The sequence below is a fragment of the Schistocerca americana genome, chromosome 1 (genome assembly GCF_021461395.2).
Source record: "Schistocerca americana isolate TAMUIC-IGC-003095 chromosome 1, iqSchAmer2.1, whole genome shotgun sequence".
Taxonomy (NCBI): Eukaryota; Metazoa; Arthropoda; class Insecta; order Orthoptera; family Acrididae; genus Schistocerca; species Schistocerca americana.
In genome coordinates, this window is record NC_060119.1 from 956,482,537 (window position 1) to 956,554,625 (window position 72,089).

The following is a 72,089-nucleotide window of genomic DNA, read 5'->3' on the forward strand; positions in this document are numbered from 1 at the left end:
GAGTAGCCAATGTCTGTACTTTTTCGTTGACCTCTATCAACCCTGTCCGCTAATGACCCTAAATCGTTTGTATGGATTAAGGACGACAGACGGCCTGTAACAGTTCCTTGATAAACCCCAGTCACACCTTCAGTATCACTAGGTGACCCATGGGTGCGAATGGGCTTCATGACAGGAAATGGCGAATCCAGTGACACAATGATGTGGTACACCATCAGTAAAAGAACTTTATTAGATACTACTTGTGACAAATATAAAAATAAGGAATCCCCTGGCGATAGCACTCATTACTTCGTCCGAGTAAAGAACCAGTTATTCTTCCTTGATCCGTGCAGGCTATATCTCAATAAACGTTTCCTTCGAGGTACTCCAGAAAACTGAAACACAATTTATATTAGGGAATCCTGCTACAAAACGATATCTATAATATGAGTTTACAATATAGTGTATTATTTCTATTTCCTTTCTTCTGTATTGATGTGTTCTGTGCAGCTTCCTGCTCTTTAGGTACGGATATACAGGTGTTGGACAAAAACATGAAAACATCAAAAACATAACATATTACCACGTCTGTTATCAGTATTTCCGTGGAAACGTCCTCGACAGAAATACCAAGAAGCATAACCAGCTGGCTTTCAACGATCTTTGCAACTGTTTTTATTGGCGTTTCTGTTTTAAAGTCTTTCAAAAATTTACAGCAAGAATATTAGAAACGTATTATTTTAATTTTACATTTTATTCAGAAATTAGAGTGTCTTTTACGTAAGTTAGGATCCCATTCACTGCAGCTGACGTAATTCAGAAAATGAACGCAACTTGTTGCACTATTCAATCCGTGGCAGAAAAGCACTTAGCAGCGGTTAACGTTACGACCACACGCAGCTGTTCACCACTCCGCCAATTCCGGCCTAGTGGGTAAACAGTTAGCTACAGTATTTCTGAGCTCTCGTAGGTGTTATGTAAAGCTCCAGCCAATGTAAATATATGTATATATTATGTTAAGGCTAACTTCACTGATAAAGAAACACTTTCATATCCTTACAGTGCTTATAATCTGAAAATGGGCGTTTGAACTGGCCGAAACCGATCATTTTAATGAATGAGACATTGTGTGACCTTCACCGTATTGTCTAATTGATCATCAACCTTTAATGATCACTGTTACCCCCTAACCACGTCGCTTAATATTATGAATCGCACCTGTCACTTACAAGAAGCATAAAGACCTAATCGATCTATTAGAGAAAAATTTTAATTTTTTGTCGCCTCAATACCAGTGTCAGTTACTTTCACGATTGTGTAATATCTATTGCGCTATCTTTCTGTATTCTACTAATTCCTATCTTCTGCTGATGTTTCTTTTGCTGCTCTTTTGCTACTCTTTGTGACTCTCACGATGCTCAACTTTATCGATAATGTGTTACTTATCTAATAGCTGTCTGACTCTCCAGTTTTCCTCTTTATCGTTTCTTTCAGCCGTATGTTTGCTATTCGTGGATGGACTGGGTAGATATGTACACAGTATAGCAGTTCATAATTAGGGGTAGGGACCCTCCATGATATACAGTCACTGTAAAGAAACTTATAAAGAAACAGAGACCACTGCGCAATAGGTGTGAAATGAAGCATAACCAAAAGGAATTCCGATCGTATGTAAAGGCTGTTAGTGGCACCAGAGTTGATGTCCAGGCCTTAGCAAACGAGACAAAATCTGGAATTGAGAGTAGCGAAATACAAGCTGAAATGTTCAACTCTGTTTTCCAGTGTTCGTATAAAAGACACACCCAGAATAATTACACCAATTTAATCCTCGTACCACTGAAAAGATGAGTGAAATCTCTGTTATTGGTGTTGAGAAAAGGTGAAATTGTTGAAATTGAACAAAGTTCCAGGCCCGATGGAATCTCTATCAGATTCCTTAATGAATTTACGGCTAAATTAACCCCTCTTCTAACTATAAGCTATTGTAGATCCCTAGAAAAAAAATGATACTGAGTTATCTTGAACAGAATGATACCCTCCTTGCCAACCAGCTTGGATTTCGAAAACAACGATCATGTGAAACCCAACTTGCACATTCCTCACATGACATACTGAAAATTATGTATCAAGAGGGCCAGGTAGATGCAGTATTTCTTGATTTTAAAAAAGCGTTTGACTCAGTACCACATAAACGCTTATAATCAAAAGTTCCTTCATACGGAGTATCAAGTGAAATTTGTGACTAGTTTGAGGACTATTGGTAGGTATTACATAGCTTGTTATCATGTATGGAGAGTCATCGTCAGATGTAGAAGTAACTTGGAGGATGCCCCAAGGACACGTGCTATGCATGTTGTACATTAATGAACTTGTGACAATTTTAAAAGTAACCTTAGACTTTTGCAGATGGTGCAGTTACCTATAATGCGGTACTGTCTGAACGAAGCTGCATAAACCTTCAGTCAAATCTAGAAAAGATTTATTAGTGACGCAAGTATTGGCAACTTGCTTTAAATGTTCAGAAACGTAAAATCGTGCACTTCACAAAACGAAAATGATTACAATATCAATGAGTCACAGTTAGAAACGGCCAACTCATACAAATACCTGGGTGTAGCGCTTTGTAGAGATATGAAATGGAATGATCGTATAGTCTATGTTATGGGTAATGTATGTGGTAGACTTCGGTACTGGGAAGTGCAATCAGCCTACATATGAGGGGGGGGGGGGGGGGGGGGGACACGTACCGAATAGGATTAACTGGGGATGTTGAACACGTACATAGAAGTGCAGCACGAATGGTCACATGTTTGTTTGGCCGTGGGAGGAAGACACACAAATACTGAAGAAACTGAACTGCCAGACTCTTGAAGATAGAAATAACTTATTCCGAGAAAGTATACTAACATAGTTTCAAGAAACAGCTTTATATGATGACTCTAGGAATATACTACAACCCCTAAGTATCGCTTGCGTAGGGGTCAAGAGGACAAGATCGGAATAATTATAGCACGCACAGAGGCGTCCAGTCATTCTTGCCGCACTCCATACGTGAATGGCACAGGAAAAATCCTAATGTCTGGTACAATGAGACATACCTTCCGTTATGCAATTCACAGTGGTCTGCAGAGTATGGATGTAGATGTAGGGATACAAATTATAAAATTCCAGTGTCTATACGCTTACCAGGAAAGCTAACATGTATAATATCAAATGGTTGAAATGGCTCTGAGCACTATGGGACTTAACTGCTGTGGTCATCAGTCCCCTAGAACTTAGAACTACTTAAACCTAACTAACCTAAGGACATCACACACACCCATGCCCGAGGGAGGATTCGAACCTGCGACCGTAGCGGTCACGCGGTTCCAGACTGAAGCGCCTAGAACCGCACGGCCACCACGGCCGGCAGCTAACATGTATAATATCCATGTCTATATTATGCAACAGCATTGAAAATCACTAAAACTTATTACTCTTGTTTAGTTCAGATTAATTATCATACATTTATCTTGTTTGCTGGTATATGGATATGATTAATTTTTGCATGAACTTAGTGCCATTTACACTGCTCAACAGTCAACTTTGTTACGCGTTCTCAGGTGGAGCAATCTTAAATGAAATTACTATCATTAGACAGGTAGAGCAGTGATAAAATAAAACCTTATGTTACATTAATAATAAGTAACTAGTTTTATTGTAATCTGCTGAAATTGTACAAAGCACAATCTGACCACAAAATACTGCACGCCACACATGCAAGTCCATTCTATAAGGAAAATACATACCGAACTCAGATTTTGTGAGGCTGTTTAAGCATATCGACAGTCAAAGATCATTGTAAGCCGATGGAAACGTGAGCAGGTAAGTATGTTGATCTTGTCTTCTAAACTGCCACACCAATTGGTATGTAGAACAACAGAAAGAGACATACGGATGCTAAATCGATGTGTTAGTGATTATCCAAAACCTGAATTAAGACTACCAATAAACAGTAACGAGGATCATGAGAAGTATTTACTATCCAATAATACTTAGAAGACATTTTAATATCAGTAACATATTTCTCTACTATTTCATTTTAATATAACAGTAATTCTCGTTCTTGCTACTGTTATTTGGAGATTTATTTTATGACAACGATTTTGCTTCGAGTTTCTTTTTCATTTTCCTTTCTGCACTCCAACGGACAGAAACTGCTGTTTTAGATCCCGACCATAAGGGAGTGGCAGTATTTTTCTGCCAATACCAGCCGAGCAGATATTAGGACACGTCGGACTACCGACTGGAAAGTGAAAAACCACACCTTAGTTTGGAGTTTGGCTGCGAACTACTTACTGTGGATAATGAAATGTGCAGAAAAGAGATAAATATTCGAACAGCACAAATGTAACGTATTTACATTCGTTGAAGTTCATGCCAGTATAAAATTGCTTTGTTGACAAATAAAATCTTATTGATCTGCATGGGAAGGAGAGATATGCAACACAGGAACACACTTAACTCGAACGGAAGACACTAAGTGAAAAACTGAGTAGCTGTGTACCTATTACAACATGGCACTGAAGAAGCTGGACTTATAACATCATGGTAAATAAGTACACCTTAAACTGTAGTATTGTGCAATTTGTAGTAAGCCATGCTGTTGGGGAGCCTTTATGAGGTGGAGGTGTCCTGGTGGCAAGTTACCGCCTCACAATCCATTTGGAACACCGTTTTCGTCTCCTATCGGCTGAGGTGAGCAGACCCTTAAAAGGTAGCGAGAATTTTACCGGGTGCTAATTCCCCAAAAGGCTTTAGGCAGTTATTGGTGGAGATGGATGAGCGGCGGTCGTGCACTTGAGGTCATTGTAGAGAAGTTCACTAAATGCTTTTATTACTTCATTCATAGTGTTAGTTGGATCACAGACAAAGTGAACGATCCAATATTACATGGCTTTAACCGGTTGTTAAAAAATATTTGATTATTGGAGCGGGCTGGCAGCAGCCACAGTGAACGGACACATATATGGCGGCCAAAGACAACTGCGGTAGCGAGTGTAATCGTTTGTTCACTGAATTAGCTGTGGTCTCAAAATATTCATGAAAAACTGCTATTAAGCACTGAATGTGGGTGTTGGCTAATTACTCGTGTGACAGATTGTGAAGCCATTCGGTGTAGTATCGTGATGTGGCAAGACTTACAGCGTGGAATAAAATTAAGGAATTCCTAAAATAATATTAAGTGTTCTTTACTGTAAAGTGGATTCTCACATTCCTATGACCTTAACCTAGCGGCAACATTTCATAGTTTCCTTGCGTTATCTTCTGCACCGAATGTGGCATTGTCATCCTTGCAACACGCTAGTGAGAACCAGAAACAATTCGAGATCTACCAAACGTTGAACATTTCGGATTACAGCCCTCACGACGGTGAGCCTGTACCAACTGCTGAGCAGGCCACGTCACTCCTGATAAACATGAGGTACTGTGGATTATTGTAAAATGTTGTCAGCATTACAGAATAAACAGCTGCCAGGGTAAATATCACAGTGCCCGCCTCGTCAGACCACAACATTAGGCATTCTTTCTTCCTAGGTTAAATCCTGATTGCTTCGGTACGCCTCGTCTGACCTAAGGTTGTCCCTCCAACTTTTCCTCGGACGGCCAACATTTCTTTTACCAGCTGGTGATTTATTTCTTAAGATTTTCATAATCTTCTTCTCAACCATCTTGTCTATGTTTTCGTTCCATTCATGCTTCCACTTATGTCGTTAATGGAGTCCACCCTACATTGTTTTCTAATACCTTCACTTCAGTGTCCACTTAGTGTCTTGTAATTTTCGAAAGTCTCCTTGTTTTTAATGTTACCGATCTTGTTCACCTCTTTATGTTATAACTGGTGTCACTATTGTTTTGTATATTCTTGCCTTTGCATCTTTCCCTATATACGAGATTTTCTAAACAGTATCACTTAAAATCGCTGCCACTTTGTTAGCATTTATAACAGATGCCGCAGTCAGTGCCTACTAATATTTTGTTCCTAGCCCTCTCCGTGAGAAACGTCATATACATTCAAACAACATTACATTTAATAGCGATGTTCCAGTTTTTACCCTTTTATGCTGTGTATGTCTGTTTATCTGGAAGGAGAGAATGTATTAACCCTGAACAAAGGTCACCCTGAGGCTATGGTGAAGAAAAGTAAACATCGAGAGAAAATATATACGGGTGAGGTAAATTTTTATGTGCTCGAAGGAGTGAAAAACGACGTACAACCTCACTTTGGATATATGAAGAGCAGGCTACCACGTGGGAGGCAGCTTTGCTGTACTGCCAGCCATTGCTTGCAGACGGCAGAGGGCGTGGTCTCTACACTGCGCGCGCGCGCGCGCGTGTGTGTGTGTGTGTGTGCGTGCGTGAGTGGAGGCGTGTGTCACGACGTAGTCACGCAGCTGCTGGCGTTCTTTCGTATGACGTCAGAGGCGGAAGTCTGTGGTCTCTCCCGTTCCCAGCGGCATACGTATGTGTTTATTCTGCAGGACCACCTCCGGCAACAGCATGTGCTATTTTAACAGCCGATAATCCGACCCAATTCTATGACAATTCAGCACACCGATGTCGCTCGTAGGAAGAGCTCACATTCTTCTACGCGCTTTTACTAGGTCCACGAAACCAGTATGGTGAGAAGGGAGAGCCAGGATAAAAAATGGACAGGGATTTAATCAAGTGTTCCTTATACTGAAATTACAAAGCTTCACATAGACTGAAGAGAAAAATTATTATCTCTGTGACTGAAATCTCAGAGGTGGGTTAAACGTCCTTACAAATTCCATGTGTCACATCCTGCAGGAGTGTAAATTATGTGTGTATACTAGAATAACTCAGTATAGAATTTGCAGAATACCGATTAGAATTTCTTTTCACAAAGGAACTAACGCATTAATAATACACAGCAAAGATTGTGGAAGATATGTAAATACACAACATAGTACAGTTCCGAACTGCTGCGAGAAACTTCTGTACAGAATAGGAAGGCACCATAAAGGAACCTTTCACTCAACTGTGAAGACAGCGTTTGTATCTCTTTTTTTCAGTTCTGCTGCAGGCCTATTAAAACTAAAACCTGCGGAATAATACACACATTACTGTATAATTCACAAGGAACTGTTATCCGAGAGTGATTTGTTTGATTCTGTCCATCGGTTGTTTAGATATTCAAGGTTGGAAGGTTAGGACCATAAGCTCCGTCCTGCCAGGGATTATACATATTTTACGTCACATCCATTACGGTGAGTTACATCTAAAGCAAAACCCAAAATTTAGAGACTACTCTGAGGTAAAAAGTGCAAGGAAGAACAGAATTTATTATGGTACCGCTTTCCTAGATAGGCATGCAATCCAAAACATACAATCTTCAAGAGTAATTAACACTTCACTAGAGCCAGCAATGCTTGTGCCTAAGAAGCAGCAATCATAGAAGGAGTAGCAAAGATGATTTAACTGGGCATCATTTACTGAAGAGAATCGTTCAACGAGACGGAAGTGCAACCCGTCCCCAAATTGCTGCATATTTCAATGCCGGCTATCAGTGTCAGCGTGTGAACCATGCAACGAAACATCATCGATAAGGGCTTTCGGAGCCGAAGGACCACTAGTGTAAGCTCGATGTCAATTGATTTTTTACATGTTTAAGGTAGCAAGATTAGGGCCGTAAGCTTCCTCCAGCCAGATATTCTACATATTTTACATTACATTCATTACGGTAAGTTACTTTAAAGTACAACCGAAAATTTGGAAACTGCAATGACGTAAATAGTGCAAGAAAAAACAGAGTTTATTATGGTACCGCTTTCCCAGAGAGGCTTGCAAACCAAAACATATAATCTTCAATAGTAATTAACACTTCACTCGGAGCCACCAATGCTTGTGCCCGAGAAGCAGGATTCATGGAAGGAGTACCAAAAATCGTTTAATTGAACATCATTTACCTAGATATTTTACGCAGAAGAACCAAAGAAACAGGTACACCTGCCAAGTACCATGTACCGCCACGCGAGCACGCAGAGGTGTCGCAAGACGACGTGGTATGGACTAGATCAATGTCTGAAGTAGTGCTGGGAGGGAACTGATACCATGAATATTGCAGTGCTGTCCATAATCCGTAAGAGTACGAGGGAGTGGAGATCTCTTCTGAACAGCACGTTGCAAGCCATCCCAGATCTGCTCAATAACGTTCATGTATGGGGAGTTTGGTGGCCAGCGAAAGTGTTTAAACTCAGAAGAGTGTTTCTGGAGCCACTCTGTAACAATTCTGGACGCTTGTGGTGTCGCATTGTCCTGCTGGAATTGAGCAAGTCCGTCATAATGCACAATGGACATGGTGATCAGACAGGATGCTTATGTACGTGTCACCTGTCAGACTCGTAACTAGACGTATCAGGGATTGCATATCACTCGGATTGCACACGCCCCACACCATTACAGAGCCTCCACCAGCCTAAACAGTCCCCTGCTGACATGCAGGACCTTTGGATTTATGAGGTTGTGTCCATACCCGTACAAGTCGTAAGGGGTCCGTAGGCCCTTACTATAACTTTGCACTCGGCACAGGTCGACAGGGAGAACAATTGATTGTGACGTGTTGCGAGAGCGAGTGTCGAGATGCTCCAGAGTGGTTGGCGAGAATGGTGTGTGTGTGTGGAGGTCATTATTGGAATACAGGGTTTTTTTAACCGAGAAGGGTGTCACCATCGCAGTGGTTAGACCCCTAAGTAATGAATAAATACCGGTAAAGTGATGAAGTATCTTTATAAAAGTGATCAGTGACGTTACTAGTGCCGATAATTAGTTTCGCGTCTACCGCGCCGGCCTAACCTTGGATTGCAGTGTTGGATGCAGTGATGGATTAGCGAGTGACGATAATGGCAAATGAAGAAAGCCTGTGCTGAGATTAGCCGTAATTAGATATGTATGACGAAGGCAGTGGCTGACTCCTTTTTGTGTTTTGAGAAGAATATAAGTTCGTAATTAGTAAAACTGTGTTGGTGTTCCTTATTACCATACATTCAGTATTATAGTATTGAACAGGACGAACTGGAAAGTAACAAATTCCGTAGCAGTCAATTCCGATTACCAGCCGCATTAGGTTCACGGTCATGTTAATAATAAATATTGGGCTGCTATTCGATCAGATCAGGTAGGGATAAAAACGGAGGTGTTACAAAGTCCAACCAGAGGATACAATTTAAAACGAGACTCGTCCGATCAGGCAACATGTTTCCTGTCATCAACAGTCCAATGTCGTAGATGACTAGTTACGTAAACTGTCATCCGTCGTTAATAGTTTAGCTCCCATACTTGTCGTACAATTAATTCTTAGTCTGTATGAATTCGTTTTGGACATTAGGTTGTGGCGATACAACATAGACAGCGGATGCTGCAGTCCTTTGCTGTCCTGTGACAACATTACGTAGAGTACTCAGAAAGTTTCCGCTGAGCGTGTCCCATGAAAACACTTTTACCACCGGAAGACAGTCATCTCCTCAGAGGCAATCTGATTGTAGAAACTGGCGAGCAAGCAGACCGCAGCGGGCGCGCGCCGTGCCTCGGCGGCTTTGTCTCGGGCGCCGTGGCCGCGCCTCCTCCTGGCAGGCAAATGTAATTTTTCGCTATCAGACCGGCGGCGCGGAGAGAAGAGGTGGCCTTTAGCGCATTCCGGCCGCGGGTCGCTGCCTCTGCCACCGCCGAGGATCTGAAATTTGGGCGCTGGCCGGGAAATTGGATTCCCCGCTCGCGGCCGCGCCGACACCGACCCAGGGCCACTTGCCGGTCGACCTGAGATGAGAAAACGTCGCCGCTTTCGCGCGCCCTCCACACTACTTACCACATGACGTGATTGCGCTGTTACTAAACCTCACTTCATTTTCGACGGCACCGGTACTTATAAACAGGAAGGAGGCATAATTTACATCTACATCTAGTGTCCGCAAGCCATCCTGTGGTTTTTAGCGGCGGGTGAAATGTGAAACACTGATGCTTAAGCCCTCTCCTGCTCCAGTCGCGAACGATGCGTCGAAGGAGCAGCTGCCGATAAGCCTGCGTCCGAGCTCGAATATGAGATGTTCGTATAAGATGTGAATTGCTTACAAACAATAGAATAGTCCATTCCAACGACTAGTTCCTTATTTCAAAAGGCCTTAGAATGTACTACTATTCTGTGTAATGTCTACTCTTAGGTTTACTAGCGACTGTGTGTACAGGTCTTTATTCGTGTCCTGTCTCAGCTTCGCGTACTTTGTCACACGCACAAAATTAAAAATCAATGTTCAAGAATAAATCGTGTCACTCAACAAGGTTTTGAAATTATATGAAGCGCATGGCATCCAGCATAATCTTCGACAATATTGCACGAAAATTACATTAAAAAATACACTGTTACTCTTAGGCATTAGGCCGCGTTGTACTGTAAAGGACTATAACTATAAAGGCTTACAATCAAAAAATATAATATTACCGCCTTCAGCTGCTGGAAAAATACTTTATTTAAAGAGCCTGTGCCCGCATCTCGTGGTCGTGCGGTAGCGTTCTCGCTTCCCACGCCCGGGTTCCTGGGTTCGATTCCCGGCGGGGTCAGGGATTTTCTCTGCCTCGTGATGGCTGGGTGTTGTGTGATGTCCTTAGGTTAGTTAGGTTTAAGTAGTTCTAAGTTCTAGGGGACTGATGACCATAGATGTTAAGTTCCATAGTGCTCAGAGCCATTTGAACCATTTAAAGAGCCTGTTTTATTTGTCTGACCATTGTATACTAAATAAAATTTTATTTTATCAGGTATACAGGATCTTATGATCGCCAGACGACTGAAGCTGGTTGTTTAAATAAAGTATTTCACCAGCAGCTCAAGGCGGTAATATGATATTTTTCAATTTATTATTTAAGGGTACCACCTCTTGAAAATATATTGAAAACCCTAAAGGTTGATGGATTTAATCAGTTCTACAAATTGACGGGAAGTAGTGTCTACTAATCAATATCCGATTCCTTAAAGAATCGAACCCATGTATCAAATACCTTCACATATTCGATTACATTAGAAACTGGTGAATTTACTAAATAAGTGACTTTAAGCATGTAAAATAGAAGACGTTTCGGAAAGGTCTGAAGCTGTGCTTAAAGTTTGTTGCAAGTCGCTAAGTCCTCCCATTATGAAGCACTGGAAAAAGTTATCTCCCTAATTCATGCTCCATTCTAAGCCAAACCTGTCTTGTCACTCATATAAATGTTTATGTCATATTCCCTGAGCTATGTGACGTGCAATGGTGTAATTTTGGCTGCACATTCGATAGTATACTGAGTTGCGAATAGAGTCTGACGCTAGATATAACTGCATGAACACCGAAAATGTAGTAAACAATAAAATCATATCCGCTCATTATTATTCTGGGGAGTGCAAGCGACAAAGAGTTTCGTAACGGTTTTAAATTACGTATGAAGTACAGGGCGATTATAACTAAAGCTAAACTTTCAAACCACTGTGGAAATAACATGACTGGTCAGAATGACGCTAAATTGCAACGGAATGTTATCACAGAAGGAGGAACACGTATGGCAGGAGAACAATAAATAGTTACGAAATGTAACAATACATGGCGCTGTAAACGTGTTCAATATACTGTCCACCGTTTTCTGCTACAAGCTGAAATCGAAAAACAGCATGTTCCACAACTGATCGATGCGTTTTCAGGGTCACGTTCAGAATGCGCTGCGCAATGTGTACCTTCAATGCAGCTACGTTTTCAGTCGGAACACTGAACACAACATGTTTCAGATAGCCCCACAGCCAGAAGTCACACGGATTAAGATCGGGTGATTGTGACGGCTAGGCTGTAGGGAAATGGCGTCTGATAATTCTAGTAATTCCGAAATGGCGCTTCAGCAACTACTTATCTGGATTTGCAATGTGCGGAGGTGTGCCACCTTGCATAGAAATGATCCCATCCACACATCCACGCTGTTAGAGAGCTGGAATGACATGCTTGCGCAAAAGACACTGATAGCGCTTACCAGTGACAGTACAGGTAACATGACAGCAAGCAGATGTCTCTTCGAAAAAATAGACCCCTATGACAAATGATGCCGTAAACACAGTGACCTTTTTAGGGCAAAGTGATACTGGTTGATCTTCGTGCGGATTTTCCGTTGCCCATATTCGAGAGTTCTGTGTATTGACATATCTTGTCAGATGGAAGTCGGCTTCACCTGTTCACAAAGTCTCCCACGGCCAATCACTATCCACTTCCATGGAAGCAAGAAATTCTAAAGCAAACGTATCTCTTGTTGACGGGTCAACAGGAAGCAACTTGTGCACTTAGGTAATTTTGAATGGATAGCAAAGAAGGATGCTTCGTGGGACTTTACGCACCGTGCTCACGGGTATGTACCATTTTCGGGCAATTCTCCATGTGTTACATGTTTGTACACCATCACTCATCTCCTCCTGCATTGCTGTGGCCACTGCTTCCACTGACGTCGAATCACTACCAGATCACACACAACAAGAACACGTCTTTTCGAATTTCCGAATCATTTTCTGCAGACCCACGTAGTCATCGAACCAACGCCTTTTTTAGACACTTCAGTGCCCGAAGCTTCTGTAGAGCGACGTGTGCACAGTCATCACTCTTGTAATACACCTTTACAAGGAAAGTGCGGTCATGCATTGAGACTGTCATGGCGAACGCCGCAGACGTGAAAGGAGCTAAAACCGTTCTTTTTCTTTTCCTTTACTGTGATTTCATGCGTCAGCTGAGGCGGGCCGCCAGAGGCCTACATACGCCGCTCTTCGGCCAAAAGACAACACATAAATACACGGAAGGCATAGAAAACATAAAAAAACATGGTAAACACAAGATGAACACTGCACAAGATATCAGAAGTCGTTCGACGGAAGACACTGTCATGAAGGATGGCACCAGTTGCCAACAGATGAAGACGTTCAGGTGGGGACACGAACGTAGTAGAAAACACTGACAAAGACACTGTACACAAACGGAGAGACACTGATGCACGGAAGACACAGGCGATGATCATCGGCGACGCACTCACAATGACGAAGGGCGCAGACCCTTCCTCCAGGTCAAAGGGAGAGGTACCAGGGCAGGAAGGGTGGGTGGAGCGAGTTGGAAGGGTGGGTGGAGCGAGTTGGAAGGGAGAGTGGGGGGAGGAGAGAGGGGGGGTTGGAAGCCCAGAGAGAGGGGTGGAAGCAGGAGACGTGGGAGAGAGGAGGGAGGGAAAAGGAAGGTGAGGAGGGAGAGAGGGAGCCCTGGGGAAAAAAGGTAGGAGCAGGAGGGGAGAGTCAGAGCTGGTAGGAGGGGTAGATGGACGGGACAAGGACATCATCAGAGTGGGGCAGTTGGCGGAAGCCACCTTGGGAAAGGGTATGGAGGGTGTGTAGACGGAGAGCAGGTGGGATGCAGGAATACAAGTGTGGCAGCTGGTGTGCCTTGGCTTGGATTGTCTGGAGCTGGGGTTTCTAGGAAAGATGACAGTCAAAGGTGACAGCAGGGTACTTGAGGGTTGGAGTGAGGAGAATGGGACGGCCATAGATGGTGATATAAAAATCAAGGAGGCAGAAGGAAGTGGTGGTTTTGCCTACAATGACTGCCTGGGTTTTCGAAGGATTGACCATGAGCAGCCACTGGTTACACCAAGTGGCAAATTGGTCAACATGGGATTGGAGAAGGTGCTGGGAGCGTTGCAGGTTGGTGGTGACGGCAAGGAAGGCAGTGTCATTGGCATACTGGAGAAGGTGGATGGGGGTGAAGTCGGTGGCATGTCCGCCGTATATAGAAGGTAGAGAATAGGGGAGAGGATGGAACCTTGGTGCACACCAGCAGAGGGGTAGAATGTGTAGGAATTTGTTTTATGGATGATGACCTGGTAATGACGGTGGAAAAGAAAGGAGGCGATCAGATGGATATAGTTAATAGGAAGGGCGAAGGTTTGGAACATGAAGAGGAGACCAGAATGCCATACATGGTCATAGGCTCGTTCTAGGTCGAGGGATTGGAAGATGGTGGAGCGACGGGAGTTGAGTTGTTTGGAGAGTAGGTGAGTGAGATGAAGGAGAAGGTCATCAGCAGAGAAGGATGGCCGAAAGCCACATTGGGTAGCGGGAAGGAGGCGGTGCTGGTGGAGATTCTGGTGGATGTGTTAGGTGAGGATGGATTCCAGTTTCTTGCTGAAGACTGAGGTAAGGCTGACAGGACAGTAGGAGGAGACAGCAGATGGTGGTTTGTTGGGTTTGAGGAACATCAGGTTCCAGGAGGTTTTCCACAGGTTGGGGTAGAAGCCGATGGACAAGACCACATTATAAAGTCTGGCCAGGATGGAGAGGAAGGAGGTGAGAGCTTCACAGAGATGATGTCAGGTAACACAGTCGTGACTGGGAGCAGTGTTGCATTTTGTGTGGAGTGTAGAGATGATATCTTGACTAGTGATTGGGGCACTGAGTTTGGTGTGTGTAATGTTGCCCAAGTACTGGAAGCCAGGAGTGAGTGGATTGGCAGAGGTCACAGTTCGATCATGGCCATCATGGAAGAGGGAATAATCGAACTGGGGAGCGTCTGGGAGGGTAAAGACATCGGAGAGGTAAGAAGCAAAGTGGTTGGCCTTACTAAGGTTATCAGGAAAGAGGTGGTCATCATGAAGGAGAGGGTAGTAGGGGATGGGGGGTTAGATCCAGTAAGTCAGCGGAAGGCTGACCAGTACTTAGACAAGTTGATACATAGGGTAGCATTAAGATGGGTGCATGTCTGTCGCCAGCTCCAGTGTTTCTTGGCCACGAGCAAGTTTCAGATGTGTCGTTGGAGCTGCCGGTAGTGTCATAGTGTATCCCAGTCACACTTGTGAAGGAAGGCACAGTGGAGATGGCAGGATTCAAACAGGAGGAGGAGAGCCTTTGGGGGTAAAGTGTGGGTGGATGGCGATGGTCGGGATGTGGGCATCTATGGCCTCAGACAAGGTTTGCTGGAGAAAGGAGGCAGTACGGGTAATGTCACCTGGGTGGTGGTAGACGAGGGGTGGCTATCGATCTGGGTAGAGAGGGTATCCCAGTAGCATTCTAGTCGGCACGGGCATAGTCATGGAGATGTTTCAGGGGAGGGTCAATGCGACAGTCGGGACAGGGGTGACGACTGCCTCATGTGGTGAGGAGGACAGGGAGATGGTCACTGCCAATAGGGTCAAGGACATTCACCGTCATGTGGCCAAGTAGGTTAGGGGAGGCTAGGACGACTTCGGGAGTGGTACTGGATTTGGGGAGGGTGTGTTGGGGAATGGGAACGAGGTCACTGTTGAGGGTGGAGAGGACCTGATGCCACCACCATAGCTGGGTGGCGGAACGACTATGGATGTTGAGGGTGGCAGCAATCATGTAAGAGGAGAAGGTATGGTCGATGTGGGAAAGGAAGTCAAAAGGAATAGGGGTAGAGGGGCGGACATAGATGGTGGCTCAGGTAATGGTAAGGCCGAGGAAGAAGAGACTGAGCATCAAGTGTTCTCTGGGGTCACGAAGAAGGGGTTGGAGCCAAACAGGGATCTGGTGGTAGTGGCCCATAGCTACTCTACCACACGTTGTCAGGAGAGGATTATCGGAGCAGTGAAGGAGGTAAGACGACATGTGTGTGGGATGTTGGGGCAGGAGAAAGGTTTTGTTCAGGAGGAAGGCATCCACGTGGTGGGTTGTGAGGGTATACATACGGATGTTCTTGTTAGCGGGAAGAGAGCGGATGTGTTGAACAAGATACGTTGCTGTTGCGCGATGGTGGGGTTCAAACAAGAGAGTCAAGATGCGAGAAGGTAAAGTGGGCTAGGTTATGGGAGTAGGTGGTGGAGGTGGTGAGGTGACGGAATGGGCAGCTAGGGAAATCTGTTGGAGGGTATGGGGGCGCTGAAAGAGGTGGATATTCAGAAGGGCAATGGAGACGAATCTAATGATGTCCCCAGCTGTGGGGAGGTGGCGAAGGGTGTTGCCGGGAGGGGTAGGATCATCAATGGGATGGACGAGGACAGTGAGTTAGGGAGAGATGGGAGGGGGCCAGTCCTTCCTTACATTTTTGGGAGTAGGTGGGGTAAGGAAGGCTACAGCTGTTGTAGGTGGGGGGTGGGATTCGAGGTTAGGACACTGCTGGAGGAAATGTGCCTGTTCGCAGTGAGGGCAGATAGGGACCTTGCGACACACAGATGTATGGTGAGCATTGTACTGGAGGCACCTCTGGCAGTGAACGGACTGGGGATAGGGGGGAGGGGATACGAAGGGTCGACTCTGTAGTGACATTTAACCAACAGGGTGCCCTCTTTGAAGAGACAGTCAATGGAGGGGGCGGATTCTGAGAAGACCATGAGGAAGGTAGGGCCGGTGCAATTATGGATGCGTCAGCCCGCACGGATTTCAAGGTGGGGATGGGCATTAAGCTCCGCCAACACCTCCTCCTCCATGACCACCAGGCTAAGCCAAGTGATCACGGCAGTGAGGGTCAGCGGGTGGCGTGGGGGTTGCTGTTGGAGAGAGGAGGGGGAGGATGGAGCAGGGTGAGCCAGGCATTCGGGCCAAAGTGGATACAGGGGATTCTGGCCAGGATATCAGTATGGAGGGTGGGAATGGTAGAGGAGATAAGGACAGTCCCACTATGGGGGCTAAGGAGGGAGGGGCACTAGGGTAATACTTCCAGAGAGGCAGGGTAAGGTTACGGGCTTCCAGGAGGGATGGGTCAGGATTGGATAGGACATACCGGTAGGTAGAGGTAGGGAAGGAGGCTGGGGGAAGAGAAGGGAAGGAGGTGATGGGAGGCGTAACGTACATGGCGTCAGGGGATGGGTGAGGAGGGAGAGGCTGCGACTTTTAAGGGTTGACACAGGCAGGGACTGCGCTAGGGCGCTTAACTGCAGCAGAGGGGTGTGATGAGGTTTGGGAGATGGGAGTGACTGGGAGATGGTAGGAGGAGGCAGGTCCCAGTGATGGTGAGATGGCGGCGAGTGTAGTGGCCCATCAAGCGACCACCCTGGCGGGGGCCGGAGGAGCTGACGTAGTGGTGGGACAGCGGGAGAAGTGGAGGGAAGGGATCAGAAGAGGGCAAAGAGGTTTGCTGAGCTGGAGCAGGAGCGGGAGTAGGAGCAGGAGACGGGGCAAGAAAGGGTGTAGGGACCGTAAGGGTGAGTAGGTGGGGATGTATTGGGGAGGGGGCGATTGCGCACACCAAGTATTGGTGGTGGTGGCGGCCAATGTTGGCGGCCAATGGGCATGTGTAGACTATTGCAGTTGTGGTGGCGGTAGTTGTGGGGGTAGTCATGGTGAGGGATTACCAGTGGAAAAAGCAGCACAGGAGAACAGGAACAATAAGGGACAATGACAGAGATGAAACACACATGAAGCTGACGAGGGCTGCTGGGCTGCTGGAACTGGCAAGGGTTGCTGGTGTAGTGAGGCATGGCTGGAACGGCTGGAACTGCTGGAATGACTGGAATGGCTGGGCCGCTGCTGGAACTGGCGAGGGCCACTGGCATAACTGGACCCGGTTGGCATGGCTGGCACGGCTGGAAAATGGCTGGCGTGGCTGGAAACCGGCTGAGCTGCTGCCGTCCCCAGAGCTCGAAGCTGCACCTGGCACTGGCGTCACTGCTGGGCTGCTGGATGCGACGACGGCTGCTGCACCTGCGACAACGCCTAGCACTTCAACGATTGTGGGTAAACAATCCTTGAAGGGCTAAACTGTATCGAGTTCCACCGAAGATGGAAAAACTGTGTACCTGGCGTGTTTATACCAACTGTAAAGTGTCGTGCGCATGACCCGTGTTTTAATTTACATATTGTGACACATACAGCGCCATCTATTGACCAATTTTCACGCTGTTTTTCTTCTGCCACACGTTTGCCCCCTTCTACGACAATATTCCGTTGCAATTCGACGTTATTCTCACCAGTGGTTATATTTATACAGCGTTTTCAAAGTTTAGCTTTAATTATAATTGCCTTGTATGTTCGGATGTCTAAGTGCTTGCATTCACACTGCTTCAAGGATGAAGTCCGGAGATTTGCTCGCCATTAGTTGCGCTACCTCAAAACATACATGCTGTAATACTTTCGTTGTTGTACTAAACATTGAAGATAAGATTATACCTCTCAGTGAGTATATTACTACCACCATTTTAAATTTTTGAAAATGGTCAGTAACTTCGCGCAATAATGAAAATAATATTTTTGTTGCCGTGGGAAACAGTAGACAGGCAACTTGCAAGTAGTACAGATTTCCGAGATAGTGGTAGAATAATAAGCTGAGTTGACGAAAGTATTGGGATAGCGATATCCACAAACACAGATGACGAATGTACCACGTACGCAAATTATAAAGAGCCGTGCATTGGGCAATTTGCGCTTGTGCTCAGTCAAATCAACATGATTGTGGCCCCACGATAGAATTAACAATCTTGGAAAGCGGAATGATGGTGGGAACTAGACTCATGGGACATTCTGTTTCGGAAATAGTTAGGAAATTCAGTATACCGTGATCCACAGTGTCAAGTGCGCGAGAAAAAAGAAATTTCAGACAAACCTTTCACCACGGACAACGCAGTGGCTGACAGACTTCACTTAAGCGACCTACATACAGTAGCGGTGGTCGCGTAGAGCAGTCAGTGCTAATATACAAGCAACACTGCATGAAATAACCGCAGAAATCGAACGTACGACGAACGTATCAACTAGGATAATGCAGTGAAATTTGACAATAATAGGCTGTAGCAGCTAATGACCGATGCGACATCGCCTGCAGCACCTCTCCTGGGCTCGCGACCATATTGGTTGGACTCAGGACCACTAGAAAACAGTGGCTTGGACAGGTGATTCCTGATTTTAGTTAGTAAAATCTGATGGTAGGGTTCAAATGTGGCACAGACCGTACGAAGTCATGGATACAAGATGTGAACATGGGACTGTGAAAGCTGGTGGTGGCACCATAATGGTGCACAACACCAGTCTCCAAGTGGAGAAAATCTACGACGCATCCGGGAACCGAACCTGGACCTGTTGCATAGCAGTCAGACGCGCCGACCAACCTGCTAATGGGGCGGACTTCTCAATTGGTTTGAAGAACGTTCGAGCGAATGATTTAGCACCCAGATCGCTCGACATGGATCCTATCAAATATTTATGGCCCATAAGCGAGAGGTCACTTAGTGTACAAAATCCTGCACTTTCAACACTTTTCGCAATTATGAACAGATAGAATGGCAGATAGTTCATTATTTCTTCAGGAGACTTCCAACGAAATTTTGAGTCCTTTTCGCTTCGAGTTATTACACAAAACCGGACAAAAGGAGGCCCGACAAGGTATTAGAAGGTACCCCATGACTTTTGTCACCTCAGTGCATGTATCTTCTCGGAGGGTAAGCTCTAGTCTGGAGGGTGGGCGATTAGAGCGCGGCTTAGGACGCTTTGAAGGCACCCACTTGGGAATTGGCTGCTCTCCCTCAGACGAGTACTGCGTATTCGAGGATGAGTCGGAGCAGTACCAGGTGTTTGTGGTACATAGAACAGAGGTTTATCAGCATCTGTATATACTCAGCGCTGAATTTCAACCACCCCTTCGCAAGACATTTTTGAGTGCGGTCATGGTACCTGGAGTCATTACACAGCTGTATGCACATTCGTGTAAACGCCGCCAGTCAGCTAGTACACTAGGCTCTTATCCTTTTGGAATTCCAGCAATGATGATCAGAAATGTAGATATTCCATCTTCAGTGGGTGTGTGGTATGATTCTGCTCTCCGCACACGAGTTTAACGTACGTACTTGTGGCACTGTACGCCTTGCACATTGTTTTTCTGCAGGTGTCCCTCTTGTCTCGTCCGTCCAAGACTTCTTAATAGGTCCAGAGGAATTGCACCGCCATACCCTAGCGTCTCAGCCGCGAAGTGAAGCTCTTCTCCGATGCAGACCAGCTGTAGTGAGTTTTCGTGCTTCTCATTTAGGGCAAACTGTTCATGCGAATGCGAGACGCACAGCGAAGGCTTTCCAAGAGAAGCACGATATAACTGTCTTCAAGATATACGTATAGAGTAAGTGGGAGCATAACGGCTACCGCAGGCTCTACGGCCATTAATATATGCAACAACTATATACAGGTGTCTCTCCACAGGGGAGTGTTATGGGACCATTGCTTTTCACAATATATATAAATGACGTGGTAGATAGTGTCGGAAGTTCCATGCGGCTTTTCGTGGATGATGCTGTAGTATACAGAGAAGTTGCAGCATTAGAAAATTGCAGCGAAATGCAGGAATATCTGCAGCGGATAGACACTTGGTGCAGGGAGGGGCAACTGACCCTTAATATAGACAAATGTAATGTATTTCGAATGCATGGAAAGAAGGATCCTTTATTGTATGATTATATGATAGCGGAACACACACTGGTAGCAGTTACTTCTGAAAATATCTGGGAATATGCGTACGGGACGATTTGAAGTAGGCCGGTCGTGGTGGACGAGCGGTTCTAGGCGCTACAGTCTGGAACCGCACGACCGCTACGGTCGCAGGTTCGAATACTGCCTCGGGCATGGATGTGTGTGACGTCCTTAGGTTAGTTAGTTTTAAGTAATTCTAAGTTCTAGGGACTGATGACCTGAGCAGTTAAGTCCCATAGCGCTCAGAGCCATTTGAACCATTTGATTTGAAGTGGAATGATCATATAAAATTAATTATTGGTAAGGCGGGTGCCAGGTTGAGATTCATTGAGAGAGTCCTTAGAAAATGTAGTCCATCAACAAAGGAGGTGGCTTACAAAACGCTCGTTCGACCTATACTTGAGTATTGCTCATCAGTGTGGGATCCGTACCAGGTCGGGTTGACAGAGGAGATAGAAAAGATCCAAAGATGAGCGGCGCGTTTCGTCACAGGGTTATTTGGTAAGCGTGATAGCGTTACGGAGATGTTTAGCAAACTCAAGTGGCAGACTCTGCAAGAGAGGCGCTCTGCATCGCGGTGTAGCTTGCTGTCCAGGTTTCGAGAGGGTGCGTTTCTGGATGAGGTATCGAATATATTGCTTCCCACTACTTATATCTCCCGAGGAGATCACGAATGCAAAATTAGCGAGATTTGAGCGCGCAAGGAGGCTTTCCGGCAGTCGTTCTTCTTGCGAACCATAAGCGACTGGAACAGGAAAGGGAGGTAATGACAGTGGCACGTAAAGTGCCCTCCGCCACACACAATGGGTGGCTTGCGGAGTATGAATGTAGATGTAGATGTAGATGCAAACCAAGTAATTTGAAGAGGCCATGATACCGTGTTATCTCACAGTCGCCATTGGTCGTTGAGGACGCACATTGAATTGTGCCTTCAAAAAAATGGGCACTAACTCTTACTAAAATTACGGCATCCATACATTGAACTCTGAACATCTCTGTCTCCCTAACCGAAATTGTCAGGAATTTGATTTCAATTATTTTAAACAAAATTATTTACAGAAAGGATTGATACAACTACCTAGGGCGATGTCTATACCGATAGGATTCATGCAATCCACTACACCTTCGAAAACCACGCGCTATATTTTCACGTTCTCTCGTTCGCTAAGCGCGAACTCTTAGTCCTACAGAAAAAAATGAACAATACCTTTTTGTAGGAAATTTAATGTAATTAAATTTTATACTGGTGTAGGTCTCTGCTGGAAACCACGATTTTCACTTATTAAAAAAAGCGTTTGAAGGTCACTTTTGTTCATTTTTCTTGAATAATTCGAAAACTAGGGCCTCTAGCGAAAAGTTACCCAAGTACAAAATTTAACTACATTATAATTCCTACAATGTCCTGTTAACGTTTTCTTTTTTTATAGGGCTAATAGGTAGCGTGTAGCGAGCGAGAATGAAAATTTTGATCATAGTGCTACGGGTTGCATAAAACTCATGGGTAGCGGCAGCTCTATTACGTCCTATATATGAGCAAAAATTGCACAACAGTGCACAACACTTTTCATCAGTTAATGATTTTCACAGTCCTTAACAATAATGAAAAAAAACACGTGAATAAACCATACAGTTTTGTGAAAATATTTCTTTATGCAAGCATTTATGAAGCTAAATCTATGAAAAACTTGTTCTTCGTTTCCCTGTTAGTAATAAAAGATACGCATTCCACTATTTCTTGAAATTCAACCACTAAGGGGTTGGAATAGGGGGTGAAATGTTTTATGAAAACATTTAACAATCAAATCTTTTTAAAGCTAAGTCACTGGAAACTGACTTTTCGGTTGGAAATGAGAAAACGCGTGCTTCACTGTTATTTGGAATGTGAAGGGTATGAAATAGTGGATGAAAGACATTTTGTAAATGTCGCTATTAAGGCGATTTTGAAGCAAGGACTACGAAAATTGATATTTGGTTTCTCAGCCAGAAAAAAAAAAATAAAAAAAATAAATTACTTGTTCCAGCATTTTTGGAAATTCAACTCCTAAGGAGGTCAAACAGTAGGCGAAAATTTTTTTAGAAACAAATCTTCATTATGGAACTAGTAACGCATTTTTAAGGCTAAATCTTTGAAAAATTGTATTTCACTATTAATACAAAAAAAAGAAAAATATTTCACTGGTTGTCAAAATTAAGCCTCTATGGGGCTGAATAAAGGTCGAAAATTTTCAACAAAATATTTCGTTAAGTTCAAAAAGTTTTAAGCTATGAAAATTGGTATTCCACTTCTTGATTGGACATAAAGCAGTCTGTCTTAGGGGGATGAAAGTTTCTATGGAAATATCGCCACAAGAACGCAAAAGTCATGATTGACTTGGACTCAAGCTACCACAGTCGCGTTTTGGTCAGGAGTACATTAGGGAAAGACGATGCTTCACTGTTCTTAATTAGCTTGAAAAGTGTAGAAGGTATTACAATTTGTGAACAACATAAGAATTCGATTAAAGGAATAAAAATTTTTGCAAATCGTACAGTCTACGCGAGAGAATGAGCGTGTGCTGAGGTAGTCAGGCTCAAATGCATCCCTGATAAGGTAGACATTGGGAAGCAGTAGAGAGTCACAATAAAGTAGACCGGTGTTTGCACAGCGTTCAAAGATCTGGATGCCTGTACGCCCATGTAACATTGTGCCTCACCACACTGTAGCATCTGCTCCACCAAGACAGTATTCCTGGTTGTATTATGTGTTACCACTTCTCGCCATATGAGGATACGTCGAATCATTGATTAGAATGAATCCCCATTCGAGAAGAGTATGCGACCCCACATGCGCTGTTGGACGTGAGTCCTTTGTTGCCTGTTCACAACGCAGTGTGTTTAAAAAATGACGGCAAAATTTCAGGAATGGATTCCTCATATAACAAGAAGAATTGATGTCTGGTAAAAATGGGCTCTACAATGCATACCTTTAAAGCCATGAACACTTTTTGACCTTCTCTACTGTGGGACACGTCTCTTCTATTGAACAAGTGCTCATAGCTCCGAAGCTTTGCATTTCAGAGTTCATTTTATTTAGACTTTTATTCTTGTTTTGGTCCATAATATCGTCTCCAAAAGTATGTGAGCAAAGAACTTGCAGTAAAGAAATTTGTTTCACAGTGTCGAAGATGAAGAGGTGCTCCTAGTTTCAAGGTATGCAGTTGAGAGCCCATGTTTACTAGACTCTTTTCTTCTTGTTCTATGAGGAATCCATGCCAAATGTTTAGCAGTCGCATTTTTCTCCATGTCTAGCTGTAATTTGCTACTGTAGTTGACCAAGGTCACCACTTCCTCACACGCATACACGTAACTACGCTATGAGTTTTCCGATCATTCTTCCCTATTTAAAGTCATACAAATATTGCCACTGACTGATAATGTAGTGAATACCGCCACCACTGTGCACCGTAGCTGCTCTCTCATTGACGCACACTGTCTTTTACCATTCTCTCAACAGTCTCGTTTTTCGGGGATAGCCCCATTCGGCGTTATGGTTACGCTGACTTAACATTATGTGACGTCCAGCTTTCTGTGCACGACAGGGAGACTTCTCGCAAACATTTTATAGCAGGTTCATTCACTTTTCACAGAGTTCTTAATTTGTAATGCTAATTCGTGTATCTTGCTTTCTTCACTTCAGAGCAGTGTACGTTGCAGAGATACTGGCATTGCCAGGGATTTATTATTACATAAAATATCAAATAGCAGATTAGAATATTTGACTTTGTACTGAAAAGTGGAAAGGGGGGGGGCAGAGAACTGAGGGAGGGGGGGGGATAGAGAGAGAGAGAGAGAGAGAGGAAGGGAGAAAGAGGGAGAGAGAGAAAGAGAAACAGATCGTAGGATTCAGAGGCTTTGCTGCGGCAGAGACACGAAAAGTAAGTTGTTCTCGTTGCGAGGAGCGCAGCGGGATACATTACATGGACAAAGTATGTTAGCTACTAATTTTGAGGCTCCGACACCCATAGAAGTAAGAGTCTTAGCAACTGGCAGTTGTCAGTACCAGAAACATTAGCATTAAGAAGCAAGCATCATACTCTGGACGTATGGAACATTAGTTCCGCTGAATTGCTACTTCGCGTCTGAAGAAGTAAAACTATAAGATCTACGCAGCGCTGACTTCTAGCTGTGCAAAAGGCTTGCTAATGTTTTGAATAATACAGCTAAAAATATAATTTTTCACGAAATGTAAGTTTAGACTGTGTGACCATTCTCGTAAGTCGTTATTACCTGGTACATGATCCTAATCCATTCTTCTGAATTCTACTTGCAGTCTCTTGAAAGTTGGGTTGTTTGGGAAAGGAGACCAGACAGCGAGGTCATCAGTCTCATCGGATTAGGGAACGACGGGGAAGGAAGTTGGCCGTGCCCTTTCGAAGGAACCATCCCGGCATTTGCCTGGAGCGATTTAGGGAAATCACGGACAACTCACATCAGGATGGCCGGACGCGGGATTCAACCGTCGCCCTCCAGAATGCGAGTCCAGTGTGCTAGCCTGAAAGTTGGTTTAAATGATTAATGAGCATTATTAAAGATTCCAGAATGTGTAGCAGTATTTTCCTCAGTTTGTTAGTCGGGATGCTTTCTAAGTAATCAGGACATTAATCACCGTTTGAATAACCTCAAATCTCTAATGACCCACAACTTCCTTCATAATAAACTGAAAACAGTTTACGTTTTGTAGTTAATGTTGACAACAACAGCTGAAATGAATGTACTATGGCTACTTTCAATAACATACTTTCTGTTTGATTGTCTGATCGCTCTTGTGCTTCTATCGTCTTGGCTGTCGTGTTCCAGTGCAACAATAAGGTTATGTTGCTTTTTTGAAGCTACTGATATTAAAATGAATGAATATTACGAATAACATTTTGAAATTTAAAAAGGTTTACAAATTAGAATCCAGGGAACCCACAAAGCATCATAATTACCGTGTTGAGTACAGTGGACAATAGTTTACTAATTAGTATATTAATATTATGTAACTAAAATTTAAGAATTTCAGATCTAATGTACCGAAACTTTTCTACCCCGTACGTACGAAATTTACTTCCATGCGGATAGTGACTGACATCTTCAGTGCGAATGTTACCAACTGTCATTAAAATTTAATGTACCACTTTGGCGTCACGTAATCAGCCGTTGGGTGGAAGGACCAGGCCACAACAAGCAAACAGAAATAATAGTTCAAACACCATTCACGATGAAATACTGAACTTCAATAGACATTTATTTTAAAGAAATTAATTTACACGTCAACGATAATGAAATTAATTAAATCTTGATTGTAAACTATTTACGAAAAGAAATCTTGAGCAACGGTTCTTAGTTATCCACCTTCAAAGACAGGAATTAATTTACACATCAATGGTAATAAAATTACTGAAAAATTTGATTGTACGGTGTACAAAAAGATGTTTTGAACAAGAATCCTTAGGTAAGCGCCTTTGGCGACAGTAACAAACGACGGACACGGTCGCTTTAACTGAAGAACACAACAGCCCTCACAGACTCGGACTGAAAGGTAGTTACAGTCACTACAACGGACTAAAATGTAGGATTGCATTTCATATATAAACAGAGCCCCAATAATAGCTGCCTTTTTTTTTTCAACAAAAGCTAAAAACTTAAAGTATTAAACCATGTCACATAACGTAAATGTTAAAGAAAAATTTATGATACTAAATTTGGCTGAGTATAAGCGGCCATCACTAAATGAACGCTTGAAATATTCTACGTGTTTAAGGATAGCAATTTATTACAAAGAGTTAAAAAACGGTATGTGTAAGAGCAAATACCTGCACACAAACACACACACACACACACACACATTCCATGGTCAGCTACGCAGTAAAATATTTTATTTATATTTAATCGGTTAACCACAATAAAATCAAAAGAAAAACGGTGGTATAACAGCCCAAGAGCTGCAACTGCCGTTTGTGAATGAAACTACTTGATAACGCGGGTATTCAACTCCCTGCTTATTCAACCCCCAGCAGAAGGCAATATGATGATTACAGATTGTGATTCAGAATGCAGAGCAGTTTTACAACTTAGAAAACACATTAGGTTTTGTAAGCAACGAAAGCTACAGTCAATCTGCCTCATATGAGAAGCTACATAATACTTAAGACTACGGTCATCAAAACGAAAGTGCTTTGTTTTCCACAATGGTACAAGAGACTTTGTTTTACTTGTTCCTATTAAGTACATTGAAACCTGAATAGGAACGCGTTCAAAGGTTAATTAATTGTGGAATACCAGAAAACGCGCGAATATTACTGTGCCTTGCATTGCATTCATCCCAACTGGCAGTTTCCGCCAGGACACACAAGCGGAATCAAACACCGTTTAAATTGTAGTGTTTTCTGTAATAGAATGTATCGAGATTCTACTGCCATGAATTTCAATCACACGTCGGCCAGCATATAAAAACTGCAGCGCCACATTACACAAAATACGAAATTGCTAAGACAACGAAACTGCTCACGAATGATTCGCAGTCTTCCCGGTAACGGCAACTGCATGCAAGTGCATGAAACCCAGAGGAAGTACTTCCACCGACCAAGGCCTCACGGTATGTCCTAATAATCATGCGGGTATCTCGGTCTAAGATCCAACACGGGTAAACACGCGAAATTCACGCCAGCAGCCACGGCACAACTCGCTCCGGCTCATCGCGTTTGCTCTTCATATTGCTGCTGCTTCCTTCCAAGCGTCTGACCGAGCCGTCCCTGCCCTACTGCAGCTCGATGACTCGGACACCCGCTTACCGCATTGCCTCCGTACTCGCCACGCAGCCTGTGCCTTGTGGCTCACAGCCAAACATTACAATTCCCGTTGAAACAGGAGATCGATACGAGCCCGTACGGCTCTGTAATGTGAACACAATTCTGTTTACAAGTGACTGGTCCAAATAAGTATTCTCCATTTGAGGGCTGGCACACATTTTCCTTCATATTATTGTTAGTATTTCACTGAAATACGAGGCTTAATCATAATCCTACTTCCAGTTAACTAATCTTAAATAGGCTATTCTTTGGATATCTTTAGTTAAGCCGTCTCTAAAACAGTGTGATAAATTAGCACTTTGGTAGTTACCAGTAAACTTTCCAAGATCGTTACGGTTACACGTAATTGCGATAAGCTGAACTAAGATGTTTACATAATTAGTACGCGCCAAATTGACCAACTGTACTTGGCCAACGATCACTAGTCAAATGACTTCGCAATTGCCGAATAAGGACTGCTATCAGCTGTAGAATGGAATGACGACAGCGAAAATTTATGCCGGACCGAGACTTGAACCCGGATTTCCCGCTTACCGTAAGCGGCCGCCTTACCATTTTTTTTTTCGTTCGATACTGTTAGTTTCGTTTGATCTGGGCGGAAGTCACATGATATCCGTTCAAGTAGATAGTTGATTCCTCTAGTCAGTTTTTCTTTTTATTACAGAGGGCAATCAGCCCTCTGACCGAACACGCTGAGCTACCGTGCCGACTACCATTTGGCTATCCGTGCACGGCTCAGGGTCAAACAAAAACTTCTATATGTCGTCAACCATGCGTGCCTGCATGTCCAAAGGAACCTTACATGGTAATCAGAATAACACAGACACTGCAATATCGCAATCAACGTGTATCTGACGGCAATGAGAACGATTTTACGCGTCATGATGGTATGAGATGTACAATGGATTTCCTATGCTTCTGGTGTAACTCTTTATAGGTCTCGTACACCTTTCCCTCACGAGACGGAAGGTCTGAATGTGGTTCGTTATTAGTCTGAATTGGAAACTGATGGTCATATCTACACCGCTGTCATCCTCAGATATGGTATCTCGAAGTCGATTCTTATTGGCTGGTATTTTACTGCAAGCTGTTTAGCGTGGTCGTCCTCATTTTTACAGCCATGTCAGGAGCAAGTGGGCTACATAAAATTTGGAAGCCTCTGAAAGAATGGCCCAGATGAATTTGAACTCAGAATATGTGTTCGTGTACCACCAACAGGGGGTTAACATCGGCTTGCACTAGACGCTCTTATGGGACGAGGAATAGTGCTGTTGTGTTATCGCCTCATGAACGGGCGGCTGGGGAAGCTTACGGAAAAAAAAGTGGCAGTATCTCTCTTTGACGTCAAATAGCTGATTGTACGTATGTAAGTGTATTCGAACTGGAGCAGAAGCGTCAATTTGTGGTAAGGGAATTTTTCATCCGTGACATTTCTGCTTGAATCGCAATGCTGCTGTGACCCGGACGTGTGTGTGGAACCAGTGTTCACAAGAGAGGAGCCAACGCAATGAGACAACAGAACGGAATGATTTCCGTTTAGTCCTCACACAATTTCGTCCACAGTGATATCCTCACGAACAGATCCAGTCTTACGATAGAAAATCAAATCGGTAAATGTGTTACCTTAGATAAAAAAATTAGTGTCTTTTTTGGGATATGTTCTATTTTGCCTCCAAACCAGGACATTCCAACAAGACAATCAGAGAAATGTAATAAATGTTAAGTAAAAATAGTTTAAGGACTTGGACTTTTCACTGTCTTGCAGAGAACGCCAGGAATGATGCACTGTAATCAGCAATACGGGAGAATTTCGAAGCAGTACAATGGTGCCAGTGTTTGCATAGAACACGTATATTGGGAAGTACGGTGTACCAAAACCCATATACGCCAAGCTATACCGCAGTTCATATACAGTTCGTTATTAGTGGAATAGGCCTATTTCCTTTGTCTAGAACTGTCGATTTATTACAGCAGCAGGACAACTAACAGTTTCACTGGTAAAATTAATATTTTGCGCTCGTTTTCTAGGATCAAGACGTCTTGTCTCTTGATATATTTGCACAATATTGGTGGCTCTGATCTTGTTTAACCTCGCTTGAAGTTCTCCATGTGTTAATTGCTCTATAATTCATATCCATTATTGGACATCTAAAGTTTTGGATTAAATTTGCTACCTCTCTCAGTAAACGTTTCCTACGTTGGACTTCATTCAGATCCTCCAAAGCCTATGCACAACATATTAAACACCGCTAAACTCAATGAAGAATTTTATGTTTGAGATAAGTACAATATTCCAGTTGTTACGTAACACAACCACGGGCAAGAGCAATAAAACGTTCTAAATTTAGTACTGGTTTATTTCGTAACTTCTCATCAAAATTTCAGAACTACTTTATTATTGAATCTATATCTTCAAAAGAAAAACAATCATTATCATATTTTAACAAAGATCTACTATATTGACCTCTATTACCGAGACGTTAGGACGGGTGGAATGGAAATTGTGACCTCGATTTCGTGAAGTCCTCTGAGTAATAGTATACGTACAAAGAAGACATTTATCTTATTCCAAAACCAAAGGAAGTGTTAGTCGATAGCGTTATGTGTCACACCCAGTATAACAGCACTACAATCCCTTTGTGTTGTGCTGGTAAGGCAAGCATAGTGCGGGATATGTCTGGAACGCGACGAAGAAAGAAATCAGAGAAACCAGACGCATTCGCCGGAGTCGTATCCTAGTGTTACGGGGGACTGGATGGTCATTCTGATCTACTGCGCGCCGCTGTGATGGCGCTTTGTGTGACGGCAGTGGAGAGAGAAAGCCAGGCACGCAGACAGTGGGGGCTGCCGTCGACCATTATCAACATAGAACCGACATACTGCCCTTACAGCGTGAACAGGACGTCCTGCCTCCACTGGTAGTATTCACCGCACAGTAAGTGTACTATCATGGTGATCAGCAGCACCGTACCACCAATAAAAGTACTACCCTGTGATCACTAGTACTTCTGTGAGATAGACGCATGACGCAGAACAAACTGCACGTCAACCAAATGTCTGAAACTATATACCGGCGACCGGCGGTGTCATAATAACTGCGTATTCATGTAAAGCAGCAGCGGCTCATAGATGGATTAAGAGTTTCCAATTTTGAAGTGATGTCGACAATCAACTGGATGCAAGGTTGACAGTATGCAGGTTAATGGTGTTTTGCCATAAAAGCCAATTGCCTTGTGTTATGTCAGATCTACTTGTAAAACGCTTGCATGGAAACCTATAGACTCCGGTATCGAACCAGGTACGACCACAGAATATTTCACTGTGCCTTTAACTTGGCCTTAACCTCTCAGTAACATGGAGATTCGTCAGGAACAACATGCGATGCGGATTTCACATTAAACTTGAAGTTTCCCTCACGCTGGAATGTTTTAGAGTGTAGATTAGAGGCACACAAGTCACATAAGTGGCATCCTACTGAAGCATTTACACCACGTTCTTTAGCCACACGGAATTATTATTATTGTGGTGCGATGAATTGAAAACATACTTATTTTTGTAAACTAATTATTTGTTCAATTGCTTTTAGTGATCCCAAGTTGCCGGTGTGGGTTATTCATTTTTATTCCAACTCTGCGAAGTATAAGTGTTCAGACTGTTCCATGAAGTTCCTGAGTAACTTGCTCTCCTTTACATCTCACCTCCATATTGCATCGTGTTGTCCTCCTCCAGGCAGGGAGTTGGTGTGGATAGCAATGAACTTTACAGTATTAGTACATGTTCATATATTCATTATTGTAATTCCGTCACAGTTGAATTTTATTATGCTGGCGACTAGTTCCAAACTACCATGTTCATTTTCAAGCCAGCCCTAAAATGAACTTGGTAGTTCGAAACTGGTAGTGAGAATAATAAAACGCAGCTATGACAATTACAATAAAGAATTTATGTTGTTCAAGTTGCTGGTCCCTTCCTGACTTGATGATGGAAATACATAGTGCATGTGTAGTTGACTCACCTCCAGAGTAATGGTGTTTATGTCGTTTTCTTTATTCTTACCAGAAATATGAAATGTGCTTTGTGTTCAAACGAACAAACTAGGATTCTCAATTTTGGGAGACTTACTACATACGGAAGTTAAACCAAAGTTGCTGAACAATAAGTCTGTCCATCATTAGCAACAGTTAAGAAATACGTAGCTGGTATTTACATTGACATACACACTCCTCAAGCCCCAGTACGTTCCGTGGCGGAGGGTACCATGTACCACTACTAGCCATTTCCTTCCGTAAATGTAACTACATCCTATGTCTGGAGTGCGGGGTTTCGGCTGGTCGATTTAAGGCCTGCATATATCGAATAACCATTGTAATTTCTAACAGGAGGGTTACTCGATATATGCAAGCCTGAAGATGGCATAATGTAATGCCGAAACTGGCTTCCTAGCAAATAAAACCCAAATAACGGCTGTTGGTACTTAATTATTGGATTTCCTTCCGTGTTCCACTCTCAGAAATAGCAAGGGAAAGACGGCTTTCTGTATGTCTCCGTACGAGCTCTGATTTCTCGTATATTCGTGGTAATTACGCGAAATGTACGTTGGTGGCAGAGGACTGTTACCTTCTATTTATCAAACCGTTTCTGTCCTACAGTGGTAACACCGGTCACGTCGCTTCAAATCCAACCAGCTGGTTTTCCTTCCATTGGCTAGTTTTCAAAGGGAGACTGGAGCTAAACAACAACTGAGTTTGATCTTTAACTCGGTAGCGCACCCAAAGATGATATAAGGTGATTTTAATAGTCTTCACCCGGCTTGGGGCTCAGACCAAGAAGATAGCACAGGCACCGGTAGCGGTGTTTGTCAGTGACAGTAACTTAACCGTTTTAAATGGCGGTTTTCTGACGAGAATAACTGCACCAAACAAACAAATGAGCACTGTAGATATACGTCTGGTGTCACCAAGTTTATCAATACACTTGACGTGGGAAGTTGTCGCAAAACCCCTTGGATGTCACCGTTCACCCACTTTTCTGAAGTCGAGATGCAGGGGCGATACGTGGCGCGCTTCGGAAGAAAAGTGCATAAACTTCAATAGGCCGCAGGCTGAAAGTAAAGCAACTACTCAAATATAAGAAGAAATCTACATGGTTAGACTTCGATGAAAAAACAAACAGCCTTGGTTCCAGGATTGTGATTGTTATTTTTTTTACCAATGACACGTTTCGCCTGATTCAGACATCTTCAGAATGGCCGATATTAGATGGTGAAGACACAAGGGGTACCGAACATAGAAAACGTCGTCGTCAAATATTCGAAAACATTGAGCGGTGTTCCTGATGAGGCATGTAACGTAGTCCAATGAAAACAAATCAGGATCAGACCTACATTTCATTCATGCTCGGTATCCCATGTGCCTAACACCATTTAACATCAACCACTCTGATGATTTCTAGATCAGGCGAAACGTATGGTTCGTAAAACATATAATGATTACCAATCTGCAACCAGTTATTCATCGTATATTATTGGCTGCTGTACCATCCTCGCTATAAGTTAGAAAAAGTTTTGGATGAACTTCTGTAATAACCTTCACAAAGACATATAAATCTCAGCCATCTGACAATGAATGAAGCGCATATGTAAAGCCTGAAACAACAATAGTAGCACACACCTGTTAGTGGATAGCTTTGTGAAACATTCAGCATCAGACTCAGTTGAAAAACCCGTTGATGAAGAAGATGAACAGGGAGACCACTTCCTGAACGAATTCTTATCAACAGAGACCTGCTGTTTGCAAAAAGTAGTGCCCTATGGACTGACAATATACATTACTGCATGCTGTCTTCCTTATCGTAGAGAGGGAGGAATTATCTTTGTGATGTAGAACACAAGAACTGATACACTCGAATGGACGACATAATGAAAGGCTAGGAAAACACGGTAAACCACCTATTGAAGCAACCTCGTAGAGGCTAACAGCGCTCCTGAGCTGTGTAAATGGGAATTTATTTAATTCTAGTTTGTGTATTTTATAACTGAAGCAACTTGAAGGGGTATCTCTTGACTACCATTTCCATGAATTTTATACGGGGCTAGTTCAGAAATCCGGTGTTGCCCAGGTCCATGTCTTCTTCCATTAGTCCATCTCTTCCTCTCTCTCTCTCTCTCTCTCCATCTCCTCTTTCCCCCTCTCTCTGTCCATCTCCTCTTGCTCCATCTGTCTGTCCAACTCCTCCTTCCCTCTCTATCTACCTCTCCCACACTCCTCTTTATATCGCCTCTCTCTTTATCCACCTCTCCTCCTTCTCCTCCTTCCTCTTTCTATCCATCCCCTCTGCACCTGACTAGCACTTCCTCCCTATCACTTGCACCGCTCTCTCTCTGTCAAGTTCCACCACCCATTTTCTCTGTCCACCTCCACCATTCTCACTCCCTATCCATCTCCTCCTGCCCTTCTCCCTAACCACGTCCTCTTCTTTCCTCTGTCAATCTTCTACTGTCCCCCTCCCTCTGTCCATCTTCTCCTTCGCCTTCGCCCTCTGTCCACGTCGTCTTCTTTCCTCTAATTCTACCTCCTCCTCCCCCTCTCTTTTACAATCGCCTCTCTCTGGCTGTCTCCTCCTTTCCCTCCCTCTGGTATGCTTCTATTCTTTCCTTTCTGGTCCTCTCCTCTGTGCATCGCCTCCTCTTCCCTTCTCTGTCCATTTCCTCCTCCCCTTCTGTCTGTTTATCTCCTTCGAACCTTTTTCCTTACCTGTTGATATCTCCTCCCCTTTCCTTCCTCTGTCCATCTCCTCCTATTCCTTGTCTCTCTGTCTATTTCCCTTCCTCTATCTGTATCCACCTCCTCCCTCAATCTGCGCCTAATTCCTCCTTACCCTTCGTTTTCCATCTCTTCGTCATTAGTTCCCTCTCCATGTTGTCACACTCACCCCAATCTTAGACGGGTGATTTTTACCCCATAGAATATTTTCTCAAATTGTAACTGATATGTGTACCAGATTTCATTGGATTCGTTCCAGAAATTGAGGGTGAGCATTTAACCCATAGCTTTGGTCACATACGCACGTGTGAGTTGCATTTAATACATATTTCGCACTTTTTTTTACATATATTTAACCCATACACCAAGCAAATTTCGCTCACCATTTTCTTTTTCACGCAGCTTAATGTTTCCGACGGCGTATCTCCTCAACTACGTGCTGGGCAATGATGTAGTTCTGCACTACGTCCAGTAGTATATGTGCCTGCTGTCTGTAAATAAACTATGTTGCGAATAGAGTTAGTAGTAAAGAAGTAATATATTAAAATGTCGTGCAAGTTAAGGCAGTTTCTCAGGCATCTCAGAGTTCGTCACGTCGTGTCTCCTGAACTATGTGTCGCAAAATGATATATTCTGCGGCTTATCTGGATGTTGTCTGCGATAGTGTTGCGAACAGAGTTGGTAGCAATGAAGTAATAAATTAAAAGTCATTCCTGATGTGGCAGCTTTCCGCGCATCTCAGTATTTGAAGTCATATCACCAGAAATATACGTCGTGCAGTGATATATTTCTGTTCGTAAATTCTGCGGCACAGTTTGATAGTGCCTGAGAAATGTGAGGCGGACAGAGTTAGAAATAATAAATTGAAACGTGTGCAAAATGCGGCAGCTTTTTCTCGCAAGTATTTGGTGTCATATCTCCTGGACTATTTCTGGTACAATGATATATTTTTGTAGGTACATGGAACTATAACTCACTTACCATCAGTTCTTGAATTTCGGTTACAGCCTAGTCCTCGTGTCACAAGCATTTGACTTCGTCATTCAATTACTTTTTCAGGAGCAAGTCTTCCATTTCTCATGTGATACTGCTTGTGCAGCTTAATACCCAACGCCGATTCGAGTTTTTACTCTGTTTGAATAAGTGCAGCATGTGTTATTTTAAAGAGTAGATGCTGATACATAGCTTTGCTTAACGTTTTACTTGTAGGAGGAGCCACAACTTAAGATCATTGCAAGGAATTAAAATTGCACAATAGCTAAACAATGACTTGAATTAATAAAAATGTGCATTAAACTGGGTTACTTGTACAGTTACTCAATAAATTCTAAGGATTAACTGAAAGTATCTCCAAAAGCACCTGGCCCCTTCAGGTAAATAAGTAACGTGCAAGGGATAACCCTCTGTCAGCAATACACAGTGCACATGCAAAAATAACAGGTTATTTTGGACGGATGAAAAGCTGAAGGTAGGGGCTAATAGCTTAAGGACACTACTAAATCAATTATAACACACACGGATGGAATTCAGTTTAGAGCGCACCGGTAAAGAAAGGAACTGTAGGGCGAAGAACTGAAGGCTCATGCATTTTTCAAACACCTGATCTGAGTTACATGAAGCGAGACCATGGGGAAACAAAAAACCGTGAAAATGGTTATGCTGGAGAAAGATTTATTCACATAACAAAATTACTGCAAGGTAATAAAGAAATTAAACCGGGTCAGAGAACTGAAGACTCTTTAAACCATACACGCACACGTGGAATCGAACAGACAAAAGAACACGTACGAAAAGCATAGAAATTATGGAATGAAATTAAGGTAATGAAAATGGAAGAAACACAGACACACGCACATCAACACTGAGAAAACAAGAGTTCTAGCCGAAACAAAGAACCGTTTGCCCACCACGCTTTCATATTCTTACGTTCTGGCCGAACAAAGCAACTACTTATAAAAATCGAACAGCAGCAAATATCCTAGCACTTGCTAAGTTGAATAAACTATACCACGTGATTACCAAGATCTAAGACTGTAAAAGCAATACATTAACATATTAGAACGGCTGAAACGCCCTCTGCAGTTTGAATCTTCTTTCCTACGTTTTTAATGCTGTTTAAGACAGTAGAGCGATAACCCGCACGTCGACGACATTTATAGCGCAGCGTGACTAAATAGCTCCGCTTGAGGTAGTTGTCTGTGCAGCAGCGTAGTGCACATTGAATGATTTCCCTGGTTTGAAGCTCCATAGCTTGTGAGGGCAGCGCTCCTTTATCTGACACAACTTCCACCTTCAACGCTTTCGCGACCGAGGCGACCCCAAGTCTACACAGAGTAGGCTAAACTGCCACAGCAGTAGACGCTACGTACGCTCTCAGCCAAATACGTCGAAAAACTAATAGGCAAGTACATTCACTCACTCTTTCATTAAAAAGCGATAGTACTGGGAAAGAAACATAGGAATATAAAAGCAAAACATCATAAGCAAGGACGTGAAAGATAGAGGAAAATGAATCTACATTTACGGTATATGTGTAAACCAGTTACGAAACTGACATAAATGGTCCAGTAACATTAATATGACCATCTTCTATGGTGGTTGTCAACGTGAAATAGCCACACACAAACGGCAGGTGGCAACGTTACCAGTGGAGAGTGTATTGAGCACAAAATAGTGCAGTCGTTATCGTAACCCGTGGCAACGGAGCGATTTGTCTCACAAAAAACGCAATATCATCGACTTTCGGGCCAAGGGTGAAAACATTTCCGAGACGGTGAAGTTTGGAAACAGTTCGCTTGCTACTGGGCTTAAATTATACCACACGTTGCAAAATGGCGCAATCCAAAATCGACACCTAACCAACTTTGGTGTACCAAGAGCCACAGAGGACAAGAGCGAATGAATGTTGCGGAGATGTGTACAGAAAGATAGAGGTGCAACTGTTGAGCAACTGACAGCCCATATGAATCAAGGGGCTACCACAGTGTCCTTAACGATATCGTTCGGCGAACGATGCTGCGTGTAGAACTCTGCGGGAAGCACTGGTCCATGTACCCATCCTCACTGCTATTCGGTGGCGTCGAAGGCTGTAATCTGCAAGCCAAGACCACAAATTGTCATCCGCTGAATGGCGACAGGTGGAATTTTCAGATGAATCGCATTTTTCGTGCCCCATCGGACGGATGGCCATTGGAATGTACGATTATGATGATGTTTCGTTTCTAGGGCGCTAAACTGCGCGGTCATCAGCGCCAGTACAAAGTCCCAATTTTTACCCAGCAATCCCATCGAGCCACTGTCACGAATGATGATGATGATGAGAAAAATCCAAATACCCAGTCCCCGGGCAGAGAAAATCCCCAATCTGACCGGGAATCGAACCCGGGACCCCGTGATCCTTAGGTAGCAACGCTAGCTACTAGACCATGAGCTGTGGATTCGGCATGTACGGTGAGAAACCAAAGACCCTACAACAATCGTCGAAAGGGTCCAGCCTGGAGGGCATTCCCAGGGTGATTTATCCTGGAAAGTACAATGGACTGACACAGGTGTACATCTGTCCTTATCCACCCCTACATGCAGTTTTTTTTACCTCAGAAAGATGGCATCTAGCAGTAGGAGAATGCAACACCTCATGCAGCTCGCAGCGTAAGTTTGTGTTTCGAAGAGCACCAGCATGAGTTTACCGTATTTCCATGGCCACCAAACTCCCCGAAATGAAACCCAATCGTTCACCTGTGAGACCACCTCGATTTGGCTGCTCGTGTCCTGGATTCTCAAGCGAGAAACCTAGTACATCGGATCATGGAACTGGAGTCGGCATGGCTCCACTTCCTTGTCGGTACCTTTCAGAGCCTTATTGACTCCTTTCCCACACGTCTCGCAGCGGTCGGCACTTCAAAGCATGGTTATTCATGCTTTTACAAGTGGTCTCATTAATCTGGTCAGTGTAGGGGCGGAAAATGTATGAAATTGTGTCTGATGAAGACACGGCTTTTATATCGGCATAATTTACTAACTGCACAGATAGTGTGATAATGATTTAGTTACTGAACTAAAGTTGAGTAAAAGTTTACGAAACGGCTCATATAGAGACCTTTCATCTTGGGCGTACAAATCTCAGCCATAGAACGAGTGCCTCGTAATAACTTAACTGTGGTGAACGCGCAGACGATATAGCGACTGCCAAAAGACAGCCATCCTAATCCTCCATGGCCTATACAAATGAGAGAGAACGTTCACAGCCGGTCGATGTCAATACGCTTTTCTTGTGTCATCTGTTTTCTGACTGGTCTGATGCGGGCCGTCACGAATTACTCTCGAGCGCCAAACTCTTCATCTCAGAGTAGTACTTGCGAGGTACGTCCTCAGTTATTTTCTGGATGTATTCTAAACTCTTTCTCCACTTCTTACCCTCATCAGCTCGCTCTAGTAGCGTGGAAGTTATCGCGCGATGTCTTAATAGTTGTCTTACCATTCTGTCCCTTCTTCTTGCCACTATTTTCCATATTCTCCTTTTGTTACCGAATCAGCGGAGAACCTCCTCATTCCTTACATTACCAGTACACCTAATTTTCAACATTCACCTAAAGCACCATATCTCAAATGATTCAATTAACTTCTATTCCAGTTTTACCACAGTTTGTGTTTCACTACGATACAACGCTGTGCTGCAAACATAATGTCTCATAAAACACTCACTGTCAATACCAGCCCTTGCCAAAATTCGTTCGAGAGATGTGAGGGCATGTTGCCATCTTCCAGTCGGCACTGAAGAAAAAAATGTGGAAATGTGTGTGAAATCTTATGGGACTTAACTGCTAAGGTCATCGTTCCCTAAACTTACACACTACTTAACCAACATTAGTCTAAGTACAAACACACACACCTATGCCCAAGGGAGGACTCGAACCTCCGCCGAGACCAGCCGCACACTCCATGACTGCAGCGCCTAGACCGCTCGGCTAATCCCGCGCGGCGGCACTGAAGATCGACTTCGATCACCTAGGAGTTATATACTGTCAAAGGCACTCGGCGCCCTCCTCAGTAAAGCCACCGATTCTTAGATATCGCACCCGTGACGCGTCTGCCCAATCGAACCGACCCAGTGAACATTACTTAAGGACGTTCTTGCTTTCGGTAACTGCATTAATAAATTAGGTTTCATGGTAACTTCTGTGTTCATCTGTCAGTCAGCTCTACTCTCGATGCACGTTCCCTTTAGAGGCAATGTTTAGTTTCATTGATGATGAACAGCCACGACGCCCATCCAAGTCCAATATATTTTACCAGTTTGCCTGTTCCTTTCGAATTTGCAAATTTTTAACACCAGCGTGGGCATATTTGTTGCAACTTTTTAACACCAGCGTGGGCATATTTGTTGCAAATTTTTAACACCAGTGTAAGCATATTAGGACGCTACATCTCTTTGATGCCCAGCGATTGACTCGGAATCACATTAGATGCTACGATATCCTTCCATTGTTGAGACTCATAATCTATACCGACCATGTGATGAATTCCCGTACGTTAATGTTGTTCGATCCGATATGTACGCTACCCATTATCTGTCCTGTTAAAATTCATTGCTACATTACAGATTAATTCGTTTAAGCCTTCGTCAACAACTGGGTCTTAAAATGGTTCAAATGGTTCTGAGCACTATGGGACTTAACTTCAGAGGTCATCAGTCCCCTAGAACTAAGAACTACTTAAACCTAACTAACTAAGGACATCACACTCATCCATGTCCGAGGCAGGATTCGAACCCGCGACCGTGGCGGTCGCGTGGTTCCAGACTGAAGCGCCTAGAACCGCTCGGCCACCCCGTCCGGCCAACTGGGTCCTCCTGAGGCCTATTGCACTGTGGTCGATTTGGTTTGTTGTAATTGTTTTAAATCTATTTGACATCCGTAAGGCTTTGTACGTGACATGGCGCCTCAACAAACGCGGCCACTCCTCGCGGCAAGAGGACAACATTTGAACTCTAAAATTAGGAGTGTTAATTGAAGAATATACATTTAATTAGAATTCAACGTCTAGTGGATAAAGCCAATTGACGGCAGAGGGAGCCGCATGAATAAAGCCACTGAATGGTCCTGGATACCTCGTCAGAGGGCCATACCTGATAGTACACTGAACGGTTTGTTCTGGGTTTCCCAGTCGCAAGCTGGAGAGTTTCGGAGCCCTCACTTGGGAATCACAGCACTGAACCTGGCGTGACCGGTTCCAGTCCTGTTCAGTCTTCTCCTCTCACCTATCTTCAGATAAATTATTGGTAGACTGTGCACGTGGATCTCGAGCACCTTGATGTTTTATTGTTGCAGTATTCCACCTTTTACACCACACTTCCTTATTGTCAAATTTCTTGTTGTTTCTGTATTGGCAGAAGCTGGAGGGGACATGGAGTTGGAGGAAAATGGTATGGTGCTACTCAGTTTCCTTAAAATAATTATTACATAGTAATTCGAACTTCAATATTAAAAACCCAAAACAATTATTTAAATCTGACAGAGTGAATAACACACGATATGTACTTCATATTACAATTTATGTTGACATCGTGCTAGAAGAACTGACAGTTTAACAGTGTGATGGTGATCCACATGAAATCAAGATGAAACCAGAAATTTGACACACTAACTATAGCTCAACAATATAAGATTTCAAAAGTGCCATGAGTTTCATGGAGCTGACTTAAGAACTACATAAGTCAAAGACTGAGTTCCAGAAGAATGACTTGCAATGGCCATATAAATTATTGAAACTTATGGGAGATGTTTCATCGAAGTTCACTGCAGTGAAGAGATTTTAACACTCGTTGACACGCGTCATCCAATCAGACATCGGTTCACGCCTCGCATCTGTGAGATACACATTTTGTTAACTGAAAAAAAGTAATGCTCCGTATTTCTCATTTAAAAAACTACACTTGCAACATCTAGTTGAAAATGTTATTTAATAAATAAACTACAAGTTCACAGAACTTCAGACAAAAATGTTAAACTTGACTAGTGCAATTAGGGCTACTAAAAAAGAAGCAAATAAAAAAAGTCTCCAACAACCCGTACTTTTACAAAATGGCACTCTGAATGACTTTCATCACTGTCATAATCAATTTTACATAAATGATACAAAAATAGCCGGAGTGTAGTAGGCATAAATATAGGCCACATCCTTTGCATGCATGTACTGTATGTTGAGTCTTATATAAGGTGAGTCTTACTTTATTTTCATGGTCCCAGCAGAGTTGGCAGCGCTTCCGTTTGTGGGCTTCAGTATCAGTTGTTTCAAAGTTGCTTCAAATTTGTGGTAATTGATGTTGAGGAAGAAGTTCTCGAACATGTAAGGTCATAGTGCGTGGTAAGGGTGGAAGCTAATAAAGTGATACGTTACGAGATCTTTTGCCAGCTCACGAACGAAAACTCGACGAGGTGGCTCGTTTCGTCCGTTCCCCAGGAAACTTACGTCACTGTTGACGTGCCTCTTTGAACTCTGTAAACAGAATACATTTTGTCAGCCATATCCACAACAAGTTTATGTGTATTATAACACGTAATAAGTTCTGTTCTTTTTTTCCCCACGTCCTTTCATCAATTGCTGAGGTCAAATGCTTACCAGAAATCAAAAGCGTATTCTCTTTATTCTTTTTGCTGTGCGGCACATTGTAAGCTGTCAGGCAAATCCAACACCTTCCACAAAAACCCTGACATGACAAGCAAATCCGGCAGTATGTCACATAGCTCCGAATAAATCCTGACATAAAATTAACCAAGGTAATACGATCAACGAGTGAGCAAATGGAATACCACAGACTAACACAAGAATGCCTAAATGCATGTCATACCTTCCCACCGTGAGACAGACGCAGTTCCAAGGGGAGGAACGAAAACAGAAGCCGAGAGCAGAACCGTGTTAAGCTAGAAGGCCCTACGATAAGGGACGGACACCCACGCTGCCAGCTAACCACCAGGACCACCCCCGAGCCCATGTTAAAAGCTAGAGCCCTCCAGAAGAACAGTATAGATCTTACGATAACACTAAAAATGCCACACCAGGCCGCAAGTTTTAGCGTGAGACTTTTTCGCATCTCTGTTACGTTGCAAAACTAAAAAACATTGCCCCACCACGAAAAGTAACCGCTAGGACCAGCCCCCAGCCCATGTTAAAAGCTAGAGCTCTCCAGAAGAACAGTATAGATCTTACGATAACACAAAAAGGGTCACACCAGCCGCAAGTTTTAGCGTGAGACTTTTTCGCGTCTCTGTTACGTTGCAAACGTTAAAAACATTGCCCCACCACGAGAAATAGCCGCCAGGACTACCCCCAGCCCATGTCAAAAGATACAGCCCTCCAGAAGAACAGTATAGGTCTTACGATAACACTAAAAGGGCCACACCAGCTGCACGTTTTAGCGTGAGACTTTTTCGCGTCTCTGTTACGTTGCAAACTGTAAAAACATTGCCCCACCACGAAAAGTATAACGTTTCTCATTGGATTGACAGAATTTTTGTAGGCGGAGCTTAAGGTTAACATTGAAGCCCTGATTGGTCAGATGAAAACACAGCCAGATAGTTTTTTTTAAACCAACTTCGGTAAATTGTAGTAAGGAGAAGATAGAAGAGGGTTGCTTCCGAGACGGCGAGATGCGTGGAGCTGTGCCGACCGCCGCTCCCTGACGCTGACTAACCACCGACAAGGTAATGAACGCACGCGATGCCGCATAAGCGCGCATAAAGCTTCACTCAGAACTGCAGAAGTCTCATCTGTTACATCCCCTTTTTGCGTAATACTAGTGTAAATCGTCAATTAAAGCTCATGGTATTCACATTTGCTACGTAAGTTAATATCTGAAACGTGATGATTTTTCTGTTATATAATTATTGAGAAGCCACATCAGCCACTGTAATTTACGACAAGTTAGATAAGTAATTAAAGATAATTGAGGGTCACTGTAGACCATTTTGATAGTTTTCTTTTTTATGAAACTTAACTTAAAACTAGATTATAGATATAATATGGCATAGGTCATCCTTCGATCCATTGTAGAACTTGGAAACCCATTCAGGGAACAATCGTTCACATTTTTGTTGAACGCAGTTGGTTTTTATCATCCTGTATTAAAATATTTCCTTTTATCAATAATGCAATTTATATACAATGTTTTGTGAGTAGAATAAAATTTCCAATGGTAAACTTAACTGCTTTTTCGACGTTATTTTACTAGCTAACTAAAAATAGGAGAGCCTTGAACCCCTTCCACTAAATTTAGTTAGTATTAAGATTCTTTTACAGGGAGTGCAGTGGAGATGACGCTGAAATCAATAAGTATTTGATTATATCATCGCTAGTCTCACTGAACTCTTCTGAACTCTACATGTCATGTGTGGTCTGGCGTCTCCTTACCAGCAACAGGTCCCAGGTTCAAACTAGTCAATTCCCTAAAAAACACGCTCAGAGCGTCGTTGCGCGAAAGTGGTAGGGAGACACGACTTAGAACAAACAGACACCACGCAGAATGTTAGAACATATCAAACCATAGTGAAACGGTGGATAATGTCTCTCTGTTTCTCAAATCTTAGATTTCTTTCGTGATTTTCCATTTGTTCTTTTTAAAAGTCTCCACATAGTACAGCCGATATTTTGCTGACAAGGTGCGAAGGAAGTAACATCACTGAAGCAGTAGTCAGCTGTTACATTATGACGTGATTTACTAAGAGGGGCAATTAGGCGTTGAACGACATCCACAGATTTATTACTTACCTGGAAAGGGCCATCTGGTTGCTTTCCTGCGTAGCTTTTCATGTTGCATGTATAATACACGCTTGAATCGACAACGGCAAGTATTTTAACACCATATTTAGCTGTCTTAGAATTTATATGCTGAGTAAAGCTGCACCTATGGTGGCGTCTTCTCCCACTACTCTTTTCTGTCTTCACGAATTTTTTAAAAATGTTCCTGATAGGGGCAAGGCGATCGAGTGTTTTTCGCTCTTTCCTTTTTTGCCTGTAAGCGAATCGTAGAGTTCGAATTAAGAAAAGAAACCTATTGATGCCCACAGTGAGAAGAAATATCTGAATCCCGGATCCATCAACAGCGCATAAATCTGAAAGGATCAGTTTTCCTGCTTTATAAGTTACAGCAATATAGTGAAGGCCAATAAATGTACTTATCTCGGTTTCGTCGGTCTTTTTAGCGTCTCTGTTAAGTGAATGATTACGTTGGATGCTATGACTATATTGCTTTGCGATCATTAGAACTATTTCTAAAATGGTATCATCAAAACAACACAGCCACGTTTCCAGAATGATCTGTGACTCTTCCACCTTTTCGTCTGGGACGAGGCCTTATGAGGTTGTTTTTGACCCTCCTCTTACTTGAATAAAGTGGTTTTGCTCGATGAATCTGACACCCAATATTTTTCTTCCTTCCTTTTTGAGTCAAACAGAAGAGGTCTCGTTGTCTTCATCATCAGGTGGTGAGCGTAAAAGATTTTGTTCACTGACACTGAACAAAGTCATTCAGAGTCAGAGTTCTCTTCGCGTTTTTGAATCCTTTCTTCTGCATCGGTGTTAACTTCCTCTTTTGGAACCTCTGGAATGAAGTTTGATGTTCCTTCAGAAGCTGAAGCTAATGAAGGCAGACTTTCTTCGTCATCACTCTGGTCAAAGCCACCAAATGAAGGTGGTGAATTTGTAGGATTTCGGCGGGGTTATCGACATCATACTATACTATTTTTGTCAGCATTTTGAACCTGTCAATCAAAAATACTATCGTTTGGAAAAAAGCATTATGTTCGAATAGCTAGGACGAAATGAAGTTACTCAGAACAGTTTGAATAGTCAAACTAACATAAATACACGCATTTTATCAGAGATATACATGAGTACGTATTTGGTACACAAACCTACTTTCGCAAAAATAGTTATAATCACAAGATACCACAGCGTATACTACAAAGAACATTGAAAACTGAAATCAAAAATGAAATATTTAAAAATACTTATTTAAAAACACGTGGGGTATCTATCACATACAAAAGAGCGAGGAAAGCACAACAACGCTCGACTAACACATTGAGGAACACGTGCGTGAGGAATAGGAGAGAGGAAGACAACGTCGTCCTTGCGTGGCTAAATCTGTCATCAGACAAGTTCAGCCGTGTGTCACATACATAGAGTGTAGTGGAGTGTTAAAAGGAGCTACAATTATTACATAACTTCTGCTAGTGAACACTTCAAAATTTAAAGATTAAACACACGAATATCAAACAAAGCAAATCTCCGGCACACATCCTTTTCAAACAGTATCTACCTGTAGGAGGTGTAACATGTCACTAGAAAGAGTGGTAGTTCCTAGAAAACAGTAGCAATAGCCTATAATTGAATAGCGGTTTTCTGTAACTGACAACAAGTAATAATTACCACTGACTAGCTTACAGCATGACAAATGAAAACATTGACTAGCTTACAACACGACAAGTTCAAACTCAGCCTTTAAGAGCCTGGTTCTAATTGATAACAGGTAGGTATAATTCACGCTATCAAGTGGTCAAGTGGCTGCTTCCTGAGTTTTTACCGTGACATCAGTCATCAAGGTGGCCTTTACAACGCATTAACAGAGAAGAACATTTGACCAGAAATACCTGAAACATAGATTTGTCACCACAAGCAACCAAAACAACTAAAATATAAGTGTTACGTGCAATAATTATTGATCAGAATGTTAACAAAACACGATCAACTTGAGGCCACAAAACTGTCCATATATTGACATGAGAATAAACAGAACTCGACTTTCAGATATAAACAGGAGTGAATGGCATAAGAAGTACAAAATTTATCACGGCTTTCTGGAGGACTCTGCAGAAGGAAATCACCGGAACACAGCTTAGATCAGCTGACAAGACTCCCACAACAGTCTACCACAATGTCAACAACTTATTGCAGACTCCAAAAGAGTCCGCTCCACAGAATTCCAAAATACTCACTCTCCTCATTTGCTCTTCAAGATGGTAACAGAGCTCTTCGAGACACATTTGCGTCTAGCAATGGGAAGCCGGACCACGCTACTACACAAGCAACAGCCACCTCAAGGCATCCTGCAGCCGACCGCCCCCGGCGACTGTCGTCGCAGTCCGCGTCACTCGCGACACCTCGCGGGTGGTCACCACACAATTCATGGCGCTGCTCTCGGAGGGAAACCCACGACAACTTGTACGAGCCCACTGCACAAGAAACCCTCTGACGGGAAAATTTCGAGAGAGCATGCGAATTACCCAAGAAGTTAGAATGTGCAGCAAAACCATCGCAAAGGAATTTGATAAAAGCAAGCGGTCTGGAAGAGAGACATTTAACACCATATGAATTGGAAGGTCATCCCTCCATCTCTACACCCTTCATCTCCTTTCCCAAGGTGGCTTCCATCAACTCAACCTCCCGGATAATGCCCTCTCTCCCTCCATTTATCCCTCCTATCAACTCTGACCCTCAACCCCCTTTCCTCCATCCTTTCTCTGGGCTCCCTCTTCCCCCCCCCCCTTCCATCCTGTGTTTTTCTCCCCGCCTAATCACACCCTCCCTCCCTTCTCCCCCCCCCCCCCTCCGAGTCGTTCTGTATTCCCCTCCTCTTCCTTCCCCACTCCCTGTCGCGTCTGCTCAGCACCCCCCACCCCTCTTATGGCTCCTCCTCCTCCATTGGCTCCTTTCCTCCCTCCTCCCTTCGCTTTTTCTCTCCTTCCCCCCTTTTTTATTTTCACATCATCTGTCCGGTTTCCCCCCTCCTGCTCTCGGCTGGGGTATGTCATATTTATGCCAACTTTTTAGTGTAGTGTCTAAGTGAGTGTTCAGTGTTGTTCGTCTGTCCAAAGTGTTGCGACACAAAGTGTGTCCGCCATTTTACCTTTAAGTCACCGATTTTATCGCCAACTTTTATTATTTATCATCTTCATCTTTTTAACACAAATTCTGTAGGCTCAAGAGCGGCGTACTAAGCTGCTGCCAGCCCGCCCCCTTCAGGGAGAATCTAAACTCAATAAAGAAAAAAAAAAGAAGGTCATGGGGGAGTCATTTTAGGCTGGTTGCATCTTGGCGCCGCAGTTCAGGTGGTGGAATGTTACTGATTTGCTGTCAAGGGATAGGTGTGGATTTTAGTATACCCGTAATAGTTATTGCAACAGGGTAATAGAAATGCAACTTTCCACTTAGTGAGATTACACGTAAACTATTACTAGAGCTTACTAATTGTGCTTCGTCAGAAAATCTTATCACAGACAAGTACTTTACTTGATTTGTAACGTCGACTCTGCGAAACAACTCAGAGAACCTTGGCACACTGTACTGGTTAACATATGTTGTACGAATTTATTTGACTGTATCATAGACTAATGGGAGCGAAGTAGTTTATTTTCATGAACATTCTGAGCAACGTTTGGACATCTTGGCATTTAAGTTGTTGTTATGCCTCCTACGAACTTTGTATAAATGTTATATCAACAAGAGAAGCAACGTGTGGTGGCTTCATGAGCGACCGCAATTTGTGTAGAATAGCTAACTTGTTGTCGAGATATGCAGTACAGAGATGAGATGAATGCGTATCCAGAAGCTTTGCAAGCAGTAAAAAGCAAATATTCGTTTCCCGGTTATTTTCCTTTGTACTCTGAGAAATCTTAATAATTGTGTCATTTCTGTAACTGATATTTTTGCTTTAAACTAAAATGTCCTTGTTGGTCTCCTAAAAGTGTCCTTTGAAAGCCTGCGTAGCCGGCGGGACCGACAGAAAGATTTAAAGTACTTCTTTCTTCTCTGAATGCAAAGAACGCCAGAAATATTTTCTCATTTGTCCGTCCTCCACGAGCTCCCTCAACCGTCTGTCCCCTTTCTCCACTCTGCGTCCACAGGACCGCCAGAAATTAACCTACTCCAGTTATGTTTAATCACGGTTCTAAATAAATATCTTAAATTTTTAGTTACCTAATTTCTAACACCAGCATGACTTCCAAGGCTGTACAGTTTTTACTGTTATCTTAAGTTGAAAGAAAGAAAAGGTTACTAAAGCTGCATATTACTGTCAGTATTTCAGTATTCTCGTTTTACATTCGTTGTACTCTGAATTCTAGATAAAAGTGTTTAGTTTCCATTCGATGCTACTGTAGCCATATATATTTTCTGATGGTGTTGACATTACGCCATATATTCCCCAGGTTTTTCTCGAATTTTGATAAACACTAAGGAAATCGAATGACATTTGTCATGTTAAATTATGGTAAGAATTTATTAACAATCCGTCTCGGTGGAGAACGGACTGTAGTTCTTCAACTAAGCACGTGAGACCGATAAACTGATGTCATATATCGAGAATACCATGATAACACAACACTGATATATTTAAAAGAATCCGTTTTTAAGTTCCTGAAGCGTCCATAAACGACATATACGTACCGGAGGGAATAAAGGGAAAGATCGAAGGTTGTAACAATGGAAAATTGTACTGAAATGCAGGAGGATCTGAAGCGAATTGACGTATGGTGCAGGGAATGGCAATTGAATCTCAATGTAGACATGTGTAAAGTGCTGCGAATACATAGAAAGATAGATTCCTTATCATTTAGCTACAAAATAGCAGGTCAGCAACTGGAAGCAGTTAATTCCATAAGTTATCTGGGAGTACGCTTTAGGAGTGATTTAAAATGGAATGATCATATTACGTTGATCGTCCGTAAAGCAGATGCCAGACTGAGATTCATTGGAAGAATCCTAAGGAAATGCAATCCGAAAACAAAGGAAGTAGGTTACAGTACGCTTGTTCACCCACTGCTTGAATACTGCTCAGCAGTGTGGGATCCGTACCAGGTAGGGTTGATAGAAGAGATAGAGAAGATCCAACGGAGAGCAGCGCGCTTCGTTACAGGATCATTTAGTAATCGCGAAAGCGTTACGGAGATGTGGAAGACTCTGCAGGAGAGACGCTCAGTAGCTCGGTACGGGCTTTTGTTAAAGTTTCGGGAACATGCCTTCACCGAAGAGTCAAGCAGTATATTGCTCCCTCCCACGTATATCACGCGAAGAGACCATGAGGATAAAATCAGAGAGATTAGAGCCCACAAAGAAGCATACCGACAATCCTTCTTTCCACGAACAATACGAGACTGGAATAGAAGAGAGAACCGATAGAAGTACTCAGGGTACCCTCCGCCACACACCGTCAGGTGGCTTGCGGAGTATGGATGCAGATGTAGAACCAGCTGAGTTTCTGAACGACGATAATATTTGTCTCTAATTTTGTTCAATGGCAATTGCCCCGGGTGAATGAAATGACTGAATAACTTCACTTGGTAGCAAACGTTGTTGATTGTTGATAATCTGTTGGGTGTAGAACAACCAAATCAGAGAGAAGTTCTGACGACCTGTTAAAAAGAGGAAACGTAGTTGCATATCTCGAATGAACTCCACACAACTCGTATCACTCAGATCCTGTTAGTAGATTTTGTACTATTCCATCGCAAATTTTGACACAGAATAACTGCGGGGGAAATGAGACGAGCATGGCGTATGGTCTTTTACCTCTTCAGACATGGCCACCATGAAAGTTCAAAACCACGTCATGATTCAGTGACCTCACGAGTGAGCGGTTGAAACAAGATGCAGTCTGCGCTATAGCCCTCCACTGGATAGTCCTTTCAAGGAACTGAACTCTGGGTCTAAAATAATTTCGTTTTGTTGCTGGCACACTTTGTTTATGATTCGTGTAGAAGTTTCCTTCCACAAGTGGTCTCCACAACGTACTTTTAGATGTGTGCGTAGCAATGAATCTTCTTCAACACTATCCACCACCATCTTCTCACATTCTACCATGAGAACTATCCTACGGCGAGAACTATGTGCAGAACACTCATTCGTCCGACTTTTCGGATACTGCATTTTGCTCACACATACGTTAAGTAAATGAAGGCTTCCAGAAATAACTGCAATCAAGAGCCTTTTGTGTACAAATTTTATTTGACCATAACCGGTCTCTCGAGTCATCATCAGAAGGTGTATAGATTTTAGTGATTGTTTGTAAGATTGTGAGGATCATTGTGTTGCTGTAAAATGACATAAAAAGCGCAATAAGTAAGCGATGAATGTGGTGCGGTATTCGACTTTTCTGTCTTGTAACAACTACACAGCGACACACACAATGCTGCAAAGAATCACTAAAACTGTGTACCATCTGATAATGATTAACTAAGCGACTTGAAAGCGGCCATGGTAAAATAAAAGCTGTACAATTACAGTAGAGGACTGGTTGCAATTATTTCTGAAAATAATCACACTCTTGTTGTTCCACATCAATAACAGATAAAAGTTGCATTAAACAAATCGCAAATCCCTGCTAAACAGTGAACTGCTTTTTCATTTCAGTCCATTCGTTCTTTATCTCAAAATACTCAATTCACAGTACACTACTGTTCCAAATGCTATCACCCAAAAAATCTGGAACATGAGTAAATTGGGCCCACTTACTTGCTTGTGTCTGAATTCTCGATCTGCACTATAAGTTCCTTCCACAATTCGCCCACATCAAAACTGCTTGACTTAGAGAACATCCCTTGGGGAACGGGGTGAAACAGTGATCATGCAGTGACAGACTCAGTTACGAAAAGCAAGAGAAAATGTAACTATATTCTGAGCATGAGTAAGTTTTATCTTCGACTCAACAATCCATTAGATATGGACACTGTATGATGCGTAACTTCAGGATTTCATTACTAACGGCAAAGCAAGTAGCGACGACAATTATAGTACGAAAGGATTAAGGGAGGAAAGCTAATACAGCATGAAGTAATGAGTAGGCTGGTTATCAGACCACATCTTCCACAGTCTATGTACCTCGAAACACTGCTGAGACAATATTCTTATTTAATACGTTAGTATAAGACATAATTCCCCAAAGCACAGTTTCGAGTCAGTGTTGGCGCCAGTATGCTATGGTTCAAATGGCTCTGAGCACTATGGGACTTAACATCTGTGGTCATCAGACCCCTAGAACTTAGATCTAGTTAAACCTAACTAACCTAAGGACATCATACACATCCATGCCCGAGGCAGGATTCGAACCTGCGACCGTAGCGGTCGCGCGGTTCCAGACTGTAGCGCCTAGAACCGCTCGGCCACTCCGGCCGGCCTGTATGCTTCAACTCGATGTTTAAAGAGTTACATTTTTACTTTTCTCATGGTTTATTGTGTACAGATTATGACTGAAAGGAAAAGCCGGATAGTTTCCAAAAGTTTAATTGCAACAACTGAAAGACGTCGCACCGAATCTTGACAGTTCAGATACCGTCACTAAGTGCAGTGGGTATTACAGATTACTGATTCAAATAATGATCTTCAGCTTGGTACTATCAATTTCTGACATATGTTGTTACTTTTCAATGGAAATCGTTGAACGTAATAGATCCAAATGTTTTTATTTTTCTCTCTAATACTTCTTACCTAACCTCTACGCGGTAAGGAATCACGATAAATTCTACATCTGAAAAGGAATTGGGAAACTCGCCTCGGGTGAGGATAGAGAATCGAGGCAGTAGAAAGTAAGACGTTTGCTCGGAGTACATAATCGAAAGAGCGGAGTCATCAGTATTAAGGATTTCCTGTAGTTTACTTATATCTCTCGAGATGAATACCTGGATGCTTCATAATGCGGGACAACAAGAATCCTCTATGGTCCGTCATCAGAGAATGTGCTCCAATACGCTCGATAAAAATAGGATGATAAACTTTTACTTTATATATTTCAATAACAATCTTTTCGTCCTATACAAACTAATGAAAAGCCAGAAAACTGTATTGAAATGAGTAGAAATATATTCAAAAGAAGGTTTAAATAATTGTTTAGGAATTGGCCGGGAAATGCAAATAAATTGCCGGCCGCGGTGGCCGTGCGGTTCTGGCGCTGCAGTCCGGAACCGCGGGACTGCTACGGTCGCAGGTTCGAATCCTGCCTCGGGCATGAGTGTGTGTGATGTCCTTAGCTTAGTTAGGTTTAAGTAGTTCTAAGTTCTAGGGGACTTATGACCTAAGATGTTGAGTCCCATAGTGCTCAGAGCCATTTGAGCCATTTTGCAAATAAATATCAAGACAGTTAATGATAGCTCGTACATAACATTTTACACATCGTATAGTGTTGTGGCGACGCTGCTTAGATGAAGCTAAACCTGGACAGCCCTGAAGTAAGAAGGAAGTGGCTACTAGGGGAGATTCTCCAGCTTAGAGCAGCAGTTTCAGACGACGTCGTCAGGAGATCCTGCCGATCCTTCTCTAAGGACGCTGATGGATTACCCAATAACGTGGTCAGAGCCGCTTCGAGCTTCAGAATACCCTTCTTACACCGAGGCAGTGGTAGGACCAGGGTGTGGGGCAGCAATCGATACTCCAAACACGCTGAGTCTAGCTCGGCGTGCTGTTCTTAGCCACATTCTAGTCTCCGACTGAGGCACGTAATTTGCACGTATCTCACATATTCGCTGTCTAGGTGAACTCGGGGTTTTGCTTTCTGGAATGCTTTTTGGAATGCCTTTCACTGTATAATTATGGAACAGCTTATCAGAGAATATGCTTTTCAAATGCTACATTGAAAGTCGCTGTTTCATAAATTATCACGATTCAGTATTCCGCCACATGTTCACTTGTCTGCTTCAGTATGAGAAACAGTTAACTGTTAAGGCTGCTGTCGCGAAAAGAAATATTGACAAATTAATAATGTGACTCCAGAATGTTTCATCTAGGTAACGCTATGGTAAGATTCCGAAATCAGGTTTTGAACTGAAAAACATTTTCGGGGCCAATATTGAGTCTGATTAAAATTTCTTGATTCTGAACAGGAGATTTAAAATTTAAAAAATTGCAGAAAGTTACGAAATTAAGAAATGGAATCTGGTTAAGTGGAAAATACCACATGTTGTTGAGAATTTCAAATGAGTGTTAGTCATTTACTGACTGAAACAGGGTAAGAGACACTATAGAGGAACAATGGGTAGCTCTGAGGGATGAAACATTAAAGACATCGAAGGATCAAATAGGACAAGAGAGAAGATCTATGAGAAATCCGTGGTTCATGCATGATATATTGAATGTAATTGACGAGAGAAGAAAATATATAAATGCAGCAAATCAAACAGGCAAAAGGGCATACAGACATCTAAGAAATGAGATTGACGAGAAGTGAAAACTGGCAAGACAGGTACCGTTAGATGAACAATGTAAGAATGTAGAAGCACTGATGACTATGGTAAACATAAATGCAGTGTGAAGGAAAACCGAACAGACCTTTCGAAAGAGAGAGGAGGCACTTGTATGAATATTAGGAGTTCAGATGAAAAATCCGTACCAACCAGGCTGAGGAAATACATAGGGGATCTATACAGTGGAAACAAATTTGAAGACAGTATCGTACATAGAGCAGAGGAAGTCAAATAAGATGAAAGATATCACAATGCGAGAAAATTTGACGGAAGACTCAAAGACCTAAGTGGAAATTAGGCAACTAGAGTAGACGACATTTCCTCAGAATTATTGATGTCCTTGGAGAAGCCAGCCAGGATAAAACTATTCCATCTTGTATGCAAGCTATATGAGGTGAAATATCCACACACTTCAAGAAGCAGGTGATAAAGGGATTACTATTATCAAATCATCATCTTATATCCGCAAATATTAACACTAGTTATGAGTGAATAGTCAGGGAACAATAATGAGAGCTAAACTATCAGACTAAGCAGACGAATGTAAGGAAGATAACTGAAGCGATACCGTATCCCTTGGTTTCCGGAAGATATCGATACAGTTTGGCACTGTCATTTAGCAAACAAAATATGGGGTTACCAGGTACTGGATCTGATTGGACACATACTTTTTAGGAGATATAACTCCATGCTTAGCCCTTGACGTGGCAAAATCGACAGATGTAAACGTGAATCCTGCACTGTAGAAAGAACGTGAAGTAGGGCAGTTTCTGTTTATAGTATTTATAAATGATATAGCGGATAACGGCGGAAGATCCACGAAGCTTTTTCGAGACGACGCTGTTGTCAAAGCCAGAAATATGCAGCACAGTGCAGGAAGACCTGCAGAGAATCATCGATTATTGCAGGAACTGGCAGTTAACAACGAACGGAAAGTTGTTCAGATGGCTCCAAGCACTATGGGACTTAACATGAGAGGTCATCAGTCCCCTACACTTAGAACTACTTAAACCTAACTAACCTAAGGACAGCACACACATTCATGCCCGGTGCAGTATTCGAAACTGCGACCGAAGCAGCAGCGCGGTTCCAGACTGAAGCGCCCAGAACCGCTCGGCTACAGAGGCTGGGCAACGAACGGAGATAAACGTAATACACTATGCGTAAATAGGTGAAGAGATTCATTACCCTACGATAAAGCACTTGGTAAAACAAAAAAAAACAAAAAAAGCAAAGAAGTTGGAAACTACAACAACCGCAAAATATTAATTTCTCCACATTTAGGTGATGCTGATTCCGCAACTGTTTTTCAGTTAATGGAAAGCTGCTGCAGTTGCGTAATTTCCACCTTAGTAAGTCCAGAAACGACCGGTTCCGTCCATTATATTAGGCCATTATCTAGTATACCTGAGACTACAAATGCCAAGGAAAAACGCTAACGAGCAATTCAATTAAAGAAGATCAGTTTCTTGTATATCTGGCACCCCTCCTCCCCAGTTTTTGACAACTTCCCTTAAAGGTCACCACAAGTTCGGAGCGGTAGATTATTTATTGTAAATATATGGGTCAAATGGCTCTGAGCACTATGGGACTTAACTTCTGAGGTCATTAATCCCCTAGAACTTAGAACTACTTAAACCTAACTAACCTAAGGACATCACACACATTAATGCCCGAGGCAGGATTCGAACCTGAGACCGTAGCGGTCGCGCGGTTCCAGACTGTAGCGCCTACAACCGCTCGGCCACACGGGTCGGCTGTAAATATAAGTTTCAAAGGAATAGACGATGTGTACACCACGTCCCTGTGGTTATAATTTTACTCGTTGGAGAGGTCGTATCTTTACGCTTTTCATGACTCCCCCTCCACTGAAACTATTTTGTACTTTTATTAATCCCAAATAATTTTATTTAAAGAGCTTGCCGTTCTAGTTCTGAAACACATCAGAAAATATCTATTTTAAGCTAAAGCATGTGAACAGAAGTTTTTACGATTACGACACGCTCATTTTCTCATGACATCACTGAGCGCGAATCTTACATTTTTAAAACAGTTTGACTTCTCCTGTTTTTATCATCTGATGGTTGTTCTCTGCAGCATAACGTAAGCCGCATCCTTTCTGCACTTATGCCGTAGATGTAAGCTTCGCTTGCCATCTCTTCTTATGTAAAATAATATTTCTGTACTCATCATATCATATTTAGCAGCTTCAGATACACTTCATAATGGGCTAATATACAGACCGTAATCGGTCGTGTGTGAGCTTAGCAACTTGTGACGTCGGTGGCATTTGGTACGTTATATATATATATATATATATATATATATATATATATATATATATATATACACTCCTGGAAATGGAAAAAAGAACACATTGACACCGGTGTGTCAGACCCACCATACTTGCTCCGGACACTGCGAGAGGGCTGTACAAGCAATGATCACACGCACGGCACAGCGGACACACCAGGAACCGCGGTGTTGGCCGTCGAATGGCGCTAGCTGCGCAGCATTTGTGCACCGCCGCCGTCAGTGTCAGCCAGTTTGCCGTGGCATACGGAGCTCCATCGCAGTCTTTAACACTGGTAGCATGCCGCGACAGCGTGGACGTGAACCGTATGTGCAGTTGACGGACTTTGAGCGAGGGCGTATAGTGGGCATGCGGGAGGCCGGGTGGACGTACCGCCGAATTGCTCAACACGTGGGGCGTGAGGTCTCCACAGTACATCGATGTTTCGCCAGTGGTCGGCGGAAGGTGCACGTGCCCGTCGACCTGGGACCGGACCGCAGCGACGCACGGATGCACGCCAAGATCGTAGGATCCTACGCAGTGCCGTAGGGGACCGCACCGCCACTTCCCAGCAAATTAGGGACACTGTTGCTCCTGGGGTATCGGCGAGGACCATTCGCAACCGTCTCCATGAAGCTGGGCTACGGTCCCGCACACCGTTAGGCCGTCTTCCGCTCACGTCCCGACATCGTGCAGCCCGCCTCCAGTGGTGTCGCGACAGGCGTGAATGGAGGGACGAATGGAGACGTGTCGTCTTCAGCGATGAGAGTCGCTTCTGCCTTGGTGCCAATGACGGTCGTATGCGTGTTTGGCGCCATGCAGGTGAGCGCCACAATCAGGACTGCATACGACCGAGGCACACAGGGCCAACACCCGGCATCATGGTGTGGGGAGCGATCTCCTACACTGGCCGTACACCACTGGTGATCGTCGAGGGGACACTGAATAGTGCACGGTACAGCCAAACCGTCATCGAACCCATCGTTCTACCATTCCTAGACCGGCAAGGGAACTTGCTGTTCCAACAGGACAATGCACGTCCGCATGTATCCCGTGCCACCGAACGTGCTCTAGAAGGTGTAAGTCAACTACCCTGGCCAGCAAGATCTCCGGATCTGTCCCCCATTGAGCATGTTAGGGACTGGATGAAGCGTCGTCTCACGCGGTCTGCACGTCCAGCACGAACGCTGGTCCAACTGAGGCGCCAGGTGGAAATGGCATGGCAAGCCGTTCCACAGGACTACATCCAGCATCTCTACGATCGTCTCCATGGGAGAATAGCAGCCTGCATTGCTGCGAAAGGTGGATATACACTGTACTAGTGCTGACACTGTGCATGCTCTGTTGCCTGTGTCTATGTGCCTGTGGTTCTGTCAGTGTAATCATGTAATGTATCTGACCCCAGGAATGTGTCAATAAAGTTTCCCCTACCTGGGACAATGAATTCACGGTGTTCTTATTTCAATTTCCAGGAGTGTATATATAATTTATTTACTTTTAATTTATCAGCATGATTCTTTCTCTCAGAGATATTGTCTTTTCTTATCACTTTCACTTACGCGCATAAGTAAAAATGAGACGGGCTCTTGAAGGGCCGCTGTTATTCATGTACAGTCATGCTCAAAAGTATCCGAACGAGCCGGCCGAAGTGGCCGTGCGGTTAAAGGCGCTGCAGTCTGGAACCGCAAGACCGCTACGGTCGCAGGTTCGAATCCTGCCTCGGGCATGGATGTTTGTGATGTCCTTAGGTTAATTAGGTTTAACTAGTTCTAAGTTCTAGGGGACTAATGACCTCAGCAGTTGAGTCCCATAGTGCTCAGAGCCATTTTTTATCCGAACGACCTGAATGGTATTTCGCCTGATTCGCTTGCAACCCACATAACGCAGCTGTCTAGCAGGTCCTCTAATCGGTCCTCGGTACAGTCGTTTGACTATTGAAAATGGTTCCAACAAGTCACCACTAGAAAACACTGCTCTGTATCGCAATAACTCAAGATGTAAAGTAATACTATGATACTACAAATATCAAGGAACACCTAATCACAGATAACACTGTCCTTAAGGCTTGTAAGCTCACATTTATTACAATAAATGACATACCTGAAATGTTGCCACTCTCATTATTGCGTCAGATAGGTAATGCACGTAGTAAGTTCGTCGTATTCATGATTTCCTCTTCAAAGTAACATACCATACCTATTATTTAACACAAAATGACATTAAAAATTTAAGTTACTCACGAGCAGCTAGTTGAGAATATGTATGAACTTCAAATGACACGACGAACCGTCTCGTTCTGCATATGGATTCAAACTCAGGTCATGCAGAGTAAGCAAAGATTTGGTGACTGACGGAAACTAAGAGTCATTCCTGATCAGGCATACAGAGAGTGATATACCTCGATTTTAGACAGTATCAGTTAGCAAATTTCAATTTTAAGTTACATAACGCAAACATTTTTAACGGACGTGAATTCCTACCCAGCACCTATTGTCCCTGTTAACGAACTACGGGAGATGTTAAATATTGCTTCTTAACAAGTAACTTATTTGAAATGCCGTGAGGTAAAGCTTTGTGTTGGACAAGGATTCGAACCCAGAACCTAATAAGATAGATATCGAAGCACAATCAACTGTGACATATCGGATTCTCTCGGCAGTAGCTAGATGTTTTAACTGAAATGACGAGACGAAACATTAATTTTTTCCTTCTCAGGACTCCAACCCGGCACCTATCGCTGTTATATTACAGAGAAAACGAACGTTAAATATGGGTTTGTTGCACCAGCAGCGACATGTGAGCACGTTTGAACTAGAAATAATATGACGAAGAGTTCAGTGCTGACTGGGAATAGAGCTCCACGCATATCGTTGTTGACTACACACAAAGAGACGTCAGCTACCGAATTTTTCTCCACCAGCAGCTCGGAATAACATCTTGATCTCGCAAATAGTTCTGTGTCTCACTGGGAGTCAAAAACGTCAAATATCATTAGTGTTGACAACGAATGAAAATACATTAAAAATCGAAATTATTATCCACCAGCAGATAGGTGTTCTCATGCTAGAGCTTGATAATACATAATGAAATCTTTAGTGCCGGGCCAGGATTCGAAACCATTCACGCGGAATGTGTGGAGATGTTGAGGAATATGGAGTTTTGAACAAACAACAAACTGTAGCCGAGCTGTATTGTCACGAAGGGATCAAATTCAGCGTTAAGTGCGGTCTTTAGTTGCATTCCCAGTTCAGAACCAATTTTATAGACACACAGAAGCTCAGATAAAAAATGGAATAAGTGTCCTGTTAGCCTACATAGCGTTTGTTTCGTCACTAGAAATAAATAACTAGTATAAGAAAGGTTACTGGTGATAGAGTTTCTACATGTCGCCACTCAAGACTTTATAGTGGCTCAGCCTAACGGCTACTTGGTAGAGAGGAAATATCATTTTTAATGTGAATTTCGGACCACAATGCCATTATATCTTCTTCACTTGGTGTAGCCAGAAGAGAATGGAATCTGTCTCTCCCTATCTAAAATCATTGACCGAAGTTGGAATCGAACCCAGTCCATAGATATATGAAGCTACCATCAGCCCAACAGACCACCAAATCCACTTCACAGCGGTTGATTTTTCTATCATAACGCCATTGTACCACACTGGTTGAGAATTCTGACACACAGGCTCCCTGTATCAATTTGCAGCATGTTCAGTAAATTCATTTAATTGGTCGATCGAATCACCATGAACTAGCTGCCTCGGCTACCCAGTGCATGCATTCATCTTCATTTTGTAATCACCAAAATAAAATCACGTAACTGCCACCAACACAGAACTGCAAACAGTGCAGGATGCAGAAATTAAAATAGGAAATGTTCCTTTCCACTTGAGCTACTCTATTGCGCTATCGGATTGTTGAAAACGTCATGCAGTGCAAAATAAAAGGTATAACTGTTTGTCTTTCATAAGTACTGACCTGGCGATATGCATTATCCCACAGCGCTGTGGAATGCAGAAGTTCTGGAGGAATTGTTCTTGACTTCTGGAGCTGTTATAGCAATGTGGCAGCTAGTAGTCAGTCTGCTTTCGGCCGGTGAGCGGCGAGGACGTCTTGTTTACGTCCCTTTCCGCAGAGTCGCGAGCACGCGTAGTTTGTTTACTTCCTCGCCTCAGCAAATATTCGCGTCCGTTAACACTGAGTCGCCATGGTTCATTCGTACAGAAAAGCTATCATCAAGATCAGCTTCCAGCCCGACTACGCACGACCACGAGCATTTGAAGTGAACGATTCATCCGTGACGAAGTTCAAATACCAACACAGCACATCATCGGTATCCACCTATCCATCACAAGTAGCTTCGTTTACGTCAAGATGGTCGATGACGAGTTATGTCACGCAGTTGTGAACAGATGCGCGAACACTCTTCAAACACTCCAATGGTTACTGTTGACCATGCTGGACTAGGATTACGCACGCTAAGAGTCTTCGAACTCCCTTTCGAAGTACCACCGGACGTCGTTACCTCAGCTTTCCGCCCTTGTGGGACGGTAATTAGCCACGTGGCCGAAAAATGGAACACCTTCGAGACGTACCAGGTCCTCACCGGCGTCCGACAAGTGAAAATTGAATTAACGAAACATGTGCCGCCCTACTTAGTCATAGGTGGCTGTCGAGCAATAATAATGTACGACGGACAACCTCGTACTTGTACTGGTTGCGGCCAGGATGGTCATGTGCGCTCGGCGTGTATTCAACGTCGGGTTACACAACTTCCATTGCATGACACGACACCACTTCCTACGCTCACGGCCGTCCCACTCAATTTGCAGAAGTGACACGACCGACCGTCATGACAGACGACAACCCCCCCCCTCCCCCCGGAAGACAGGAAGCGTTAGAATGCGCACCTGTCGCCGGTCCTGGATTGACCAACACCATTACGGTGTCTGCAGAGGTCGAAGAACGCCGCCCATTGACACCACATGAAGATTCGGACGAGAGAATGGAACTCGACGCTAGGGTTGTACCGACCTCTGCCATTCTACCTCAGGGGGGTGCTATACGGGAACCACAAACTCTTTCGGACACAGAAACTCACGTCCGCAAACAAAGGTCACCGAGAAAACATAAAAAGCGACGTCGCACACCCTCAGACGATTGCCTCCAACGGACGTCTTCTCCAGTTGACGACCGGACGGCCGACGAAACGACGAGGAAAATGGATGACACGAGATCGCCCTCACCTGTCACTTTGTCTGATTTTGACAAACCCGATTCCGCTCTCTCGGACAAACGGATGGCCAGCACAGTGCCCGCCGTTAGTACACAACCAGGAACAACTGCGGATTCACCCTTAGTCACTCAGCCCACAAGTGTTCTACCGCAGCCACCGTTAACTTGCGGATCTTGGGCGGATGACATTGAAGACGATTCTACTGCCGCTGTGGTGGATGAGGAGAGGGGTCTCTCCTCCCACACCTTGGCCCCTCCCGAGTAGCAACAGATGACGGCGCGGACGCGGCCAGCAGATCACAGGCCCCACCTTTTACGCCGACACTGACGGCGGCCCTCACCGCAGGAGACGATCTACAGACCTATCGCTTAACGACCATCAACATTAACACCATTCGGACACGTACGAAGTTGTCGCTGCTCCAAGACATGCTCAATGCAGCAGACGTTGACATTGTCTTTCTCCAAGAAGTCTTCGTCGCCGATTTCCTGGGTATGTATGGTTATACGACTCATGTGTCCCACGCCTCGCCAACTAACAGTGGAGTCGCAATTCTCCTCAGAGAGGGCCTCGAGGCGGACGAGGTCCGTTATCTCCCCGACGCTAGAGGAATGGCCGTAACGGTGCAAGGCGTCCGAATTATCAATGTGTACGCCCCTTCCGGAGCGAATCGCCGTCGTGACCGATCGCTCTTCTTCGAAGAAGGAATAGCACCGCTTTTTCAGGGCAGGCACGATGACTTGATATTAGGGGGCGATTTCAATTGCACCCAAGCACCTAAAGATCAGCTGCCACGCCATTCACCGTGCCCCGAACTTGGGACACCCATCAGCGATCTCCAGCTGGTAGATACATGGGAACATTTCCGAGGAAATAGACCGGGATACACCCATTTCACGAGTCACTCGTCTAGTCGCATCGATAGGATTTACGTCTCCCGTTCTCTCGCGGCAACAGTGAGTGACGCGGAGGTGTGGCCAGTTGCCTTTTCTGATCACGAGGCCTATATATGTACCGTCACCCTTCGTCGCCAACGGGTGTGGCGCAGCCGACATCCCTGGAAATTAAACCTTGCTCATCTCGTTTCTCCGGATTGTCGACGCGCCATCGAAGACTCGTGTAGTTGGTGGTTAACCTGCGCCAAGCCGGCCCTACGGCGAATCTTTATTACGTATGGTCGTGAGACTGCGGCTTGGAGGCGGCAGACCCTTGATTTTTGTTTCACTGTCCTTCGCGAATGCGCCACCTTGCCACCCACACCGGAACGACAGTTGACAGTTCAGCGTGTGAAAGCACAGATCGTAGCCCATATGCGCCGACACCTCGAAGGGACGATCGTCCGTGGGCGAACACAAGACAGACTCGCAACAGAACGACCCACCATGTACCACGTCATCCGAGAACGTACACTGCGAAGACGGGCGCTGATACATGCCATCACCACTGAGGACGGCCGTCATCACACCACACAACGCGATATTGCTGCAGCCTTCTTAGACCATTACACACGACTTTATTCTGTTCAATGTTCCGACCCGACGACGGTGACAGCAGTCTCACAACTGGTTTACGGCATTGAACCACAGGATTTACAAACTGAATTATTGAACGACATTACGGAAGACGAAGTAATCGACGCCATCGGTAAAGGAGCGGCGAATAAGTCTCCTGGCCCGACGGGCTCCCTGTGGAGTTTTATAGAACTTTCCAGTATTTACTGGCTCCCACGTTAACAGACATCTGTCGGGAGCTTATGTCCCCCGCGGTGCCGCTCCCTGCGACCTTCGTAGAAGGAATAATTATACCGGTTCACAAACCTAAAGGTGGGGCTCGAATACAAGATTACCGCCCGCTATGACTCGTCAACTGCGACATGAAGATATTCACCAGACTATTAGCAAACCGTCTACGACCGACCCTACCTTACGTCATCTCGCCAGATCAGACTTCCCTAGGGGGTATCAACAACATCCGCTGGCATCACTAGATTTTAGCCAAGCTTTTGATTGAGTGGATCACGCGTACCTAACGTCCGTTCTCCAGCACATGCAGTACCCACAGCAATTCACAGACGTCGTGATGCGCCTCCTCCGAGGGGCGACTTCCAAAGTGCTCGTTAACGGGCGTCTCTCGCAGTCCCTCCCGATTTTCCGCTCCGTGCGTCAAGTCTGCCCCTTGTCGACGTTACTATATGCTGTGGCACTGGAACCGCTCCTCTGTGGCCTCCGTCAACGCCTCACCGGTCTTACCCTGCGTGACGTCACATTTCACTGTACAGCATATGCAGACGACCTGGTTCTCGTGTTCCGCAATCGCGACGATGTCAACAGAGCACTAGAATGGATTACCACGTACGGTGTGGCTTCCGGCAGCTGTCTCAACGTCGCCAAATCGGTCGCCATGGCCATAGGAGACGGGTTGACCCCAGCGTGTGTCGAACCCCTACAGCTTCGTGGCACTATCAAATGTCTCGGAATAGAGTTTCACGACGACATACGGCGCACTGCGACTCTTATCTACCGCCGCTTATTACAACAAATTCGGGTCCAGATCTTCAACCTTCGTCTGCGGACCCTCGACATTCTTCAAAGGACACACTTCGTCAATATTTACCTCGCATCGCGCCTTCCACACATAGCACGTGTTCTTCCGATACCGTTACTGATGGCTCGACGTCTATTAGCGGCATTCGGAGCCTACGTCAGTACAGGCATGCTCTTCAAAGTCAGTTATGAGTCACTGACCCTTCCCCCAGAAAGGGGAGGTCTTGGTCTAGTCCATGTCCACGACAGAGCTGTGGCCCTGTACGTCAGCTCACACTTCAATCTGTGGCGCCACCACCCGGAAAGTTTGACAAGTTTGCTGTTGGAGTCCTTCGCTCCGCCCTCCCTTATGCCCCCACTGACGACGCAAGACATACCCCCACCCTTCTACTACTTCGGGAACTTTTACATTGAACACAGTTATGTCCGCATCGCAGTACCACCGACGAAACAGGAGTCGACGCGGGACATATACCATGTCCTACAGCAGAGGCGCCCACCGAACATCGTGGAGACCAAAAGCCCTCAGGTTAATTGGAAGGTGGTGTGGAAGACGATTCACGCGGTTGCACTGGACACAGCCGTCCGATCCACATGGTACATCACAGTCAATGCTAAACAGATCACCCGATCACACCTCCACAAGATAAACATGGCGGAATCGCCTCTCTGCGTAGACTGCGGGATACCAGACACGGACGAACACCGTCTCACATGTGGCGCGGCAGAAGACGTATGGCGCTTGGTGCAACAAATTTTGTGGTATTTTTCACGAGTGACTCCGGAACACATTACACCTCGGTTTCTACTATTTCCCGATCAACAGTATTTCCCGCGCGCCAAGACCAGCGCTGTCACGTGGACCCGTGCGCATGCGGTACTCTACTTATTTCACGATGGACTTAAAGATGTATTCGACTTTTGGAACTACCTACAAGGACGTCATTGCAAGATCGTACGGAACCCAAAATACTGACAGTATTTTTCTAATTACTTAGGGAGTGCCCTACGCGACCTTCCACGCAGCTGGATCATCAACAGGTAGGAGAAGATACCCATTGAGTGAGCTGACAAGACTAAGTTCGATTTTCGGTGGAATAACATGATATACGTGAAGACGTACCTGTATGATGAAGCGTAAGGAGAGTAGCGACACACCCTTCTGCACCCTGTATGAAGCACTTTTTTACGTTTTCCCCATATACTTTACCTCGGTGTAGGAACGTGTCGAGATATTGTTTTCTTTTTCTCAGAGCACGATGCGGTGCTAGATACATTTATTTTTGTTGTGGTATAAAGTAAAACCACATTAAGAATGTATTAAAAACAGTAAATAAAAATAAAAAAAATAATAATTCCCACAGAAGATTTCCCCTTACCACGTCTGATTCCTTGACGGACGAGGGGGACACTGTGACCAGGCATCGGGTTACGACCCCTGGTCGCTCTACCTTCCCCGCCCTCCCCCATCTCCTAAAAAAAAAAGTCCTTGGTTCGAAACCAAAAAAAGAAAGAAAGTGGCACAATGGTAAGCGTTGCGCGCGGTAGATGAGACGTTGCGAGTTCGAGTACATTCACTGCTATATTTTTTAAAACGCAATACTGCTGTCTGCTAAAATTATCAATCTAATGGAACTTGTAGTGGTTAATGGTGTGGGTTCCTGTAGTCATGTCCTAGTTCATGAACCACGGGCAACGTATGAGTGGCCAAGTAAGTGGTCCCGACAGTCGGGATACCAGTTACTTTGGAAAAAGGCTGGGCATCTCGGACATATTCTGAGTCGTGGTCACCTTTGTGCTCATACGGCAAAGACTACCAAATCCATCGGTTAGTCCCTCAGCCGTTAGGGGTAAGACCCAATGGGACTCGGGGCAAGTAAGTCTAGCAACCTGCTTCCCTGGTACTTTAAATATGATGCTGGCAACAATCAGAGCAAAATGCCTCGGACCTTTGGAGGTGACGGAGTCCCACCTCTAACTGACAAACCAGGGACTCCTAAGATACGACTTGGCAAACAAATGGTAATGAGATGGGGAGCTATTAATATCAATGGGGGCTACTCTTGGAAGAAGGTAGAGCTGGCAGAGGCTGCAAGTAAGATGGGGCTGGACGTTTTAGCTGTTAGTGACATTCGGGTAAGGGGTGAGAAAGAAGAAGAAGTGGGAGAATACAAGGTCTACTTGTCAGGAGTCCAAGCAGGAATAGCAGAATGGGGTGTAGGGCTTTACATCAGGAAAGAAATGGAACCCAGCGTAGTTGCAATAAGGTATGTAAACGAACGACTGATGTGGATAGATTTGACAGTGTCTAGCAAGAAAATTAGGATTGTGTCAGTATATTCGCATTGTGGAGGGACTGATCAAGATAAGATGGATAGTTTTTATGAGGCACTCAGTGATGTAGTTGTTAGAGTAAAGGACAAGGACAGTGTTCTGCTCATGGGTGATTTTAACGCCAGGATTGGAAGTCGAACAGAAGGGTATGAAAAGGTTATGGGTAAATTTGGAGAGGATATGGAGGCCAACAGGAACGGGCAGTAACTCTTGGATTTCTGTGCCAGTATGGGCTTAGTAATCACAAACTCCTTTTTTAAACATAAGAACATTCACCAGTATACTTGGGAAAGCAGGGGAACCAGATCTGTCATTGACTATATAATAACAGATCATGAATTCAGGAAGGCTGTGAGGGACACACGTGTATTCAGGGGATTCTTTGATGACACTGATCATTATTTAATCTGCAGTGAAATTGGGATTGTGAGGCCGAAAGTGCAGGAGGTCAGGTCCATATGTAGGAGGATAAGAGTGGAGAAACTTCAGGATAAGGAAATCAGGCACAAGTACATAACAGCGATCTCAGAAAGGTACCAGTTAGTTGACTGTAGTCAATTACAGTTATTGGAAAAGGAATGGACAAGGTACAGGGACACAGTACTAGAAGTGGCTAAAGAATGTCTTGGAACAGTAGTGTGTAAAAGTAGGAGGAAGCAAACAGCTTGGTGGAATGACACAGTCAAGGCAGCCTGTAAAAGGAAAAAGAAGGCGTATAAAAAATGGCTACATACTAGAACTCAGGTAGACAGAGAAAGTTATGTTGAAGAAAGAAAGAAAGCCAAACAGATAATTGCAGCATCCAAGAAGAAATCTTGGGAAGACTTTGGAAACAGGTTGGAGACATTGGGTCAAGCTGCTGGAAAACCATTCTGGAGTGTAATTAGCAGTCTTCGAAAGGGAGGTAAGAAGGAAATGACAGTATTTTGGACAGGTCAGGAAAACTGCTGGTGAATCCTGTGGATGCCTTGGGCAGATGGAGGGAACATTTTGAAGAGTTGCTCAATGTAGGTGAAAATATGATCAGTAATGTTTCAGATTTCGAGGTAGAATGGGATAGGAATGATGATGGAAATAGGATCACGTTTGAGGAAGTGGAGAAAACGGTCAATAGATTGCAGTGCAATAAAGCAGCTGGGGTGGATGAAATTAAGTCGGAACTCATCAAGTACAGTGGAATGTCAGGTCTTAAATGGCTGCACAGGATAATTGAAATGGCCTGGGAGTCGGGACAGGTTCCATCAGACTGGACAAAAGCAGTAATCACACCAATCTTTAAACATGGAAACAGAAAAGATTGTAACAAATACAGAGGTATCTCTTTAATCAGCGTTGTGGGTAAAATCTTCTCAGGTATTGTTGAAAGGAAAGTGCGAGTATTAGTTGAGGAGCAATTGGATGGAAATCAGTGTGGGTTTAGGCCTCTTAGAGGTTGTCAGGACCTGGTCTTTAGCTTACGACAAATACTGGAGAACTGTTATGAGTGGAACACGGACTTGTATCTATGCTTTATAGATCTAGAAAAGGCATATGACCGGGTTCCTAGGAGGAAGTTATTGTCTGTTCTACGAGATTATGGAATAGGAGGCAAACTTTTGCAAGCAATTAAAGGTCTTTACATGGATAGTCAGGCAGCAGTTAGAGTTGACGGTAAACTGAGTTCATGGTTCAGAGTAGTTTCAGGGGTAAGACAAGGCTGCAACCTGTCTCCACTGTTGTTCATATTATTTATGGATCATATGTTGAAAACAATAGACTGGCTGGGTGAGATTAAGATATGTGAACACAAAATAAGCAGTCTTGCATATGCGGATGACTTAGTTGTGATGGCAGATTCGATTGAAAGTTTGCAGAGTAATATTTCAGAGCTAGATCAGAAATGTAAGGACTATGGTATGAAGATTAGCATCTCCAAAACGAAAGTAATGTCAGTGGGAAAGAAATGTAAACGGATTGAGTGCCAAATAGGAGGAACAAAGTTAGAACAGGTGGACGGTTTCAAGTACTTAGGATGCATATTCTCACAGGATGGCAACATAGTGAAAGAACTGGAAGCGAGGTGTAGCAAGGCTAATGCAGTGAGCGCTCAGCTACGATCTACTCTCTTCTGCAAGAAGGAAGTCAGTACCAAGACTAAGTTATCTGTGCACCGTTCAATCTTTCGACCAACTTTGTTGTATGGGAGCGAAAGCTGGGTGGATTCAGGTTACCTTATCAATAAGGTTGAGGTTACGGATATGAAAGTAGCTAGGATGATTACAGGTACTAGTAGATGGGAACAATGGCAGGAGGGTGTCCACAATGAGGAAATCAAAGAAAAACTGGGAATGAACTCTATAGATGTAGCAGTCAGGGCGAACAGGCTTAGATGGTGGGGTCATGTTACACGCATGGGAGAAGCAAGGTTACCCAAGGGACTCATGGGTTCAGCAGTAGAGGGTAGGAGGAGTCGGGGCAGATCAAGGAGAAGGTACCTGGATTCGGTTAAGAATGATTTTGAAGTAATAGGTTTAACATCAGAAGAGGCACCAATGTTAGCACTGAATAGGGGATCATGGAGGAATTTTATAAGGGGGGCTATGCTCCAGACTGAAAGCTGAAAGGCATAATCAGTCTTAAATGATGATGATGATGATGATGATGATGATGGAACTTATAACATAATTTCCTTCACGTCTCGAAACTTTTGTGTTAAGTATGGGTAGAGCGCATCGTGCCAAAAAACGTTGGAAAAGTATTTTCTACTTTAGCTGTAGTCTGGTAGTGGCATTTTATTCTTCTTCAAACCTTGTTTGACAGCTTTAACTCAGAACAAGTTTTCTACATGCATGTAATCAATAAACTGCATGTGCATTTTCAGACTGTTATAGATGACATAAGAGAATTCGCATATATCGTTGATGATTAATTTCTCTCTCATGTTTACTATTGTTTTAACAACATTAAAGGAAACCTTACGAAAATTGTGAACTGTATTATAAAAAATGAAATAAAACTACCCACGATAACCTTACGACGAAATTCTTTTTTAATAAAACTGAGTTCTGTACACAAGCGTGCCTCTATCGTCACGAATTGGTAAAATACTACTCACTTAAATTTCGATTGGGTCTGTGTTTAAATGGTATGCTTTGTCATACTACAGAGGTATGCTAATGTGGCATTTCATAAATAAAGTTATGTATTCCTAGAAACCCAAAATTTGCTTGTCAGCAGCAGAAAGAGGCGTTACCTGTTGTGCAGCATTGTTAGTTTTTCACCTTAGCACTGTGAGGCGAAAGAATTTTCTTGCGATTTCCTTATCGATGTTTGATCTGGCTGCTTGTAGCTCTTTCAAAGAAGGCATAAAAACGCTAGACTCAGTGAGACTGGAACTGTGAACCATACCAGACGCCTTTTCACAGGTCAGCACGTTACCACAGCGCTGGCAAAGAAGTATGTGTCTGAGCTTCCTCTTACGAGACTAATAGGGGCTAGAACTCGTAAACCGCTATTTGAAGGACGAGATTAGTTGCGATTTTCAGGTGCAACGACTTTCCTGAACTGAAAACCGTAAATTTACAATCTTTTGTTACACCTCAAGCGATAATAACTCAGATTATTCAATTGAAATGACAGGTTAAATCAAGTGAACTTTGAGGCTTAATTCCGTGCACACCAGGAAGCAACTCGTCGATCACAGAGTTACCAAACATACATTGCCTTGTTGCCAAATCTCAGTTACAATACCAGCTGGAAGAAGACGAACCGAAGTGATCTTACAGCGGGGTGGGAAGTGACCATAGCTGGTGTCTCCAAGTCGCTGTTGCTACGGCCTGGATTACGTAATGCGTCTGATTCGCATTTCTGCAACTAGGTTTAGGGACTGGAGCGTAGTTACTAATAATACTCAGAACTGACTGCAAACTAAGCATCATAAATCAGTATCTCTCATAGTTGTTTTTATATTTCTTTCGTAAGTGTACTCAAAACTAAAAAATTCATTCACAGACTTTTTCGTGCCTCGCCGATAGTCGAGCACAACAAACAAATAGAAATCAAAAAAAATGTGTGTGTGTGTGTTGCCAAAAGGCAAAGAGATCTTACTCCCTTCCGATATACGTTGCTGTCAGTTCTTCCGTATTATTTGGTCGACATGACCTGTTTCAAGTTGTGTATGATAGACAATGTTTTAGAAAAGCAAATGTTTTCCTTTGCAATAAACAGAAAGATTTTCAATCTAAGCTATCCAAGTACAAAATTTTCGCAATATTAGTTCAAATTTAATATTCGCTTCTATAATGTAGAAAAGTATATCACATTTGCAAGACTTGCATCCGACTCATTGACCTTACGCTTAGTCGCTGACCATAAATTGTAGCTCAGAGGGACACCAGTTTAAGTAACGTAATGTAGCGAAGACTGTTTGTCAGTGATCTTTCTCACCGGGAAATACGGAATTCACTCATTGGGCTCCATAAGTACACTGTAACAGTAATTTCTGTGTGTATGCAATGTATACGGATTAGAATTTAGTGGTGCTCTCTCTTCCACTTTTGCATACAATATGCCTGACCTAAACGGGCCCTTTGTCATTGCAGGCCCTGGGCAGTGCAAAATCATGCTGACAAGAGTAATGTGCTTATACTGACAACCTGACTGTTCGTTTTACCTGTTTTTGTAATAATTTAAATAAAACAACGTGACCTTCCAGTGGGAGACATTTCGTTCCCCTTTTCCTTCTTTGAAACTTGTCAGTAATCTTTTTGCGTTTCAGCCAGCGAAATGCTGCAGAGTACGGCTGGTAAACGATTTACAAACCACGATTTAGTGTCGTTAAGACGATTTCTTTAAACATTGTCGTAGCTAAAGGAATTTAGTTTCGTCCTAAATCATCTCAAGCAGCAACTTTCACAGACATCTCAAATAGGAAAATGCTCATTATCCAGGTACGAAGGTTGTAAATCAAACTTCCCACAGTTTTTGTCAGGTTGATCTTTTCGTCTGATAGCACTGCATAAGTATTTTGTCTATGTGGTATCACAAGTAGTGTTCCTGTAGCTGTGGGAATCATTGGTTGAAAACGAGTTTAACACCAGTGGGTACAGTACTGCTAAATATTGAAAATGATTATCAACCTAATTCTGAGTTCATCCGCAAACTTAGGGGAATTTATAATATTGAAGCTAGACTGTGTATCCTTGTCTTCCTTTAGTGGGAATTTACACATTTACCCACATTTACACACACGTATACAATACTATGAATACTTCGAACGCTATAGTTAACTTTGCTCTCATAAACTACTTTTGTTTTTTAATTCTTCTAGGTCTTCAGCGTGCAATATGTGTTGTAGATACAGTCTTTGAGCAATAGATTGACCGCCGAGTCGTTCACGTAGGGTGGGCAACACAGTCGTGCTCCTCTCAGAATCCTATGTCCGGCAATATGCACGATCTGGCAACATTGTAGACTGCGGCACATCCCAGAGGAAGTCTTGTCTTCAGTCTTAGTACTTTATCCTTGAATACGACCGTAGTCTTGAGGTAAAACGCGAGAGTAGGTAATACAACGTCTGGTAACTAAAAGCACACGTCGACAAAGTTTTTATCGCCCCTTTCTTCTCGGTGCTGAAGCTATGAGTGTAATTCAAGAGAATCTACAATAGATTTCGCTTTCTGTCACAGTGGTAATAATAGTTTGGTCCAACAATGTTTTAGCGAAAGATTTCTTTGCCGACCATCTGCCTCTGAACACCGCATCCGTCTGAGTTCTGTGGGACCCGTTTACTGCCTACCGGCGGGGGCTGAGCACTGCATTGTCTCGCCTTTTGCCGACAACGTCTGTTCCACTCCGCACTCTCGACCATGTAAAATGCTTTAATGTTGTTGAGTGGTGACTCATAAAATCTGTCTACGATTTGTGTTTCACTCTTGATAGCAAAGGAGGCACAAAACCGTTTTTATTTGATGATTATTTTATTATACTGGAACGCAATTCATCAATGTGGCACAGAATTAATTTCATTGTTTCTGATCCAGTGCACTTCAATTAAAGCGTCACATTCTGTTCTTTTTCCTTTCACGGGAGGTTCCTCAAATAATTTATTATTGTCATGGATTCACATGTGTTAGTCAAGGCACAGAGAGTAAATGCAATGTAATGTGTTTGGTTTCTTTCTTTGATTCTCCATGGTAAATGGATGCAAAATATTGTGTCAATACCTATCAGAACCTGTCATATAGCTACTCAGGCAAATTGCTTGTTTTGAGGTCTATAGCTTAATTAATGGAGAAGTGAACGCTGTTCACAAGTGATATTTAAAATATTCAATTGGATTTAAGTCGACAAAATTGCCCATATTTGAAGCTACCCAGAGAAAAAGTAAGTTGCTAGAGCCGCTGTTAGCAAATGTCTGCAGGGAGTTCCTAATTGCTACTGTGGAAATTTAGCATAGAGGCCCTAGAGTAAT